General features: G+C 39.2%; 1 protein-coding gene, 1 non-coding gene and 1 pseudogene across 2 annotated transcripts; 1 reads left to right on the top strand and 2 right to left on the bottom strand.

Moving 5' to 3' along the window:
* Window positions 1-39,756: 39,756 nt before the first annotated feature.
* LOC145164639 (secreted RxLR effector protein 161 pseudogene) lies at window positions 39,757-40,545 on the bottom strand (annotated as a pseudogene).
* Window positions 40,546-48,359: 7,814 nt separating this feature from the next.
* LOC145167985 (small nucleolar RNA R71) lies at window positions 48,360-48,466 on the bottom strand. Its single transcript, XR_013741582.1, has one exon. It is a non-coding gene; the product is annotated as a small nucleolar RNA R71 (small nucleolar RNA).
* A 166-nt stretch (window positions 48,467-48,632) lies between these two features.
* On the top strand, window positions 48,633-52,092 carry LOC145164638 (uncharacterized). The gene is made up of 6 exons (XM_079083349.1): window positions 48,633-48,746; window positions 48,865-49,163; window positions 49,263-50,358; window positions 50,404-50,975; window positions 51,054-51,381; window positions 51,901-52,092. Exons 1-6 carry the CDS (start codon window positions 48,633-48,635, stop codon window positions 52,090-52,092), a joined length of 2,601 nt encoding a protein of 866 aa, XP_078939475.1.
* Window positions 52,093-72,089: the final 19,997 nt, after the last annotated feature.

Genomic DNA, 72,089 nt, shown 5'->3' with positions numbered 1-72,089 from the left:
CACGCAGAGGAATTGTCACACCCCGATCCTTATCGGAATCGATCGAGGCGTGATATATTGTTCAAAGTCTCATGACAACTATGTTATAATATGATTAGATTCAATTAAGTACTAAGTATGCAAACAAGATCCACAACATACAAATACAAATCCAAATATGAACAACATTTATTACATCAAATTTAAATAGTCTTGTGGATTTCTAAGGCACAACTTATTTTTCATCAACTCCATTCTTCAAATCTGCATCATGGGTAAAAACAGGTCAACTACGAGAGTTGGTGAGTAATCTAATTTTAGTAGAGAAAATTGTGAAGTTGAAACCTTTATAATTGGAAATTTGTTTTCTTTTGAAGTCGGCAAACAATTGTATTTGAGATAACGGTTTATAAATGAAAAATTGATTAACAAATGATAACAACAACAATAAGTCCTCACCCTATATATACATATGTATATATATATATAAATATATATAGGATGGAGCATCTAATCATCATACACACTCAACCACGTGCAATCAATCACCTTAGCGTCCCAAGGCGGGGTGGTCAACCCAATAGCGCTATTATTGTCCATAACGTACCTCAAGAATACGGGCATAGTCATGGAGATTAGACTAAAAATGGTAATGCACTACAAGTACATGTAGCGCAAACAAACAATAGTTATACAATTAATGACTCACGTATAAATGTCCCAACAATGTCTCAATTGTGATAAAACAATAAAATGAAGTTGGAATATATTAGAACCACATGATACACCCCAAAAGTATTGAAAATTATAAAGTATGGGGTAGATTACTCACATTAGTCCCAAAAAGAAATGCGTGTGTCGTACGATAGACGATTCGGGTCAAAATGGCGTAGAACCTAATATAATTAATAGTTTTGGTTTAGGAACTGCTACACGAGAATGGAGTATTAATACAAATAATTAGACACATATTCTTATATTATTAAGGTATTTATTTGTTAAATGAACTGCTAAAATGAATTAACAATAATTCATTTTGATTATAATATTAAGGTATTTATTTGTTAAATGAATTTTAAATTGAATTACTTACTTCATCTAATATAAGAATATGTGTCTAATTATTTGTATTAATACTCCATTCTCGTTTAGCAGTTCCTAAACCAAAACTATTAATTATATTAGGTTCTACGCCATTTTGACCCGAATCGTCTATCGTACGACACACGCATTTCTTTTTGGGACTAATGTGAGTAATCTACCCCATACTTTATAATTTTCAATACTTTTGGGGTGTATCATGTGGTTCTAATATATTCCAACTTCATTTTATTGTTTTATCACAATTGAGACATTGTTGGGACATTTATACGTGAGTCATTAATTGTATAACTATTGTTTGTTTGCGCTACATGTACTTGTAGTGCATTACCATTTTTAGTCTAATCTCCATGACTATGCCCGTATTCTTGAGGTACGTTATGGACAATAATAGCGCTATTGGGTTGACCACCCCGCCTTGGGACGCTAAGGTGATTGATTGCACGTGGTTGAGTGTGTATGATGATTAGATGCTCCATCCTATATATATTTATATATATATACATATGTATATATAGGGTGAGGACTTATTGTTGTTGTTATCATTTGTTAATCAATTTTTGATTTATAAACCGTTATCTCAAATACAATTGTTTGCCGACTTCAAAAGAAAACAAATTTCCAATTATAAAGGTTTCAACTTCACAATTTTCTCTACTAAAATTAGATTACTCACCAACTCTCGTAGTTGACCTGTTTTTACCCATGATGCAGATTTGAAGAATGAAGTTGATGAAAAATAGGTTGTGCCTTAGAAATTCACAAGACTATTTAAATTTGATGTAATAAATGTTGTTCATATTTGGATTTGTATTTGTATGTTGTGGATCTTGTTTGCATACTTAGTACTTAATTGAATCTAATCATATTATAACATAGTTGTCATGAGACTTTGAACAATATATCACGCCTCGATCGATTCCGACAAGGATCGGGGTGTGACAGATTGGTATCAGAGACCTTGACTATAGGGAATTAGGTTAATTGCCTTGACCTAGTCTATAGCCTCTAGGGTCCTCTCGTATGCTAGTTTATAAAATGCACACACAACTGCATGCAATTCGCACTTAGAAAATCCTAGGAATACCTTTGTGTGTTAATTGCTCCCTTATGTGCATACGTATTACTCCTGACACTTATATGTGTGCATACACTTGTGAATATTCTCCACTTTCTCTGAAAATCGCACACATACTCAAGTTGTTTAACAAAATGTATATACATATATGTATTCCTTAGAGCTCATAGGAAATTCAAAGTCATCCACTCTAGTTGGGTAGGATCATAGTAATGGACGCGTAGTAACTGGAAGGGGGAGGTGTCGGTAGCCCGAAAGTCCTGACTAGGTAAGCATCCGTATACATCCCAATCAACCGAGGGACCAGTTTGCTTATCTGGGGACCAAAGGCGAGAGTTCCCAAACCTATAGGCCAAAGCGCGTCATTCACATTACTTTTGAGCCATCAAAATACCCTACCTTATCAAACGTATCCGAAAGGATACACTCCAAAATGGCTAACTCATTGGACTATTATGTTCCCTAATGGGCCTAGAAGTGGGAAAGAAATGTGAAAACTTAGTTTTGTGGGGGCCCACTCAAGTGCTACATGTTTCACATTTAGTAACCATGGAAAGCCCAAAAGGTGCCCAACACTCCTAACCATGGCCCAACAAGTGTTTTACAATTATTTTACCCAACAATGTCTAAAAAAAAAAAACTTTATTTCCCTAATCAATTTACAAATAACTCACAAGTCCATATGCGTGTTTCTCATAGTTGACATGTTCCTTATTTGGTTGTGGACTTAGGGTAGACTCATTAGGATCAACAGTCTAATAAAATTTTAATTACACATAACTGGGGCCATGTCGAGTGAATCTTAGGAGTGGATCAGACATGGAACAAATCACAAGATTATAATCAAGTTATTCCTACTAAATTCATAAGTCTATTTATATAGACCTCTGGTATAGAGTCGTCAGCGTAGTCGTGTCGGCAATCTAGAATATAGCTAAATACATAATACAAACTATAATACCCAAATTATACAAAATTTTATGCATAAAAAATCAATAGACAAACACAATGAAACTAAAAAGGGTATCAATCTATCAAGAGAAAAACACATACAATGTAGATTAAAATCCACTAATTATAACAAAATGGCTAAAAGAAAAGGTAAGGACTAAGGATTGTTAAGTCCTCTCTTCTTATAAATAGCTTTGAAGCAAGCTTGCCTAAGCTTCTTTGTTCTTTCTGTCAATTCCATACCTGGCAATTTCTCCATCATCTTCTTGTGCCCTGCTAACGTCTCTACCTCCTCCTTTAATCCCAACTCCTAGTTTTTTTAGGTAGATGCAATATATTTTTCGTGTGAGTTCATAAAATTTACAATGAGTTAAGTTTATGTAAATATAAATCAGAAATCGTAGTAAAACAATTGATTCGATGTGGCATATGCCTAGGGCCTATGTTTATGTTATAAAGAAACTAATAATTAAAATTTTAGAAAATACCAAAACTACTTTGGTTACCAAGTGCATGCGTACATGCATGAGTAATGTATAGAAGGTTATTATCGTAGTTTACCTTGGCATTTTGAATGAGGGATTGAAGGCTCTTAAGTTTTCTATGAGGCCATCTGTTTATGTTTAGCTCTCTGCATCTTTTCTTCAACAATGTTAACCCTATCCCTAGTTCCTTTGCTGCCATGATTATCGGCATCTCAAAGTACTTCGCTATCTCTTCAAACTCCAATGGTCTCAATCTCTTTGCCACCTTCCGGCCACCGTGATCAGTGGTGGCAGCACTAGAACTACATGTAGCCTCACCACCGGATTTATAGTCTTCACTGAAACTAACCAATGGTAAATTACCATCCTCCCAACAATCCCATAAGCTTATGTCTTTAAGGGGATCTAAATCGTGAAACTCATTTCTAGAAATGATGTTTTGATCTTTGTTAAGTACTGTGGAAACGTTCTGATCGAGCACTTCATGCAATTTTTCCGACAACTCGTAATCATGATGGTCGAGCATGTCACCACTGCAAAAATCCAAAAAAAAAAAAAAAAAAAAAAAAACTCAAGATAATCAAATCCAACACGATGAAAGACTCTTTTTGATCACTACAAATCCAAACCATGTTTTGATCAATGTCGACAAAATTACTTTTCTGTGCGAAAGATGGTGTAATGAGTAACGTTTATATATATACCTGAAAAGATCTTAATGATCAAAGTACTGAAACCAATCGAGGTCATCTATGGGGTTTTGATGATCTGCAGTTGGATCCATTTGTGAGGGAGAAGTTAAAAGTTGCGGTAAGAATGTGATGATTTATATAAGTGAAGTGGGAGAAGTAATTAATAACAAATAAAGAGGAAATGAATATATATGGTCTTTGAGCTGTAACCTTCTTCTTCAATTCACACACATATACGTATATGTTGCCGCAAATTATGACTTATGTGCCTCATGCATTTAATACATCACATGCCTACCGCATATTCTTGACTTTGAAGCTACGTACTAGTTTCAAATTTCCCCAGTAGCACACTTTTCATTAGAAAGTACTCCAAGTCTTCACACATGAACCAGTTAGAAAGTACTCCAAGTCTTCACACACGAACCAATTAGAAAGTACTCCAAGTCTTCACACATGCAAATTATGACTTGTGTGTCGCTATAGGTAACTAATAAAATTTTATTTTTTAACCCCTTAAATATCAGTACAAGCTTCTAACCTCGACGTTTAAATTCAAAATTTCTTTTTATTACTAAAACTAGCATCGATTCAAGTATATAAACCATGAATCTTGAGAACACGGCAAAACCCAAATAAGTCTTATCATCTATGTAAAAAAAACTCAGGGTTTTTACTAGTAAATCTATCAGTGGCGGAGCTTGAACAATTAACTTGGGGGGGGGGGGCGAAAATATTATAAACTGAAATTAAAATTAAAAAAAAAACAGATTGTTTTCTACAAATAAACACCAAAAACACCTAGAAAAAGAATTACAACTCAACCCGACAGCCTTTAATGTCTTTAAAAACAGATTATGAATGATATATTAGTAAGCAGACAACAATTTCTCTTTCAATGTTTTCATCTTTCCCATGATTATATCTAGAAAAATCAAAATGAAGGAACAATTGATCCAATCAAAACAAAATCAAATTCAAAATTAGAACAATAACCAATAACTCATTTAACAATAACCAAATCAATCTTTGTTGTCACTTTTCAGTTTTGTTTGAAGCTGACAAGCTGTTAAGCATAACCAAATCTATAAGTTCATAACTTATAAATCAAATTGGCAAATCGTCAAATCGCAAATGACAGCCAAATTAAAAGGAAACTCAGTAAGACAGTAGTAACGCATAAATAGGCAACAAATTGACAGAAAACAGCAGCAGCAGTGCAATACGCCAACACCAACAATCAACAATCTTACAATCAGAAAAGAAAGAAGATCTGAACAGGATTTGGGTCTCGGGATTACATACCTGATTTCTGTGAAGTGAGAATGGGGACTTGGGCACTTGGCGATGGCGATTGGCGAGAGTGAGACCAGGCGACTGACTTGGCGAGACAGCGACAAACGAACAGCAGGCGAGATAGGCAGCGAATTGGGAAAATGGGGATGAATCGATTTTGATTTCTTGATACCGCTTGGTCGCTTGGAGAATTGGGAGTATTGGACCGTTCTGATTAGGAATCGGGAGGGGCCAAAGCCCAATTTTGAAGATAGCAGTCTTATAACTATTTTATTTTGAACTACAATTCCTACTTCTAGCCCAATAATACTACGCCCCTGGAATCTATGAGGTCTAGTGTAAACATTATGGTCATATATCATTAAGATTCTATGGACTTAGAATGTGTGATTCCGCCTCATTCCCTGTTCCTTGTTTGGTTGTGGGCTTAAGGCGGGGTCACCCATCCAAAATGCCCTTGCAATCTTAATGATATACGACTAGTTTACGTCAATCGACTATAAAAGAACTTGTAGGACTTATAATGCAAATTTCGTCAAAATTTGTTGAAACATTCGTAATGATGGAACTCGCTAACTACGTTATAAAATATTCATAGTGGTAATACTAAGGATAAAACAGGGAGTATAAAAGCACACATAGAATACTCTATCATCCCAAAACAATAAACTCCTTTTAAATTGACTCAGTTCAAGTTACAATAAGAAATTTCCAAGGTCGTCATGTGACATCAGGAGGGTTGTTCCTCACCATAATCAATTTCTTGTACTACGAAAAGTTTTCCACATCTTTTTCCAAACTCTTGAAGTCCCAATCAAAATGCAAATTTCGGGACGAAATTCCCTCTAACGGGGGGATGATGTGACAACCATCAAATTTCGGTCAAGTCAAAGTCAAACAAAGTCAACTAGTGAAACCGGTCAACTCCATTAACCCTTGTATGATAGGGTTTACGTTATGTAATCACTGTACAATTCGCTATTTTAATGAGAAAACATCATTTGGAAAGTTCATGTGTTTGATTTTCCTTAGCCTTAATAGTGCTAAACAATGAACCAAAGCGATAAAACACTATTGCACAATCATCGGGATTGTGTAGGACACTAAATCATGGCTTAACGGGGTCTATGGACCTTGCGTTGCGAAGCCGGACACTCAAAAAGATCACAAACGAAACCTCTCGCAATCTCATTCAAACCCTACTCAAGATTACTTGATGCTAATAGGATCGAAACTCATACACTACGATAGAAATTGACGTTAATAGCAACATAGTATAGTACAACGTTATAACTATAATCAAATTAAATTATGATACCATATTAAAATCAAATCAAAGTATAATGCTCTAATTAAATTTAAAAGAATCAAACTTGAATGCTATAATTAAACTTCAAATCAAAGTAGATTGTTATAATCAAATAATAACTCATCTTTTATAAAACTCCATTTTTATAAACTTTACATTAAATTTTATAAAACTCTATTTTTATAAACTTTACATTAAATTTTATAAAACTCTTATATTAATTATGTAAAAGATGCTTGTGTTAGTGGGAAATTATGAAGACCACCAAAAGCAAAAAGATTATTCCCATGGTCTCCCACTCACACCTCCCATCCACTTTCCTTTCCTTTTTCTCCCAACACATTATTCTCTTCACCACTTAAACCTTCTCTATTCTTTCTCTCACTCTCAATCTCGAAATTTCCTCCAAGAATACTCATATTCCATCCAAGAACAATCTATTATACTCAAATCTTCATCCCTCTTGAAGCATTCATCAAGGTATGTTGTTAAAAGTTTCATATTCATACAAGAAACAAATTAAATCCACCAAAATATCTAAAACTCATTTTATGCATAAACCTGATTTTTCTCAGAATCCCATCAATAAAATAAGAAGTTCTGGAAATTTTCAGAAAATAATTTATTTTTATTGAATTACTATAATTATTGCAATAAAGTAGGGCAATAATTCACATAAAATACTTTTTGCATTCAATAAATTCTGAGAAAATTCTGGGATGACCTGTATACTGATTAAACATGATATATGAAGTTTCATGCATTTATATTGCTTTTTACTATTATTTATGATTTTATTGATTAATTAATAATGAAATATATAAAAAATACTTCCCATAGTCACAAATATCTGAAACTTATACACTGAGCTCTACATCATGTTATAAAACTATGGTTCATTTTACAGATTTTTTGAGTGTCCGGCTTCGCAACGCAAGGTCCATAGACCCCGTTAAGCCATGATTTAGTGTCCTACACAATCCCGATGATTGTGCAATAGTGTTTTATCGCTTTGGTTCATTGTTTAGCACTGTTAAGGCTAAGGAAAATCAAACACATGAACTTTCCAAATGATGTTTTCTCATTAAAATAGCGAATTGTACAGTGATTACATAACGTAAACCCTATCATACAAGGGTTAATGGAGTTGACCGGTTTGACTAGTTGACTTTGTTTGACTTTGACTTGACCGAAATTTGATGGTTGTCACAGGAATATGAACCAAATCAATCGGGTACTGCTCACTAAACAACTCTAATATACATCCTTGATGAACCCTCAATACTTGCAGATGTCGATCATCATCAATCTCAACCTCTAATGGATACTCCATCTCCCTCGGAGCATCGATAAACCTCTTGTTGAGCGCGAGAGATACAAAGGATAGGGTAGACCCCGAATCGAACAAAACAAAAGTAGAGATACCGCTCACAAGGAACGACCCTAAAATCAAAGTACATATATATGCATGAAAATCAACACAAATAAAGAGATAAGGAGAAGATACATACCTGTAACCAAATCAAGTGATGCGTGAGCCTCCTCGACCATCAACTGAAATGCCCTACTCCTCACAACAAGATCCTTGGCCTTACCCTAACGACTATATGTAATCCGCAAGGTCGACGGAGCAGGTGATGCCACTGTTCCTTCCGCTGCTAAACTCGGACAATCGGCCTTTTTATGGCCCTCTAATTGCAATGAAAGCAAATCAGACACAATCCCTTGGTGGTCGCTATGCAATCCCGACTAAAATGCCCAGTCTTGCCGCACTTGTAGCAGTCTGAACTACCTCGCCTGCAAGCTCCATCATGGGACCTATCGTACTTGCCACAACATCCCCGAATCTGCTGGTCCCTCGATCTCGAATCAAAAAGCTTGGGCCTCTTTCCTGAACCCTCAGAACCCTAAACCTGATCCGACTTCCTCTTCTTCTCCATCTCCAAGTCAATCTCTCTCTCTCTCTCTCTCTCTCTCTCTCTCTCTCTCTCGCCAACATATTATCCAATGTCTTGCAACTAGATATACTCACAAACTGCCTGATATCGCTCCTCAGCATATCGTGATATCTCGTCTTCTTCATCTCCTCATCCGCCACATACGGCGGAACTAATAACGCCCTCTCACGGAACATAACGGTGATCTCAGCCACCATCTTAATAGTCTGGCGAAGGTCCTGAAACTCGCTCTCCAACTACTAGACCTCAATCACAGGTGCAAACTCAACCCGAAACCTCGTCACGAAATCCCCCCAAGTCATCGACTTAACCAAATCACCTCCCAAGGCGTGTCCAACCTCCTCCCACAAATCTCGAGCTTTGTTTTTCAAAAGACAGGATGCAACTTTGACCTTTGCCCCCTCAGGGCAACAACTAGTACGGAAGGCGTTCGTGACATCCGCTAACCAACACCTTCTTGCAATCAGGTCCTTCTTCTCGAAGAACCCTAGAGCCCCACATGCCCGAAACTCTTGGAAAGTAAAAGAGAGGGCTCCCACTATTGCCACCATCTCAGAACAAAAAGCGCCCAAGGGTTCATTTAAAATCTACATAATACCCTCCTTGAACATATTGAAGATCACAAGAGTCTGCTTAAAAATACCGCGGGTAATCTCTAATGAAATGAGCTCCCGCATCTGATCATCCATAACCCGACCCTAGAGCCTGAACTCGAACCATCACCGACACCAAAACCACTACTAGAGCCTCCTCGAGTGACCACCATACTGAAAACAAACCACTCAAACCATCAAAATATATATATACTCGAAGAATCCCACATTCTAAAAGCTTCCTCGTATTATCGTGACTTTCCTTGACTCGAGTACGAATCCTCTACTTCCAGTAGTATAGGCCCATACTACCTTCCACATATATCTGTACTTTCCTCAAGGATCGCCCCAAATCCCCCAAGTTACTTCCCTATCAATCCAAACGACCTCTAGCAAAGCAAAGCTCTCGGCACCGAATCACCTCCTAGGTTTTCCTAGGGCTACCACCAAACCACCCTCCGCCATCAGCTGTAGAAGGAACTCCCTCTAAAACCCTCTAACTAGCTTATGAACACAATTACATATCACCGACACTAGATAATTCTTTGAATGAAATGTCTCACCCTACAACGGTTAGACTCAGACAAGAACTGCGCAATGGGTTTAAACCTGACCTTCTAAAATTAATAAATATCAGTGATATGTAAGTTATCATATTCACTTAATTGTTAGCTAATGTTAATGGGATCTATTAAAATGACAATGAAAGCAACATTCGAGCATTGAGTAATCTGAATCAAAGCATAACCTAAACAGACCATCCTATCACTGACTGAACTAGTACTAGCATGCAAGTCTACAAGCTCATACAATAGGCATATAAAGGCATCTCTCCTAGCATTCTATCATGCAAAATCCTTAGCATATCCTTAGCCTTAGTCTAGCACTCGATTCACAGATTCACAATTCAAACCATATTACAAATTTCTTTATTAGAAATTTGTATGCACCACACCTCTTTCTTTTATTAGAAATTTATTTATAAAACATTTCTTCTTATGAAACATTTACCAAATTCTCATTTTGAGTTCAGGCACACCCGAGAGTATGGTTGAATCCCTCAAACCAAGATACTAACTTGTAACATCCCAAAAATCAAAACCAAATTTTTTTGGTTTTATATTAAATAAACCATCAACCAAACATGTTTGCCAAACCATAAAATATTTAGACAATATCGACAAACATCCCAGAAGTAAATCAGAGTCAAATAAGCAGAAAATCATGGTGTGCGTAATGCGATCATCCCGAGCTCTTCCCCTTAGAACTGGAAGTACCTGAAACATAAACTGAAAACCCTAAGCGTAAAGCTTAGTCAGTTCCCCAAGATACCACAAACCATACATATACGTCAGCTGAAGGCTGTACCAGGTCTCTTTCACCCCCGAGTCTATTTCACCCGAGTCTATTTCAATTCATAAGTCAACCCAAGGTTGTACCGGGTCTATTTCACCCTTGGGTCTATTTCACCCCCGAATCTATTTCAACTTATATGTTAGCACAAGGCTGTCCCGGGTCTATTTCACCCCAGGTCTATTTAACCCTACATACATATAGCAAAAAGGCACACATGTATACAACGCATACATCTGGAGTCACAAAGACTACAAGCACATATAATCCCTAGTGTCCTACAGTATAGGGAGCAAACTCACCTCGGTCTGCTAACAAACGAATACATGCTCGGGCTACTGAACCGGAAAATCCCCGCACTAACCAATCAAATAAAACCCTAATTAATAATTGGGTCATAAACCATAATTGGGACTTTAATCAACCAATCCCGACTCCTAAGTTAAAAGACCATTTTACCCTTCCCCCAATTAGCCCAATAGCCGTGACCCAAACTCAATGGCACAAAAGCCCAATAATGACCCATTTCCTAAGAGACACTCAAGGCCCAATATGTACCCAAATACATGACGGCCCAATGCCTAACAATGACCCAACTCAGGAAAAACTAGTGGCCCAACAAGAGCCCAAAATCCTAACGTATAATGGCGGTCCAAACATCAAAAGTCCAAGTCTAGGTCGAGTATGCTAAGCGTACCACTAGTATGCCCGGCATATTTGCTCGCTACGCCAGATCGGGGGTCCATATGCATACTCGCAGCATACGCCTTCGTACGCCCGTCGTATGCTCCCTTAAGGAACTTCATCCATTAAGCCCTTAATACTTAAGAGCAAATGTCCATATTTTAGATCAATACCTTGGGGAACGTCTTAATCCATAAAGTCACTAAGTTGGTGCCTTTGCATGGCTCAAATAGACTCAAACCTTAGATTAGCTTCCTACATTCACCAAATGGACATATGCTAATGCATGGTTGATCCTCAACCATCAAGATGCTAACTTTATGAACTAGGGATATCAGAGATATCATGAGGAGCAACTTATAACTTCTAGGGTGGTAAATTTCCATTAGATCTCATCCATGGGACCAAAAAGTGACCAAAACTCTACTAGATCTAGATCTAAATATTGAATGAGCAGGGTCAATGCTTTATACCCTTATGAAGCTAGAAATGATGAATGGAATCTGGATCTACAAGCTCCTCATTCATCAATGCTCCTCAACCAAGCTTCTTCTTCTTGGAAATACACCAAACACACAACAAAACACACACAAATGTCAACTCTCTCGTGAAATGGATTAGGGTTTCGAAATGGGACTCAAAAGAGGCTGGTAAAGAGGAAACCTTGGGCATAAGGTTGCTTAAATAGGGTCCAAACCCTTAAATTAGGGTTTGAACCCTGATTACGTATGCCCCGCGTACAAGAGGTACGCCCAGCGTACGCTCCCCCTTCCCAAAATTTACAATAATGCCCCTTGGCACCACATTTGCAGACTAATCATACACAAGGGTTATAAACAAAGATACCTTGAAACGAGTGTTATAGTAGATGTCATATGTGTTGATGCCTATGTATCAACAAACTAGTCAGGAGCAGATTTTGAGATTTGACATTTTATTATGGAAAGCTTTCGCAAGATTGGCATCAAGAAGGGAATGGCATCGAGCAAAGGTATGCAATTCAGGTCACTTGCTAGCATAATGGCCCTCTTTTCGACATACTTGACAGTGAGGAGGGCATCTATTACCCCGACTCTTCCTCATTAAGAACCACCACGATATGAAGAATTGTCATGGTATAAATAATGACCACGTCCTCGTGAAGAAGAATAAGAGGAGCCATGAGAAGAGGCAGCATTGAAAGCAACCGGTGCAACAATTGGGTCAATAACTAATTGTAGAAATAACTCATGACTCTTGGCTTGAGAGACAAGATCACGGAAGTTGGTTTGTGGCGTCATGAGTCGATGTGTGGTGGAGAATGTCTCAAAAGACAAGCCAAGGCCGCAAAGAAACTAGTGGGATTTATCATTATCCTCTAGAGGATGACCAACAAATGTGAGTTGAACGCATATGTTTTTAAACTTGCAAGCGTATTCAACAACAGTGGTAGAGCCTTTCTTGAGGTGGTGAAGAGAATTACGTAGGACATGTGTTTATTCATGAGAATCATGGCGATAAGTGGCTTGAAGTGAGACCAAATAACATGAGAAGAGTGATGGCCTAAGGTTTCTGCCATGGTTTCTTCAAACAAAGAGGATTAGATGATGATTAAGGCATATTGATTAGCAACGACCCATGAGGCGTAAGCAAGATTGGGTGCTATATTTCCTCCGGTGACAATGGTTGGTGATGGCTTGGGAATCAAACCATCGACATAGCCTGAAAGGTTCTGATATGAAAAGAGAGGGAGCGTCTTTTTACTCCATAATATATAATTAGTGGATGAGAGTTTAATTGTGAGCATGTTAAGAACAGTTGCAATATGGAGAGGAGAATCAGAGTCGCCGACCATGGTGGAGAAGAAAAGAAGGCAGGTAAGAAGGTTTAGGCTGATGCCATGTAGGGTTTTCAAGAATCACCAAGCCATTAGTGAGATCTTAAAGAATCATTCCTATTACTCTGAAGACGAATCAAAATTATTTCCAGAAAGGTTCTTTGCGCTACTATAGTATTTCGAGGAGGGGAGATCGTCTTTGGCGATCAACCTAAGTTGTTGGTTTTGAACCATGTCACAACTCATTCCTGGCTTACACTTATGTGTCTTGGATGAGAATTGAACTTGGATCATCCTACTATGTTATTAACCAAAACGACTAGGCTATTGGGTGATAGCTGTAATTTTATAAAATTGTTTGTTGATTATCTAATATTTGGTCGGAATACATTTAAAATAAATATATACTTTAAGTTAATTATTTTTAGAAAATTAAATATGCTCTACTTTTTGTTTTTACAAAAAAGAGACGTGGTTATCACTAATCAGTTTATGTTATAGGCAGCAGATATTTTTAATTACATTATAAAATAAACATTTGATATCAGCATATAGCTTTTAAAAAACATCCCGTATTATAAAATTTGACTGGCAATATATTCGTTACTTAATTATGTACTTTACCATTTCTTCATAGATTCTAATTAAAAAGATCTTTGCAATGCTTTTTTGTAAAATGTTAATGAGAACGACAAGACGTTCATAAGAATGATTCCACCATTTAGGAAGTGGACCATAAAATAATTATTAAAGTTTCATGCCTATCTTATTATGCATGGCTCATTAACCACGCTATAAATAACCCTATCCCATCGCAATAACCAGAACACCTCAAATCCCAACATAAGGTCTCTCTCTCACATACACCTCACCATTTGTGAACCAATGGACTCAAGCACCAAGATGCGCAAAGGATTCATGAAAGGCAAGTTGGTCATGTCTTTCTATAGAGCCTCAAGGCCTCCTACCACCACCACAACCACAACCACGGTTAAGACCGGCCACAACATGACCACCAGTCAAAAGATGATTCCACCACCCTCTTCGTTGATCATGAACCAAGAGAAGGTGAACCCTCAACCTAAGCACAGTGTGTCCTACGTCATCCCACAAACCACGGGTACGTATGGAATGTTTGACAATCCCTATGGTGTGACAGTAGATGAAGCAGTAGATGCAAAAGCGACTAGTTATATCTCTTGTGTTCAGGAACGGTTTAAACTTGAACATGTTGATACCAAATGGGTTGAGCCAACCAGCTAATCATTAGTCGATTTCTATCAGTAGTGTTTCTTTTGTTTTTCGTTTTCATTTTATGTAGAGCGTCTGATTACATGATGTAAAACACATGAAATGAAAATCGAAGAGACAAATTAGAAACTCATTACTATGAATTTACATATCCATATATATAGGATAATTTAATGAATCAAGGTGGCTTGTTTTATTAAGGGATGTAATTTTTCTATTGACTCATCAACATAAAATATATGTTTCATTTACTATACAGTAACTATTGACTATACAGTAATATATAGGGGTGGCAAATCGGATCATCGTGTCGTGTTTTTGTCTGACAAGACACGACACGACAAGATATTATGTAACATGAACACCACACGGCACGATGTCGTGTTTTTTTTAAGCAATACGAAAACGAACCGATTAAAAAACGACAAACACGACACGACACGATAAAGATAACATAATAAAAAAATTTAGTTTGTTTAATTAATATTTAATCATACATAACACGAAAAACACAAATAAATGCTAAATCGTATCATTTTCGTGTCAAATTCTAAACACGAACACGACACGACACGACATCGTGTTTTTTACACTTAACACGAACACGACACGAACACGGATACGAATTTCAGTTTCGTCTCAATTTCGTTTCGTGTCGTGTATTTTTGTCGTTTCGTGTCAACAATTGTCACCCCTAATAACTGCAAATGTTAGATTTTGTTTTCAGTTTATACGATGAATTGGATTTCTTACCAATTAATTTACTAAATGTTTCAGTTTGTGACATTTTTTACTACTTTATGCATTTATAATTGGTAAAGCTTTGCTAACAAATAAAAACATTGCATAAACGGCATAAAATTAATTATAGTACTCATATAACAAAAATGTATAAGTTTGTTGTACATATTATTAATCGCTTAACTACTTTATTTTGTGTGTATTTTAAAATAAAACAAGATATTAAAATTTGGTTGTCATGCTATTCTATTTGAGCTTATGTGTTTAATTCCAGTCCTACGAATATACCTATAAAAATCATGAAATGAAGATGTTTCCTATTCTACACCTTACTACCTTAGTTCTACCTATATCCCAAGTAAACCTTCAACCTAACAGAAAGAGGACACTTCAAAATTCTCCTAGACCATAAGATTTTTGGTCATGAAATGAAGATGTTAAATGACAAAAAACTGCATAAACAAAAACCGGAATGCATTCATTTAGAGCTTTTTCTTCTAATTATTGATGTAATATCTATGATAAAACAAATATTGATAAGATGTGTAGAAGATGGTCAATCATATCAATATATAATGGTTACTAACCAGTAAATGTGTGAATTGAGAAAAACGATCTTTTATAAAGATATTGAATTTTTTAAAATAACATCAATATTAATTAAACAATATTGTATTTTATTTTTTGAACGTAGGGATCGTATAAAGTGCTACAAAAATATGCAAGCATAAGTATATTTATATATGAATAATTCTTTTCCCCACAAAACTACAAATATTTGGGGGAGAATCTTCTACCCATGTACTTTCAGCTTTAAATAAAGGGATAATGATGTATATACCATTGTGTTGAACAAACCATCCTCACTTTTTTTTACTTATCAACAAAGCCCTCTTTGATTTCTGATTTTTATACCTTTGCTCATATTCTCAGTTTTCCTGTATTCTACCGGTTACCTTGATGTAGATTTAAAACAAAAAGAAAAACATTGATTTTTTATACTTTAGATATTAGGTTAATTTTTTGGATGTCAACCTTCAAAACCTCCATTGGCATTAATTTTTGTTGGTTTTAATGTTTATGAGCAGTTCCTGTAATGCATCAACAAGAAACAATAGACATGTTGGATGGCTGAAAAAGGTTCATACATGGTTAAGAAAGTTTAAAATTTAATTGAAAGTACTCAGGTAGTCATGTTCATCATGTTGAATATCAGAACAAATATACGTGCAAAGAAAACCGACAAATAATACTGAAAACCATATTTCGATTACTTATGAATAATAAATCCAATTAAGTCGATCTTAAGTCGTCAACTTCTGAGTAAACACACAAGATTTGATTCATAATATATCACCGTTCCAAAAACTATGGAAGATGAGATAAACACAAAACAGTTACTCAGAACCAGAAAAAATGAGATTATATATATATATATATATATATATATATATATATATATATATATATATATATATATATATATATATATATATATAGGTTATTCTATTCAAAGTAATTATTGTGTTATTGTATGCATAAATGTGGGCCAATTAAATTTACTTATTTTAAGAAAGTGATTAATATGTATTATTGAATTAAATATAATTGAAAAATATCATCTTAATTAATTACAAGGGTAATTTAGTCAATTAATGTAGATTTAATAAAGGAAAATTTCATTTTTTAAGGGATCATAGATTCTATTAATTTTAAAAATCCGATTTTACGAATTATAATTCTTTTTATTCGGACATTCTGACAGAATATGTTTATGAGTATATTCAAAAATAAAAATATTCTTGAACCATAAATAATAAAAATATTCTTGAACCTATTTCTTGATCATGAATTTAAAAACTTCTTGTAGAATAAAAACTTCTTGAACAATCAATTGAAGAATAAAAACAAAAAATACATTATTTCTTATAGAATACGTGTAACAATTGTTAATAATTACATTTATTGTTAAAGAATAAAACTAAAAAAACTTTCAAAACGGGAAAGAAAACATCAAAATCCAACAACGACTAATACATTCTAAAAGAATAATGTGGTTTGTTTCAATTTTGTGGTCCGTTCTTCAAGCATCAACTTCTGTGATTCCAACAGAATTGAAATTCGTGATTCCATTCCAACAGAATTGGAATCTCACCAATATCATCCATTGAATCATCTACATAAACATACTTGATACCTTTTCAGAATTCAACCTTGTTGCGATTACTCGAGCTTGACTTCTCTAGTTGGTGGTGCTAATTGCAAATAGTAAAATGGTTCACATTATTCCAAGATTCTGTAATTCTCAAATACCAAATGCAAGTAAAAAATCACCTGGGCAGGACATACCTGGCCTCCTATAACATATTGTATGGCTATAACATATTGTATGGCAGAGTAAACATAAAGAAAGCAAAAGCAGTTAGTTCCATCCAAACTCAAATTATACAAAGGAATCATAAAAACAACAAAGAAAATCTCTACCTTTAGATGGAGCAGCCGGCTGTGACAACCCCACCTCCACCTTCTTCTTCGTCTTCTGCAACGACCACACACTCTAGTGTGGTGTTTTCTTCTTGTTCTGTCGATCAAAGCACAAAACATACACCACCCCCAAATCACTACTTCTAAAAAACAGAAGTTGACGCAGCTAGAGGCTGCTAGAACAAAAAAAAAACTAATTTCTTCCTTCTTCATTTCCTGTGAATCAACAAACCCAAATTCCCTTCATTTTCATTGATTTCCCAGCAAACCCAAACACCCCAACGATTTCTATCAAACAAACAAACAAAATCCCAAAAGAATTTTTTTTTTTCGTTTTACTATTGAGGTATCAGAATAAAAAATCAACAATCTTTATGCATAAAAATATGAACTTTTTACAAATTTAAGCTATCAACATGAAAAATCAAATATTTTTTTTGCAGAAAGTGTTAACACTTCACAAATTTGAGGCATTTGAATGATAAATCAACCATCTTTTGGCATAAAAATATGAACTATCAAAAACCCATAAATATTTTACCCGACTTAAAATCTAAATATCATATTTGCCATTTTTAATCTTTTCAAATATCTTATATGCCCAGATCTATTTTTTTTAATAGTTTTTATATTGTAAAATCATTATAATTAAAAAGAAACTAAATGGACCATTTTGCCCCTTCATTCTAGAACACATGAATTCTTCACAGATCCATTGGCTTTATGCTCTGGCTTCTTCATCACGACCGTTCATTGTTCACTCTCGCCATCTTCCTTTTTTCCTCTCACCAACTTCATTCCTTCCATCCCAATAAGCACATGTAATTATGCACTTTTTTCTAATTTGCCCAGATTCAACCAGGGGCTTTAAAGAATTCCCGTTTTTCCAGCAATACCAAAAACTGTAATAACATAAACATGACTCTAGAAGCCAAGACTGGGACCAAATATGTTACACTTCAAAAGTCATTTTAATTTAAGGAACAACCTGCAATATCATTGAAAAATTAGAAGTGCAGAAGCAAAATTAGGCTTGTGGTTTTGAGTCATGACCTAAACATAGGGCATATATGGAAAAGGAATTGTGAAATTAATAGACAGGCTTCAAGCATTCATGATTCTAGAGGAACATGTGTCTTGGTTGATAATGTTGCCAAAATGAAGGGTATATATGTAAAGGAGTTGTGAAAAATCATATTAAAGAAACCATATAGAAGTTCTAATCGCATTCTCAAAAAATTTGAAGCCCCTGGTTGAATTTGTTGCAAAAAGAAGGGTATTAAGGAAAATTCGTATTTACCTGGTGCTTATTTTCGATTAAAGGAATGAAGCTGGCGAGAGGCAAAAAGGAAGACGTAGAGAGTGCACAAGGAACGACTGTGAGGAAGAGGGCCAACGCATAAAACCAACAATATGAACTATGCACCGCCTGTGAGCTTCGTTTTCTTCGGCCTTCTTTGTGATCTGCGACAACCGAGGAACCGGAAGCAGCGCCGACGAGCCTTCGCTTTTCCCTCTATTCATTCGTCTGCTTGCAGACGTTCTTCCCTTGCCCGTTCAACAAATGACGACGGGATGCGATTTAAACCTAATCCCTTGTAAAATCTTTTAAAAATAGCAAAAATACCCTCACTATTAAACCTTTCCGCATCGATTATTTTTGGATGATCGGTGAGGGTTTTCCGAACAGGATAGCGTCAATATCTTGTAGGATGCTAGGGATTTATTGGGTGGGAGATTGAGGAAGACACGCTTATTAATTTAGGTTATAAGTCAATACCATGATTATAGGGATTATTTTTGGAAATTACTAAACAAATTACTAAATTACCCTTATTTATTTATTTTATTATTTAATTTTTTATTTAATTTTGATTGGCCCACATTGATGCATACAATAATACAATAATTAGTTTAAACACCTGAACCTAGCTCTCTCTCTCTCTCTCTCTCTATATATATATATATATATATATATATATATATATATATATATATATATATATATATATATTCCTTTGAATTTTTGAAATTTTTTTTGAGATATTGAGATTCAAACTCAGCCATAAATTTATCATCAGGCCTTTAACCGTTCCAGCGTACCAATACGGAGGAAGAATTATATTCATAAATATGTATGCGGTGTCGCTCCTTTCTTTTCACCCCATCACTTTCCCCACAACCATTAACTCCGCCACTAACCACCATAGTCATATATGATAAATCACATTATGAATAGACATATGTGTATAATCATTTACGATAAGGGATATATATATATATATATATATATATATATATATATATATATATATATATATATATATATATATATATACATATATAATCATGATTATGCCTCTCCGTCATATAATCATTTATGATTTGACATATCTCGATGTCGTCGGTACGTTGGAGCGCTGGAGCAGCAAATGAGAAATGCATGGCTGATATTGATTCTCCAAATCTTTAATTTTCTAGAATCTCAACAGAACCAATGATAGGTCATAGATTAGTGGTTTGGGCTAGGCAATCATTTGTATAAGTCTTGTAGGGTCTTGGTCATGTTTGAGATGTTTTGTAGCTTGTTGTAGTGAGTTTACGGCTGAGTTGGTGTTCACGGTCGTAAACAGGTTTACGGCCGTAAACCTGTTTACGGCCAGTCTGTTCCTATATATAGTATGTGTCAGAGTCTGTCACAGGGTGACGTATCATAGTGTTTACGGTCAGTGTGTGTGTGTATCTTCAAGGTGTACCAGACGTTTTTCTGAATGAACGTGTGCATTGCTTGATAATTCTCTTCTTCTACTCATTCTTATTATTGTTTGTTTTGATCACTGGTTTGGATCTTGTAATTGGGACCTTACAATTGGTATCAGAGCAAATCTGGTGTCAAAACAAACTTTAGTTGTGTTTACGGTTGAAAGAAGCTTCAGTTTCTTCGTTTTTCAAGGCTTGGTTCTGCATTAGATCGTGTTTTCACAGCTAAGGGAATCAAGAACTGACTGAAAAACACTTGTTTTCATCGTCTCTGGGAGTTTACGGTTATTGGTGTTGAAGGGGAGATTGATAGGTCATAGATTAGTGGTTTGGGCTAGGCAATCATTTGTATAAGTCTTATAGGGTCTTGGTCATGTTTGAGATGTTTTGTAGCTTGTTGAAATGAGTTTACGACTAGAGAATGAGAGCATATTGTAGAGAGAGAAACTAGAGAGAAGAATAGTGTGTGTGTGAATCTCTTGTAAGGATCTTCATTCATATCATCAATACATTAGATTCATCTTATTCTTCTTCTTCTTGTCTTCTATTTAGATCTGGCATCATTCGTTTGATCGGGATTCCGCACCATCAAACGGATCTGATTGATACACAAGCAGATTTGGGACTTACAAGTGGTCAAGGATTAGTGGTTTGGGCTAGGGAATCATTTGTATAAGTCTTATAGGGTCTTGGTCATGTTTGAGATGTTTTGTAGCTTGTTGAAGTGAGTTTACGGCTGAGTTGGTGTTCACGGCCGTAAACAGGTTTACGGCCGTAAACCTGTTTACGACCAGTCTATTCCTATATATAGTATGTGTCAGAGTCTGTCACAGGGTGACGTATCTGAAGGGTTTTGAGCATTCTAACACTCCTATGGTGTACATGCAACCCTAGAAACCTTTTATCTATGTTTTACTATGATACATTCAAATTTTATTTCCAAGGTTCATAACCTATCTAGCATAGCATGGGGAACTTTTAAACATAAATTCTAGAAGTAGAACATACCTTATGTTGTTTGGATTCCTTGAAAACCTTGTGAGCCTAGCACCTTAAGTGTGATGCCTGAAATGTCTCACACAACACCACAATACTTGGAATAACCTTGAGAGAAGTTCACTAACACCTCAAAATCGGCTAGCCCTCTTTTTTGCTTGTACAAGTGTCGATTTTGCTTGTCTAGGGGTCTTTATATAGTTGTGGCACAAGTAGGGTTACACCATGTAAACCCTAATTCTCATGGCTTTCCATATTCCATGATCCATGGGTTTGTAACCTCCATGGACTATCCATGGAGCACCTTATGGGTTTTAACCCAATGCATACAAACCATGGATCATTAGCCCACTATACAAGAATAGATGATTTACACAATCAACCCCATATATTTAATTAGTCTCTTTTTGATCACTTAATTAATTCCAAATTAATTCTTTGATCAATACTAATTAAATAATATTATTAATATATTAGAACTTATAATATATTAATAAACCTTAAGTGTCCTTTCTCTCATTTTGGTCTATCCAAGTATTGCAATGCCATGCAACCCAAATAGACCATGCCAACCGGGTCAAGTACATACCAGAAATAGTTATGGACTTAGACACCTTATCCAACAGTCTACCACTTGGATAAGTCTAATAACTATAACTGCAAGTATGAATTCAGGAACCGATCAATAATCGTAGCTCTTTCAAGGTCTCGCGGAATTGAGATGATGATGATACGCCATTTAAGATAAGTGATCATATAATCCCCTGTTCTAGATATCAGCCAGACAAATACATGGAACAATGTCTTACTTATTGTCCAGCAGTTTGTTTCCCGATTTCCGATTTGTTTGACATAGAACTTAATTGAACACATCAACTTAGTTCTGAACGGGCCCAGTACATAGGTCACAAAAAAATCATCGAGGGGCCTAGATATCACTTCTAATCCAAAAAGGAACAGATAAACTTTGACTCATATGCTTGTTCTACTACTTGTTGAATTATACACAAAGGCACGTTTTATAACATCGAGTTACTAATGCGTTTTCGTACAATCAATGTATAACCAACTCATAGGCAACAACTCATATCTCTAGGTTTGAAGACTTATATGATATTACCGTCTCAGGATCACTCGAGATAAATTCCATGAAGTGATACAAGTGAGCGTGGGTTGAATCCAATACTCAGAACTTATGAGCACTCATGAGTGTTGTAGCAACACTTTGCTATGTCCAACATCTTAGACATCTATAACCAACTACATGACAATCTTGATTCATATCTACTTCCAACATATGGCCGACTGTGGAGAATTTGAATAATATGAAATACCATAACATAATTATTCTGGAAGTCAAAACATGCAAAATGAAACGATAGTAAACGATTGACAAAAGATAGCAACACTTTACTCATAAATAAACAACAACTTTTATTCATCATCAAATGTCAATTACACTTTACACATTTCAAAGCTATCTAACTACTAAAACTAATATCATCCTTCAGCCCTATCCGCCTTGCATGCTGGAGATGCTTAACCCTACCCAGTCCCTTCGTGAGGGGATCTGGTGGGTTCTCATCCGATGATACCCTCTTTGCCACGAGGAGTCCTTCTTCTATTCGATGTCTGATGAAATGATATTTTCTGTCGATGTGTCTGGATCTCCCGTGATCCCTTGGTTCCTTGGCTAAGGCAACTGCACTTTAACTATCACAGAAAATCTCCATAGGCTCCTTTATAGCTGGTACAACCCCAAGGTCTCCAATGAAGTTCTTTAGCCATATAGCCTCCTTTGCAGCCTCGCTTGCCACTACATACTCTGATTCGCAAGTTGAATCAGCCACTGTCTCCTGCTTGTAACTTTTCCAAGAAATTTCTCCTCCGTTTAAGGTAAAGACCTAGCCTGACTGAGAGCGGAAAGTATCCCTATCAGTCTGAAAGCTAGCATCACTATACCCTACTACTCTCAAGTCATCACTCCCACCAAGGGTAAGGACCCAATCCTTAGTCCTCCGCAGGTACTTGAGGATGTTCTTTACCGCAGTCCAGTGATCCTTGCCAGGGTTCCCCTGATATCTGCTGACCATGCTCAACGCAAAGGCCACATCAGGACGAGTACAAGTCATAGCATACATGATCGAGCCTACAGCGGAAGCATACGGTACTCGACTCATCTCAGCTATCTCAGCCTCTGTACTCGGGCTCTGAGTCTTACTCAATCTGGCGTTACTCTGGATTGGAAACTCTCCTTTCTTGGAATCCTGCATGCTGAACCTATTCAGCACCTTATCTAAGTAGGTACTCTGACTAAGTCCAATTAGTCTTTTACTCCTGTCTCTCAAAATCCTTATCCCTAGGATATAGGCAGCTTCACCAAGGTCCTTCATAGCGAAAGACTTCCCAAGCCAGGACTTCACTTCCTGCAGAGTTGGTATGTCATTTCCTATGAGTAGTATGTCATCCACATACAATACCAAAAAGCTAACTATACTCCCACTAGCCTTGACATATACACAGGACTCATCTTCACTCCTCGAAAAGCCAAACATTTTGACTTTCTCATCGAAACAAAGATTCCATCTGCGAGGTGCTTGTTTCAATCCATAGATGGATTTCTCAAGCTTACACACTCTATTAGGGTACTCTGCACTGACAAAACCCTCTGGCTGACTCATGTAAACATCCTCAACCAAATTTCCATTAAGGAAAGCGGTTTTGACATCCATTTGCCATATTTCATAGTCATGAAATGCAGCAATGGCTAGCATAACCCTAATAGACTTAATCTTTGCTATTGGTGAAAAGGTCTCATCATAATCAACTCCCGGAGTTTGAGAAAAGTCGTTTGCAACCAGTCGTGCCTTATAAGTGTGTACATTACCATCTATGTCGGTCTTCTTCTTGAAGATCCATTTGCACCCGACTGTCTTGCGACCTGGTACATTGTCAACCAAGTTCCAAACTTGATTGTCATACATGGATTGTATCTCGCTGTCCATAGCCTCTTTCCATTTAGCAGCCTCAGGGCCTCCTATGGCTTCCGTGTAGCTGTTAGGTTCATCCAGACTTACCTGTATGTTATCACTGATAAGTGTATCACCTTCCGCAGTAATATGGAAACCATAGTAATGCTCAGGTGCATTCCTAACTCTCCTGGAATGCCTTAGAGGTACAGACTCTTCTGTCGGATCAACAGGAGTTTCCTCCTTAGGTTGATTGCTAGGGTTTGAGGTTCCTTCACCACTTGACTCTTGAATTTCTTCAAGGTCAATTTGCCTCCCACTGTTTCCTTGGATTATGAATTCTCTCTCTTGAAAGACTCCTCTCCTTGCTACAAATACCACATTATCACTAGGTCTGTAAAAGAGGTAACCAAAGGATCTCTATGGGTAGCCGATGAAAATAAACCTCTCACTTCGAGGTTCGAGTTTATCGTGAGTCTTGCTCCTCAGGAAAGCCTCGCAACCCCAAATCTTGATGTGGTCCAGATTGGGAACTTTTCCAGTCCACATCTCGTGAGGTGTTTTGACAACCTTTTTTGTAGGGACTAGATTAAGGATATGGGCGGCAGTCCCTAAGGCATACCCCCAAAATGAGATTAGTAGCGAAGCTCGACTCATCATGGAATGAACCATATCCAACAAGGTTCGATTGCGCCTCTCAGCCACACCATTCAACTGCGGTGTCCTGGGAGGTGTCAATTGTGAGACAATCCCACATTCCTGAAGATAGTCAAGGAACTCTGTACTAAGATACTCACCACCTCGATCGGATCGAAGCATCTTAATGTTCCTGCCCAACTGATTCTCCACTTCCTGTTTAAACTTTTTGAACTTTTCAAAGGTTTCTGACTTATGCTTGATTAAGTAGAAATATCCATATCTACTAAAATCATCAGTAAAAGTCACATAGAAGCAGTTAGAATCCCTTGTGGCGGTTCTGAAGGGTCCACACACATCTGTGTGTACAAGATCCAACAAACCTTCACCCCTAACACAAGTACCAGTGAAGGGTGACTTTGTCATTTTCCCAAGCAAACAAGATTCATAACTATCATCTGACTTTAGGTCAAATGACTCCAGGACTCCATCCTTTTCGAGTTGGCCTATGCGTTTCTTGCTTACATTTCCAAGACGACAATGCCATAATGATGCTTTATCCAAGCTAGAGAAAGAATCCATACACAACACATTATTTCCTAGGTTATCTACAACCGACACAGTTTCATACACACCATCACAAGGTGATGCTTTAAAATAAAGAGCATTATTAAAGAAAGCATTAATACCACCACATTCATTGTCAAATGAAAAGGTAAAACCTTGTTTGTACAAACCATGAAAGGAAATAATATTTCTTGCCATTTCAGGCGAGTAACAACATTTATTCAAATCTAATGTTAACCCACTACTTAGAAACAAAGAATAAACTCCAATCTTGGTAACATCTGTAACTTTCCTATTTCCCATGATCAAGTTTATCTTCCCATGCTCCACATTCTCACTTTTTCTTAGTCCCTGCAAATCATAACATATGTGAATACCACAACCTGTATCAAGGACCCAAGAATTAGAATAGGGTGAGTTATTAGACAATATAGTGTATATACCTGCATGGTTGGGTTTTACTTTCCCATCCTTAACATCTTGCAAGTACTTCGGGCAGTTTCGCTTCCAGTGCGACTTTTCATGGCAATAGAAGCATTCAACCTCTTTACGGTTGGCAAAAGGAGTGACGAAACCTTTATTGGTTCCACTTGAAGAGGAGCCATCAAGGGACTTTCCCTTGATACCCTTGGAAGGGCTCTTCCTCTTCTTTCTTTTGCCTTGCTCGATTGCCAAGACAGGGGCCGTGGTAGAAGTAGGAGTAGTAACAACCAACTTACCTTTAAGACCACTTTCTGCGGTCTTCAATAGTCCTTGAAGTTTGCTGAGTGTAACTTCCTCCTTGTTCATGCGGTATGTCATGCGGAATTGATCATAATACGAAGGTAAGGAGTGCAAACTGATATCAATTGCCAACTCCTCTGGGAAGTTTACATTTAGTTTCAGCAAACGGTCCACATACCTTTGCATTTTCTGCATGTGGCCCGTGATGGGTTCACCATCCTTCATCCTGGTTGTTATCATGGAGGAGATGATTTCATACCGCTTGTAACATCCCAATTTTCGAGTCCAAAAATTTCTATTTAACTAATTGAAACATAAAAACATTCACAAGAAAATCCGTGAAAACACATCATCCCATAAGACAATGATTCATGTCTAAAAATCCAAGTCATAACATAATAATATATCAGAGTACAATCCCAGAAACTCCATGCGGAAATCGTGTGTGTGTGTGATGCGATGCTACGCCGCCGGCTCCTTCCCCTTAGACGAAGAGGTACCTAAAACCAAAACCGAAATCGTAAGCACAAAGCTTAGTGAGTTCCCCCATCATACCACATGCCATACAATATCATCGGTATCTTTCAACCGGTAATCATCGTCGGTATCTTTCAACCGGTAATCCTCATCGGTATCTTTCAACCGGTAAGCATCATCGGTATCTTTCAACCGGTAACCATCATCGGTATCTTTCAACCGGTAATCCTCATCGGTATCTTTCAACCGGTAACTGGGGACTATTCCACCCCCTACCACTAGCATACATCAACAAGATATAAACATACAGTCAGGCATATCCGGGTACTGACCTACCCTTCGGTCCTAAGGACCGCTACCAGGGAAATCAATCCCTATCATACACGTAACATATCATACATATAAAACTCATGACCAAAGCATGTAACCCAACCAAGATAATTATCACAAAGACAATCATCTCCTAAATACTCTTTTTTGTGGGCCGGCATTGTGGCCTTAGACCCACCCCTACTGGAAGGTAACTCACATCGTACGGGAAGCTATTGATAATCTGTGCGGGAAACCTCCGTCCGCTGCTGCTCCGGAAATCCTCCGGCTACAACCCCCACAAAACACTCAGTTAGAAACTGATATCTACTCTTAGGGTAAAATGACCATTTTACCCCCAACCAAGTCCAAGTCAAAGTCAACTTCCAGTTGACCCGACTCGCCGAGTTGGCCGTCAACTCGTCGAGTCCCTTCCCTTTACTCGTCCTTATCCACGACTCGACTCGTCGAGTTTGGCAACGACTCGACGAGTTCCCCTTCCTTACGAACATCAATGAACCTTCATCCGACTCGCCGAGTCGGATGAACACTCGTCAAGTTCACCTTCAACTGATGAACAAGTCCTGACCTTGACTCGCCGTGTCGTATGAACAACTCGTCGAGTTCATCTTCAAACTTAAGAAGATTGCCTTGGACTCGCCGAGTCTGTTCTAGCACTCGTCGAGTCCCATGAACTCCAGGTCTAAAATTAAGTCCAATGCGTTAGGTCACTCCTTCTGTACTGTTACAACCTTTCTAACACCCAACTAAGTCCTTTTGACCCTCAACAGAAATGGGACTCAAAGCCTTGGACTCGTCGAGTCCCAAGAACGGACTCGCCGAGTCGATAACGTCCACACCCAAAATCCTCGATTTCTGATGTACAACACTTGACCAAAAGATAGATCTAGGCTCCTTTAATCGTTATAGCATGTAAAGTTACAAACTTTACGTGCATGCATGGGACTTTGAGCTCAAAAGCACATAAAATAAGCTCTAGTGTTGTATGGGGCCTTCCTTGGGTGCTCAGATCCTTCGACTTCCGGTCGAGGATCGCCATTGGCCGCTCAATATACTTTAGGCTGTCATCGACCTGAATGTCCTCTAAGGGTACCACTGTTGAGTCGTCCACCAGGCACTTCCGTAGCTAAGAGACGTGGAAAGTGCTGTGGATCTGTCTGAGTTCAGCTGGCAGATCCAACCTATAAGCCACCTTGCCCACCCGGGCTATAACCCTGAAGGGTCCAATATACCTGGGACCCAACTTGCCCCGTTTCCTGAATCGGATGACGCCCTTCCATGGCGACACCTTCAGTAGAACCATATCCCCGACCTGAAACTCCAGGTCCGATCGGCGCTTGTCGGCATAACTTTTCTGCCGACTCTGAGCAGTCTGAAGTCTGCTCTGAACCTGCTGAATCCTCTCTGTCGTCTTGAGCACCACTTCGGTGCTCCCCATGACCCTCTGGCCAACCTCACCCCAACATATCGGGGTTCTGCACTTCCTCCCGTATAACATCTCGAAGGGAGGATGGTCAATACTCGCATGATAGCTATTATTATACGAGAACTCCGCCAACGGAAGGTAGGTTGCCCAACTACCTCCGAAGTCTAAAACACATGCCTGCAGCATATCCTCTAGCGTCTGGATGGTCCGCTCGCTCTGACCATCCGTCTGCGGGTGAAAGGCGGTGCTAAAATGCAGACGAGTACCCAGCTCGTCATGAAACTTCTTCCAAAACCTGGAAGTAAACCTAAAATCTCTGTCTGAAATCACCGACACTGGCACCCCATGCCGCGCCACCACCTCTCTGATATAAATGTCGGCCAGCTTCTCGGCCGAGATGCTCTCCTGAATCGGAATAAAATGAGCGCTCTTGGTCAATCGATCGACGATGACCCAAATCGAATCCACCCCTCGCGCGGTCCTGGGAAGCTTTGTGATAAAATCCATCGTAATGTCTTCCCATTTCCATAGCGGGATATCCAACGGCTGCATCTTGCCGTGTGGCCTCTGGTGCTCGGCCTTCCTGCAGGTCAAACACCGCTCCACATACCATGCTACGTTCCGCTTCATGCAGGGCCACCAATAATCAGGACGAAGATCTCTATACATCTTCGTCGCTCCGGGATGGATAGAAAATCTGGATTTGTGTGCCTCCTCGATCAGGATCTGGCGCACGCCTCCATGATAAGGGACCCACACCCTACGGTGAAGAGTCAATAACCCTCGGCTATCATAGTCGAAGGAGGAAACCTGCCCCACAATCCGCTCGCTCTTCCGATGTTCCTCCTTCATGGCCTCCTGCTGGGCCTCCCGAATCTGCTCCAACAACGGAGTCACCACTGTCATCCTTAGACAGATATCCCTGATTGGCGCTGCCTTGCGGCTAAGCGCGTCGGCCACCACATTGGCCTTCCCCGGGTGGTAGAGGATCTCACAGTTATAATCCTTTACCACATCAAGCCACCGACGCTGCCTCATATTCAGATTTGGCTGGTCCATGAGATACCTCAGGCACTTGTGGTCCGTGTAAATCGTACAACGAACCCCATAGAGGTAATGACGCCAAATCTTGAGGGCGAACACAACATCCCCCAGCTCCAAATCATGCGTCGGGTAGTTCGCCTCGTGAGGCTTCAGCTGCCTCGAAGCGTAAGCAATGACATGCCCCCTCTGCATCAATACTGCGCCCATACCCGAGATAGACGCATCACAGTACACGACGAAATCCTCCATGCCCTCTGCCAGGGCTAAGATTGGCGCCTCGCACAATCTCTGTCTCAGTGTCTCGAATGCGGCCTGTTGCTCAGGCCCCCAGCGAAAGACCACGACTTTCCTCGTCAGCCTAGTCAGGGGCACTGCTATCTTGGAGAAGTCCTGAATGAATCTCCGATAGTAGCCTGCCAATCCCAGAAAGCTCCGAATCTCAGATGGAGACCTCGGAACCTCCCAACTCATGACGGCCTCCACTTTGGCCGGATCTACCGAAATCCCGTTCTGGTTGACAAGGTGCCCAAGAAACTGCACCTCGCGCAACCAGAACTCACACTTGGAGAACTTAGCATACAAGCTCTCCCTCCTCAAAGTCTCCAAAGCCTCTCGCAAATGCTCCTCATGCTGCTCTCGCGTCTTGGAGTAAACCAAGATGTCATCAATAAATACTATCACAGACCGGTCTAACATCGGTCTACACACGCGGTTCATGAGGTCCATGAACACGGCAGGAGCATTGGTGAGCCCGAAAGGCATCACCACAAACTCATAGTGGCCATAGCGCGTCCGGAACGTAGTCTTCTGTACATCCTCCTCTCTGACCCTCATCTGATGATACCCTGAACGCAAATCAATCTTGGAGAACCAAGATGCTCCCTGTAGCTGGTCAAAGAGGTCATCAATCCTCGCGAGGGGGTAACGGTTCTTCACCGTTACCTTATTCAGCTCCCGATAATCTATACACATCCGATGCGACCAGTCCTTCTTCTTCACAAACAGAATCGGGGCTCCCTAGGGAGAACTACTCGGTCTAATGAATCCCTTGTCTAACAGCTCATGCAGCTGTGTAGACAACTCCTGCATCTCAGGAGGAGCCAACCGATATGGTGCCTTGGCTATCGGAGCCGCACCAGGGACTAGGTCGATCCTGAACTCCACCTGTCGCTTCGGAGGTATCCCAGGCAACTCCTCGGGGAATACGTCCGCAAAATCTCGTACCACGGGCACATCTCCCACCGTCGCCGTACCCGCCTCCCGGGTATCCATAACATAGGCGACATAACCTGCGCAACCCTGCTGGAGGTAGCGCCTAGCTCTCGCTGCCGAACATAAAGCTGGTCCTTGCTGTGGCCTCTCGCCCTGAATCACCAGCTCTCCCCCACTTGGGGTCCTGATCCGCACCAACTGTTGCGCACAGTCAATCACTGCCCCATTGGGGCTTAGCCAATCCATACCGATAATAACCTTGTTCCCCCGCAAAGGTATGGGAACCAGATCTACCAGATAACGTTCCTCGAACAGCCTCAAAACACAATCCCGGTAGACCTCTGACGCTCGTACCGACCGGTCGTCCGCAATCTCGACCTCTAGAGGGAAATCCAACATGCCCGAAGACTCCGGAAACTTCTTGCTAAGCGCAAGAGAGACAAACGATCGGGTAGCACCCGAATCAAACAATACCTGAACTGGAATACCGTTCACATGGAACGATCCTAACCAGAGCGCATACATAACATATCAACATCACAACAGCATATCATAAAAGCATAAACAAGAAGTCATACCCGTCACCACATCGGGTGCAACGCGTGCCTCCTCGGCTGTCAGCTGAAACGCTCGGCTCCGAACCACTGGAGCCTCCAACTTGGCCTTCCGGCCATCCACAACCCGTGCTGCCGCTGGAGTCGGCGCCACTGTCGCTGTCAATCTAGGGCAATTGGCCTTTTTATGGCCCTTCTGATTGCAATGAAAGCAAATCAGGTCTGATATCTGAATCGCAGGAGCAGGGGCAGTACAATCTCTGCCAAAATGCCCAACCTTGCCGCACTTATAGCAGCCTGAACCCGACCCAGTGCGACAAGCTCCCTCGTGTGACCGACCGCATTTCCCACAGCGGTCCCGCCCTGACTGGCCTTTCGGCCTACCATCGGATCCCTTGGGCTTCTTCCCCGAAGCCCCCGTCGTCAGCCCCTCCGCTACCTTCCTCTTCCGGATGTGCTCCAGATCAATCTCCCTCTCCCTAGCCCTGGCAATCATGGAATCCAAGGTAGGGCAAGCTGAGAAACTGACATGCTCCCGGATGTCATCTCGTAACATATCATGGTAGCAGGTCCTCCTCATGTCCTCATCAACCGCATACCGGGGCACCAGCAATGCCCTCTCTCGGAACTTGGCGGTGATCTCCGCCACAGTCTCCGTAGTCTGTCTCATGTCCAAGAAATCCCTGGCCAGGTGCTGAAGCTCCATAGCTGGCGCAAACTCCGCCATGAATCTGGTCATAAAGTCTGACCAGGTCATAGCCTCAACAGCCGAGGATCCCAATGAGTCACCAACAGACTCCCACCAATCTCTAGCTCTGTCTCTCAAACACCCTGCTGCATATCTCACCTTCGACCCCTCGGGGCAGAAGCTGGTCAGCTACGCAGACTCGATGTCTGCGATCCATCTCCTAGCAGCAATGGGGTCTTTCACCCCATGGAAATCCGGCGCACCACTCCCACGGAAGTCCTTAAAGGATAGTGTGCGCGTACTCGTCTGGCTAGACGTCATATCACTCCTGAATGCCCGGAGGCGATCCTTCATCAGCTCAACAATCCCTTCCTTGATCGACCCGAAAATGACCGGGGTCGACTCAAGAATGCCTCTCGTGATCTCAGACGCGATGAACTCGCGCAGCCCGTCATCAACCTGCTCGGATCCTGCACCCGAGCCCGATCCTGATCCTGATCCGGAACCTCCTGCTCCATGTCGCGTGGTCACCATGCTGGAAATACACGCATAAATGTCAGGATCATACATACTCTCGAGAGGTCTAACACACTCTCCAAGGTTCCCGGTTCTGTCTCAACCTTCCTGGATTCGAGTACGTGTCCTCTGCTTTCAGTAGTATGGGCCCATACTACCTTCCACTTTCATCAAGGATTGCTTCGACTTCACCAAGTCCCTTTTACCGATACCCTTTCCACTGACCTCATCCTAGGCTTTCCTAGGCCACTCTCCGACCTACCCTCCGCCATCAGCTGCACTAGGAGTCCCCACCACTTCCCCCCTAACTAACTTGCGGATATTGTTACATATCCGTTCCTTAGCTAGTTGAAGGTGGCCAGAACCCCCAAAGCACAAAGCAAGCAGCATTCGAGCATTGGGTAACCAAATCAGGCATAACCTATACAGGCCATCCTACTGCTGACTAAACAGTCCTAGCATACAGCTCATACAACAGGCATATAAGGCATCCTCCTAGATCCTTAGCCCTAACTAGCATGCAATTTTCAGAATCATATATCAGGCACACAAGGCATCCTCCTAGATCCTTAGTCCTATTCTAGCATGCAGTTTTCTGAATCAAAACCATATAGCATAACATATCAAGTATGGGTATGGGGAAAACTTACTTGAGCCCGGCCGGTCGCATGTATCACACACTTCGTCTTTCTTAAAATCCTTCCATTTAGATTTTAGAAAACCATTTTTCCTTGTAAAAACCTTTTAGCCCCTCAGTTTGAGTCCAGACACCCCCGAGGGTGTGTCTGAATCCCTCAAACCAGGGCTCTGATACCAACTTGTAACATCCCAATTTTCGAGTCCAAAAAATTTCTTTTTAATTAATTGAAACATAAAAATTTCACAAGAAAATTCGTGAAAACACATCATCCCATAAGACAATGATTCATGTCTAAAAAATCCAAGTCATAACATAATAACATATCAGAGTACAATCCCAGAAACTCCATGCGGAAATCGTGTGTGTGTGTGTGTGATGCGATGCTACGCCGCCGGCTCCTTCCCCTTAGACGAAGAGGTACCTGAAACCAAAACCGAAATCGTAAGCACAAAGCTTAGTGAGTTCCCCCATCATACCACATACCATACAATATCCTCGGTATCTTTCAACCGGTAATCATTGTCGGTATCTTTCAACCGGTAATGCTCATCGGTATCTTTCAACCGGTAATCATCATCGGTATCTTTCAACCGGTAATCATCATCGGTATCTTTCAACCGGTAACCATCATCGATATCTTTCAACCGGTAATCCTCATCGTTATCTTTCAACCGGTAACTGGGGACTATTCCACCCCCTACCACTAGCATACAACAACAAGATATAAACATACAGTCAGACATATCCGGGTACTGACCTACCCTTCGGTCCTAAGCACCGCTACCAGGGAAATCAATCCCTATCATACACGTAACATATCATACAGATAAAACTCATGACCAAAGCATGTAACCCAACCAAGATAATTATCACAAAGACAATCATCTCCTAAATACTCCTCTTTTGTGGGCCGGCATTGTGGCCTTAGACCCACCCGTACTAGAAGGTAACTCACCTCGTACGGGAAGCTGCTGATAATCTGTGCGGGAAACCTCCGTCCGATGCTGCTCCAGAAATCCTCCGGCTACAACCCCCACAAAACACTCAGTTAGAAACTGATATCTACTCTTAGGGTAAAATGACCATTTTACCCCCAACCAAGTCGAAGTCAAAGTCAACTTCCAATTGACCAGACTCGCCGAGTTGGGCCGTCAACTCGTCGAGTCCCTTCCCTTTACTCGTTATTATCCACGACTCGACTCGTCGAGTTTGGCAACGACTCGACGAGTTCCCCTTCCTTACAAACATCAATGAACCTTCATCCGACTCGCCGAGTCGTATGAACACTCGTCGAGTTCACCTATAACTGATGAACAAGTCCTGACCTTGACTCGCCGAGTCGTATGAACAACTCGTCGAGTTCATCTTCAAACTTAAGAAGATTGCCTTGGACTCGCCGATTCTGTTCTAGCACTCGTCGAGTCCCATGAACTCCAGGTCTAAAATTAAGTCCAGTGCGTTAGGTCACTCCTTCTGTATTGTTACAACCTTTCTAACGCCCAACTGAGTCCTTTTGACCCTCAACAGAAATGGGACTCAAAGCCATGGACTCGTCGAGTCACAAGAACGGACTCGCCGAGTCGATAACGTCCACACCCAAAATCCTCGATTTCTGATGTACAACGCTTGACCAAAAGATAGATCTAGTCACCTTTAATCATTCTAGCACGTAAAGTTACAAACTTTATGTGCATGCATGGGACTTTGAGCTCAAAAGGACATAAAATAAGCTCTAGTGTTGCATGGGGCCTTCCTTGGGTGCAAAAGCAACCCAAATCTGCCTTGTGACCCCTCCCAAGACTTAGATCCGAAGTCTTGACCCCCAACCATGTTTGCAATCATGGTTGGTTACCAAAATGGCTTATAAAAGCCCTAATCTCCCCAAAAAGGGATCTATCAAATGAAAGAGCAAGGTACAGACTTTATACCTCTCAAAGGCTGCAAATGATGAACCAAACTTGGATCCTTCAGCCTCCTCTTGATCCTTCTATGCTCTTCCTTCTTCCTTGACGTCAAAACCCACAAAAATCACTCAAAAGCCTTAGATGTTGCACCAAAACACTTAGGGTTTGCTATGGAGGGTTTCTGGGAGCATAAAGGGGCGACGGAGGCTGTATAAGGTTGTTTAAATAGGGTATAAACCCTCATATTAGGGTTTTTTCCAGACAGAGCCTACTCGTCGAGTCCGGGACACGACTCGTCGAGTCCATCACTTAAATCTCGTGCCTCATCCCGCTTCTACTCGGCTAGTTGGTCCTTCAACTCGCAGAGTCCAAGGCCAAAAATGCGAAATACTTAAATACAAATTCATACCAAGAACCAGGTGCTACACCGCTCTTGACGAGCACTCTGATGGTAGCGGTCCATCAAGTCCTGGTGCATCTCAAAAGGGTAGAAGTCCTCATAGGACTTTTGGAGCTCGGCTGTCATTGTGGACAACATGATACATGCCACCTTAGTGGCATCTCTCTCATGTGCCTGGTATTCAACGATCTCCTCAGGAGTAGCAGATGACTCATCGAGTTCCTTAAGCTCCTTGTCGAGGACATATTCCTTGTCCTCATAACGAGTGACCATCATGATGTTCCTGATCCAATCCGTAAAGTTGGATCCATCAAAGATGACTCTGCCACAAAGGTTCATGAGAGAGAAGGAGCCAATAGGGTTTGAGCCAGAAGCAGCATTGTTGGAAGACATCTGAAAAGAAGAAAGACAAGTTTAGATTAGATATAAAGATAGTCCTTAATAAAACACCCAAATGTAATATTAAGGCTAGGACCCAACACAATATTTTATAACTTAGAAGAGGGATGTCGTAATCCAAGCCATAAAATATTTTATAACTTAGAAAAACGAAATAAATTATTAGGTTTTAATTGGTTTTTTTTTTTAAACTCCTAGATTCTTTGAAATTCATTGAACTTTTCAATGGCATGTTTCAATCTCGAGTGCGCCCTTCAAGTTTTGTGACCGGGATGCCGAGGATCACAAAACAAGGTGTGAAGTAACCATGCAAATTACTTGGTACCCTTAGTGTTTATCACTCAATCGATGTGCCGGTTAACCACATGCGCTCCACCGACCTATGATAAACCTTAAGTCACCCTTTTCCTACCTTGTTAAGTCCTGGTTAGTGTGCCGGTTAACCACACACGCTCCACTTACGACTTAAACAAAGTGCAAAGTGTAATTTCATGGGTTAGCACCTTATTCACATTTTCCTAAAGTAACTAAGATTGGGAATTTATAAAAACATTTAGTTACTTTATAATCATCATACTTTTTAATGAGAATTAAAGTCATTGTCCTACCCGTTCGGCTAACGACCCTCCACCAGTCAAGGAAGCGGTGGGTGAGAGTGGACACCCATTAAGCTGCCATTTTATAGGCGACACCCTTATACCCCCCCCCCCCTTATAGACCGGCTTCGTGAATGAGGCCTACTAACGGTAAAACGACTTGTTCTTATACATATATAATTATTATTAAACTTATAATATTATAAAGTATAAGGGTTGAATTCTAACTTTTAAAATTCTCAGGGTTGGAACTAAAGTTTTAAAGTGACTTTACATGTTCCAAAACTTGAGGGCAAATTTTGTAACTTTCAAAACTTTTCATCTTTCATAACTTATGAGTTAATGGATTAATAAAATGAGAGACTTTTCATTTTATGTAACCTATGTGTTTAATAATGGACTTTAAAAGAGTGACTTTTGGTAATCCATAACTTGAGGACAAACTAGGGATTCCATTAAAACACATCAAGATCAAGAATTAAACTAACAAGCAAGTTACAAACAATTCCTATGATCTTCTAAACTCATAAGTTCATGAATGTTCATATCAACAATTTCAATAATCATAAATAGACCATATAAAACTTGAAATTTTGATAATAGCCATTGAAAATGGATTAGCATAACCATTACACCATCTAAAACAAGTTTTATAACACCAAAACAGTTTAGGGTAATGTTTCTAGTCCATTTCCAGCAGCAAAACTCAAAAATCTACATTCAGGGGCTCCTACTCATCGAGTGCACGAACCTACTCGACGAGTAGGATGAATTAACTCATGGACTCGTCGAGTCCCCCATGGACTCGACGAGTTCATGCTGCAGAATGCAGAAAATTGAGTTTTTTCAACAAGTTTGCATCAAGTATCAAATAAACAAGCCTAGGCTCTGATACCACTGAAGGGTTTTGAGCATTCTAACACTCCTATGGTGTACATGCAACCTTAGAAACCTTGGATCTATGTTTTACTATGATACATGCAAATTTTATTTCCAAGGTTCATAACCCATCTAGCATAGCATGAGGAACTTTTAAACATAAATGCTAGAAGTATAACATACCTTATGATGTTTGGATTCCTTGAAAACCTTGTGAGCCTAGCACCTCTAGTGTGATGCCTCAAATGTCTCACACAACACCACAATACTTAGAATAACCTTGAGAGAAGTTCACTAACACCTCAAAATCGGCTAGCCCTCTTTCTTCCTTGTACAAGTGCCGATTTTGCTTTTCTAGTGGTCTTTATATAGTTGTGGCACAAGTAGGGTTACACCATGTAAACCCTAATTATCATGGCTTTCCATATTCCATGATCCATGGGTTTGTAACCTCCAAGGACTATCCATGGAGCACCTTATGGGTTTTAACCCAATCCATACAAACCATTGATCATTAGCCCACTATACAAGAATAGATGATTTACACAACCAACCCCATATATTTAATTAGTCTCTTTTTGATCACTTACCAAATTAATTCTTTGATCAATACTAATTAAATAATATTATTAATATATTAGAACTTATAATATATTAATAAACCTTAAGTGTCCTTTCTCTCATTTTGGTCTATCCAAGTATTGCAATGCCATGCAACCCAAATGGACCATGCCAACCGGGTCAAGTACATACCAGAAATAGTTATGGACTTAGTCACCTTATACTTGTGCATTGCTTGATAATTCTCTTCTTCTACTCATTCTTATTATTGTTTGTTTTGATCACTGGTTTGGATCTTGTAATTGGGACCTTACAACCAACCTTTATATACATATATATATATATATATATATATATATATATATATATATATACTATATATATATATATATATATATATATATATATATAGACATAGATATAGATATATATGTGTGTGTGTGTATGTGTGTGTTAGGAAGTAAAGCGGATAACTAGCAAAACCAAATGCACACAAGAAACAGTATTTACGTGGTTCGGTCAAGGAGACCTACCTCCACGGGCAGGAGGGGAGTATTCTTTATTTCAGAGCTCTCAACACAGAGGTTACAAGTACAATTACACAGAGATTCGCCTATCACTTTAGAATTCAAGATACAAAATAATTTAGCATGCATCCCTATTTATACTTGAGGGATCAGACCTAAAACCCTAATGGGTCAAGCCCATTGGCCCATAGGCCCATGAAGGCTATCAACGAATCACAATCCGCCATGCAACATCTTCTGGAACATTCTTGAGCATTATCATCTTCTAGGCATACTTCGATAAACATGGCACAGCAAAGGAATCAATATGGCGCATCATGTACCAAGATGGTCCATGATGGCGCAATAGCTTCTTCATGGCGCAACAGCAACCTAGTTGGTGCAACAGGGATCTAAATGGTGCAAGAGCATCAAGTATGACACACAACATCAATCTTGGAGCAACCACATCACCATGAGAAACAGGCACATGCATGGCTCAACAAGAAAACAAGATGGCTCAAGAGGAGAACAAGATGGCGCAAGAGCATCCCTCTCGACCCATCTCTTCATCATGTGGCGCAACAAGGACCCTTGTTACTCCATATCCCTTCCAAGTGATCCAAACCTCTTCCAAGTGCCCCAAACTCCTTCCAGGTGCTCCAAACCCCCTTGAACACAATCCGTTCCTTTGGCACTTGATCAGTTCCTTTTTCTGATGATCCATTCCTCTCTTAGAAGATCCGTTCCTTTGTCACATGCTCCATGAACCCCAAGTGATCCATTGAGGTCCAAGTGCTCCTAATACTTCATGAACATGATCCAAATGCACCAAATACTCGAGTCACATTTAACAATCTCCACCTTGACTTGAGCATCCTCTGAAATCCACCTCGAACAAGAACTTCCTCTCCCATCCTGCCATTCGTCCCCGAAGGGACCCATCTCCTACGAACATCAACCAAGTCCAAGCAAATCCTGAACTTCTCCGTGGGCAATGACTTTGTCAAAATATTTGTTGGGTTGACCTTGGTATCAATCTTCAATATTGAAAACTTGTCTCCTTCCAGAATATCCCGAATGAAATTCAGACTGACATCAATATGCTTTGTCTTCTCGTGATACAAATGATTCTTTGCAAGACTCAAAGCACTATGACTGTCACAATACAAGACAGGTTTCTCCACCTTCAGACCTAGACTCTAAATAAGCCTTTGCAACCATATCTCCTCCTTTATTCCTTCCATCATTGATATGTACTCGGATTCAGTTGTAGACAAAGCAACGGTATCTTGTAACGTTGACTTCCAACTAATGGCACATCTGAATAAAGTGAATATGTAGCACGTCTGTGACCTGCGCTTCAACAAGTCACCACCATAATCAGAGTCAACATATCCCACCAAGTCACTCTTCGTATTTGCTCCATACACTAGGCAAACATCCGTCGTTCCCTTCAAGTATCGCAAAATCCACTTTACAGCTTCCCAATGAGTCTTCCCTAGATTACTCATAAACCTGCTAACGACACTAACTACATGAGCCAAATCAGGTCTGGTACAAACCATAGCATACACGAGAATTCCAACAGCACTAGAGTATGGAACCCTGCTCATGTACTTTCTTTCTTCATTAGTAGTGGGTATAGTGCATGGACCAAGTTTAAAGTGAGCCGCCAAAGGAGTTCCAACTAGCTTGGACTGATCACAATTGAAGGATTGCAGAACTTTCTCAATGTACTTCTGTTGAGAAATACACAACCTCCCTGCTTTTCTATCCATTTGTATCTCCAACCCCAATATCTTATTTGGTGTTCCTAAATCCTTCATCTCAAACTCATTCTTCAGGGTCGCCTTCAAGTCATTTATTCCAGCCATGTCTTTGGCTACAATGAGAAATATCATCATCTTATCGAAACAGATATATGTAGGAATCTGGTGACAATTCCTTTGAGTAAACACAATTGTCAAACTGATTCCGAGTGTAGCCATTCGAGATCATGAATGAATCAAATCTCTTGTACCATTGTCGTGGAGACTGCTTCAAACCAGACAGTTATTTCTTCAGCAAACATACATGGTCCTTCTTAGCATCAAGTAACCCTTCTTGCTGGGACATATAAATCTTCTCTTTTAAATTTCCATGAAGAAATGCAGTTTTCACATCAAGTTGTTCAAGCTCCAGATCAAATGCACTCACCATGGCCAAAAGAACCCAAATTGTCTTGTGCTTCACGACCGGTGAGAACACCTCATGATAATCAATTCCTTCTTTCTGAGAGAACCCTTTTGCCACCAACCTTGCCTTGAACCTAGCAGGTTCAACTCTTGGCATCCCTTCCTTATTCTTAAAGATCCACTTGCATCCCACTGGATTTGCTCTCTTTGGTAATGGAACAAGATCCCATGTTTCATTCTTCTCTAACGATTTAATTTCTTCATTCATGGCCATCAACCAGTCATTTGCTTCTTTACTCGCCACAACCTCTTTATACGATTGAGGCTCCTCGGTGCCAATGTCTTCTCCAGTTTCTAAGGAAAAACCAATGGAGTCAAGTTTACCTGAATTCACACATCCCACAAATCTATTTGGTTGTCGAATAACCCTCTTCGATTTTCTCTTTGGTATAGATTCAAACCCATCATCTTTCCTGGCGTCAGCACCACTGGACGAAGATCCCATATGTTGCTCTTGGGTTTCATCGTGTCTAGGCTGTTCACTGCCGCCTTGCTCTTTGTAACTTATCACAAATCTGTCTAGAGTTTGAGATGCAAACTCCACCTTCTGGCTAGCACCCTGATCTTTGTTACCTGCTTAACTTGTTTCACCTCCACCCTGGTTACCAATGGCAGATTCATCAAAGGTCACATCTCTGCTCATGATAAATTAACGAGTTCTTCCTTCTTCTACACACCATAGTCTATAACCTTTTACTCCTGTCGCATATCCTAGAAATATGCACTTCATTGCCCTTGGCTCAAGTTTACCATCATTCACATGAGCATATGCGGGGCATCCAAATATATGTAAACCAGAATAGTCAGAGGGTTTCCCTAACCATACCTTTTGAGGAGTCTTCAAGTCTATTGCAGTTGATGGTGATCTGTTCACCAGATAGCATGCAATGTTAACTGCTTCCGCCCAGAATTTCTTGGATAAGTTAGCAAATATCTACATGCACCTTGCATGCTGCATGAGTGTTTGGTTCATACGTTCTGCCACTCCATTTTTTTGTGGTGTGTTTCGTACAGTACGGTGCCTCACTTTACATTCTGCCTTGTAGAAATTATCAAATGGAGCATTGCAGAACTCCAACCCATTGTCAGTCCTCAGAGTCTTGACCTGTTTTCCAGTCCTTTTCTCAACGATGGTCTTCCACTCCTTGAACTTCCCAAACACCTCATCCTTCATCTTCAGAAAGTACAACCAAACTTTCCTAGAATAGTCATCAAATGACATCACGAAGTATGAGCATCCTCCTTGAGACTTCACTGGTGCAGGACCCCACAGATCTGCGTGAACATACTCTAGGATTTCCTTGCTTGTGTGTTGACCGGTACCGAACTTCACTTTGTGCTGCTTTCCTTTGATGCAAGCTTCACAAAACTTTATCTTTCCAGTAGCCTCTCCACCAAGCAGTCCTTGTTTTCTTAGAACTGACATGCCCTTCTCACTCATGTGCCCCAACCTACGATGCCACAACTCTGTCTTGTCATCACCTTCATTCAAGGATTGGGACATATCCACCGTTCCCATAACCGTACTTCCTTCTAGGATATAGATCCCTCCACGATTCATCTTACCTTTCATTATAACCAGAGAGCCTTTGGTCACTATGACCCAGTCACCTTCACCAGCGTACCTCATCCCATTCTTAGCCAATATGCCAAGAGAAATTAGATTCTTCTGAAGTTCTGGAACGTACCAGCAATCTAACTTCCTGACCATGCCATCATGCATCTTGATCTGCACCGTGCCACTACCTTTGATACTGCTCACCCAAGCATCACCCATCTTGACTGTGCCATCCCACTCTTTGAAGGAGTCGAACCAGTCATGATTATACGTCATGTGATAGGATGCTCCAGAATCCAAGGCCCAAGCATCAGCAGAACTTGATGTACAAACAGTCAGTACATCACCATCGTCCCCTTCATCAGAACTTTCTTGAACCACAGAAGCAGTGTTATTGCTGCTTGGTTCACTCTTTGACTTCCCATTCCTCAGCTGTGGACAACTGCCCCTTCTCCTTACATTTATAACATTGCATGTTTGATGAACCTTTATACTTCAATTTTGAACGTGATCTCCCTCTCTTTCCCCCTTTCATCTCTTCTGTCCTCCATCTCATTGCAATCAAAATGGAAATGGACACCTCCTCTACACCTGAAATGTTTCTTTTCAGTTCCTTGTACATCAGAGAGTCCTTCACATCATGCACAGTGATTTTTGTCCTACCATAAAGCATGGTATCAACGAAATTCTCATATGAGTTAGGAAGCGAACATAAGAGAATGAGCGCCTGATCTTCATCCTCAATCTTCACATCAACACCTTGTAGATCCAAGATGATAGGATTGAATTTATCCAAATGATCTTTCACTTGGATACTTTCAGACATTCTGGGAGTGTACAACCTTTGTTTCTGATACAACCTGTCCGTCAGTGATTTGTTCTGGTACTTGTCACAAAGTTTATCCCAGAGCCCAGAAGCAGTTGTTTCATCCACAACATCCATTAGTTCTTCATCTATCAAGCGCAATAGAATGGCACTATGTGCATTCGTCAGAATATCCACCTTCTTATCAGCCGCCATGTCCTTTGGCAGTTTTGCCTCTCATTCCAGTATCGCCGCACATCCTTGTTAAACCAGAAGAGCAGCATATTCACCTTCCACAAAGTGAAGTCATTTGAGCCATTGCACTTATCCAAATCAAACTTGTGAGTAGACATATTCAATCAAAGGAATACAAACCACAGCTCTGATACCACTTGTTAGGAAGTAAAGTGGATAACTAGCAAAACCAAAAGCAAACAAGACACAATATTTACGTGGTTCAGTCAAGGAGACCTACGTCCACGGGCAGGAGGGGAGTATTCTTTATTTCAGAGCTCTCAACACAGAGGTTACAATTACAATTACACAAAGATTCGCCTATCACTCTAGAGTTCAAGATTCAAAATGACCTAGCATGCATCCCTATTTATACTTGAGGGATCAGACCTAAAACCCTAATGGGCCAAGCCCATTGGCCCATAGGCCCATCAAGGGTGTCAACTAATCACAATCTTCCATGCAGCATCTTCCAGAACATTCTTGAGCATTATCATCTTCTAGGCATACTTGGATCAACACGGCACAACAAAGGAATCAATATGGCGCATCATGTACCAAGATGGTCCATGATGGCGCAATAGCTTCTTCATGGCACAACAGCAACCCCAGTTGGCGCAATAGGGATCTAAATGGCACAAGAGCATCAAGTATGGCGCACAACATCAATCTTGGAGAGACATCATCACCAAGAGCAACAGGCACATGCATGCCTCAACAAGGTCATGCATGGATCAACAAGAAAACAAGATGACTCAAGAGGAGAACAAGATGGTGCAAGAGCATCGCTCTTGACCCTTCTCTTCATCATGTGGCGTAACAAGGACCCCTTGTTGCTCCTTATCCTTTCCAAGCGATCCAAACCTCTTCCAAGTGCTCCAAACTCCTTCCAGGTGCTCCAAACCTCCTTGAACACGATCCGTTCCTTTGGCACTTGATCAGTTCCTTTCTCTGATGATCCATTCCTCTCTCAGAAGATTCGTTCCTTTGTCACATGCTTCTTGAACCTCAAATGCTCCATTGAGGTCCAAGTGCTCTAAATGCTTCATGAACATGATCCAAATGCACCAAATGCTCGAGTCACATTTAACAATATATATAATGTAAGAGAGATAAAGAGTTAAGTTATAGTGAGAACTACAAAACTCTAAGAACTTGAGATTTTTTTTTTCTATATAATATTTTTCAAAAAAAAAAACAAGCGAAAAATCATAATTTGCTAAATCTAAGACATTCCAAAAGATATATGAAAAAAATATTTTTTTCATGCAATTTTTTTTTAAATGTACATATGCTCAAAAAAATATGAATTTGCATCAAAAATATATTTTTTTGAATTTTTTTTAAAATATTACTTTTGAAATATACACAATATTTTCGTTGAATTCTAAAAATAAAATTAAAAACATTTTTTTCAACTCTACAAATATTTTGTATATATGTTTTGAAAAAATATTTAAAAAAACAAATTCTCATAGAAATTGTATTTTAATGCATATTCTTATTTTATTTCATTTTTTTTTGTGCATACGCATATATTTTTTTTTTTAAATTGCATCAAACATGAAAAAAAATATTTTTATTTTTTTATTTTTGCAATTCTCTTACATGTATCATATCCAATATCCATGTGAAATTTGATGTCAAAATTACTTGTAGATAAAAGTTTTTTTCATATGTATATAAATATATGTTTTATGAATATAATAAAAACTTTTCTTAATATATATATATATATATATATATATATATATATATATATATATATATATATATATATATATATATAATCACCAAGCGACACTACTGATGTGCCATGAAACCTGAATATCCAATCTTGTGCAACCCTTTGACCAAACGTTTCTCCCCCACTTGGATTTGACTGCACCCTTCTAATCTACAAAATTTTATGGATTTCCAATCCATCTTGCAACCTTACAGGTCAAAATGGCGACCACCTGAACTTACAAAAACTAGCATTTCATTACTAGCCAATCTTCACGATCACAGGCATTCCAAAACCGGATGAGTCCTTACTGAAACCTCAGTGAGCTCTACAATCGCAATAGTTTCCCGATTACTTCACTACAGGTCCTCAGCAACTCATCGAATGACGAAGAACAACATCTCAGCTCTCGAAACGGGTACCCAACCCATCTCACAACCTACTTGCACTTAGAACAATTCCCCTGCGAACCTACAACCGACCATAATATGAACGTCTGAATTTGGAAACTACCGATCTTACACCCATGATCAAATTCACTCCTTAATGCCTCAAAACCACGAAGAACCCCAACATAACCTTCATTCAAAACTCGACATGCCCACCTCGTGAATTTCTTGAATTCTTGCTGATACTACCAGCAATCAAATCGTCTGCTGATCTTTTCTTACTTTAAGCATTACCGATGATAGACGATGGCTCCCACTTTGAAATACAAATCGGACTCACCCCAACATCCCCTAAACATGGCTCTCGGTATGCAAAATGGCATATGAAGATTCTTAAGATAAAATGTCCAAACCATCAGTAATCCTCAGAGTGGTTGGAGCAGGTGTCATCCTCGCTACACTCATCAATTTCGGACTGTCGGCCTTATTGTCGTTGATATGTGCATATTTAGCTATATATTTAGTATAGATTTTTATTATTTATTAGCTAATTATTTACATATTATGGACAAAAGGTACTTAATAGTGTTCAAATTGTATTTTCAGCTCAAAAGAAAAGCTCGGAGGTAAAAGGAAGCAGGAGGTACGATCGAAAGCTCGGGAACTGAAGAAAGAAGAAAAATGCTAAATCCTGAAGCTACTCGGCGAGTAGGGACGTCTACTCGACGAGTACATACACAGATTCTCGAAGCAACACGTAAAGTCCTTGTCGTATACAGATTCCTCAAGGGGACTCGACGAGTCGGTTGTCAACTCGACGAGTAGCCCCTATTTTGAGAAATCTATAAATAGAAGCCACAAACCCGAATTGACTCTCTATCTGGCTTTTGGGAAGCTTACTTGGTGACTAAGGAGATTGCTGGAGATCTGAAGAACGTGAGAAGAACCCTAATCCTCAATTCTAAGAAGACTAAGGCAACTTAGGTTTAATTTTCCACTTCACCTTTGAATAGAACTATGTCCAGCTTGTTTGAATTCGATTTTAGTATGTTATCTACTGCAATTATGAACTAATTTTGTTAGTTTCTGTTTAGGGTAGACAAGTTTGCTCCTATGGATTAATTTACTATTTTGATTAATTGTTATTGGTGAATATTGTTAATTTAAGCTTGTTAAAGACCCTTATGCATTAACCATAACTATTTTCTGTTAATTGCTAAGTAATTAAGCTGCATGAACATCTCTTAATTGCTTATCTCATATGATTTATGTGAACACATTGCTATATGCCTAGGATTAGTGAATATGAAACTAGGATTAACTAGAGAATGGGTAAATTAATGTGTGAGCTTGTGTGATACACCATCAACAAGAGGTTAATTGAATCACCAATTTAATTAGCTAACTACAAGTCTTATTTAACCAGAATAATTAAACTAGGGAATTTATTAGTTTAACCACTTAATTACTGCTTAAATTAATCTATTTTCTAAGGATTGGTAATAACGAATGTGAATCTAATCACCTTACTCGGTAGCCAAATAACAATTAATCCATTACATTACTATAAAAATTAACCATAGGAGTAAATGAGTTGAACCTAAACAGAAACCCTTTTGATCATTGAATTTAGTTGGTTTTTACGTATTTTTAGCCATTAGTTGATTAGTTAAGTTTTAGTTAAGTTTCTAGTCTTGCAAAACTAGAGAAAACCCCTCCAATTTTATTATTTGTTTTAGATAATATTTGTAGTTAGTTTAATTTCCGCTCCCTGAGTTCGATACCCTACTTATTTAACTATACCACAATTGATAGGTCCACTGCCTTTGTGTGTCTAATTCGTAAGTGAAAAGTAGGATAAAACTAGTTACTTTAACACACATCAAGTTTTTGGCGTCGTTGCCGGGGAACGGTTCAAAAATTTATTCTAATTTCTAGTATTATCGATCCTTTGTGTGGGATTAATCTTGCACAAAGTTACTACTTTAGTAGTCTAGGTATTAGGTTTAGTTTTAATTTTATTTGATTTATTAGAGTTCTTTGTTTGATTTTTTTCAGTTTTAGCTTTGAACTCGCCGAGTGCACTCGAAGCTACTCGACGAGTCCATCGCTGAAACTCAGTTTCGTTTTTATTCTATTTTTGATCTTTTTACGCGTGTTTTCTGTTTTGTTTACAGTTCGTTTATGACCAGGGGAGGAGGTACACCTTTGATCCCACAGCTTGAATACCCTGAAGCAACCTTGAGGAAAAACAAAGGCAAGAACGTAGGAGAAACCGCAACATCGACGAAATCACCGTTGAAGAATCTAATAGCTGTTCTTAGTAAGAAAAAGAGCAAGAAAGTAGGAGAATCCAGCATATTTTCAGAGGCGGACGGGGACCCGAATAAGGACGATATTGTTTACGAATCCGAAAAAGAAGAAAGCGAATCCGAAGGAGGAAGCGACATAGAAGGCGAACTAGCAAACACCATGGCAAACATCGATGAAGTTCCCATGGGTGAATGGAAGAAAAGGATGCGTGACGACACCGGCCCGGGACTCGTGCAACCCGCGATTCCCGCAACTTCCACCTTTGAACTTAAAGTCCACATACTTGTTCAACTTAAGGAGATTCCATTCTACGGGAAGGATCACGAAGACGCATACAAGCATCTTGACGAAGTCAATGACATAGACGACTACTTCAATGTCCCTAATGTGGCTCGCGACACTGTCTTGCTTCGTATGCTACCTGTCACATTCAAGGGAGCTGCAAAGAATTGGCTGAAATCACTTCCCCCATGATCCATCACTACATGGGCTAGAATGAATGAAGAATTCATAAACCAGTTTTGCCCGCCTTCAAAAATAGCCAAGTTGAAGAAAGCCATAGCTAATTTTGAACAACAAGCTGGAGAGTCACTATATGAGGCGTGGGAAAGGTACAAAGGCTTACTAAGGAATTGCCCACATCACGATCTAAACAGCCAACAAGAAGTCTCCATTTTCTATGATGGAGTAAATGTGACAACTAGGCAACTCCTTGATTCGCAAGGACCACTCACAAAGAAAGCACCCCCGGTGATAAAGGCTTTAATTGAAGAATTCTCTAAGCATTCTAGAGAATATCAAAACCCAATGAATGACATGACTCGAGGGGCGGTGAATTCCATTACGGATGACATGGCAACAATGATGGCAAAATTGGAAAGCATGGATCGAAGAATGACAAAGATGGACCAATCCATCCACGCCATAAGAGTGGGATGTGAGAATTGTAGGGGGCCCCCACCTAACTAAAGATTGTGATCTTGACAAGAACGGGAATCGGAAGGTGCAAGTGTGCTATTCAAGTGGTGATCGGTTTGATGACAATTAGCGAAAACCAAAGAAGGAATGGCTACCATATGATGAGTACAAAAAGACAAGGGAAGAAAAGTATAAGCAAAAGGAGAGAGGCTTTTATCAAAAGGAGGAATCGGTGCATGAAAAGAAAACAGATTTGGAAGACATGCTTACAAGATTCGTGGCCACATCCGAAAAAGGACACAATGATGCTGATGCTACACTCAAAGATCAACAAAATATGTTGAGAGAACACCAACTTATGATGAAAGATCAACAAGCCTTGCTTAGGAATCAGCAAGCATCTATTCTCAACATAGAAAAGCAGCTGGGGTAACTTGCACAACAAGTGAATGAGAGAAGACTGGGTGGATTTCCTAGTAATACCGAAAGTAACCCGAAAGGTGCACATATAAATATTGTGACAACTAGGAGTGGGAAGATTATAACTCCTCTGACCCCTATTCAGCAAGAAGATCCTAAACTGGTGAAAGAGGATAAAGAAGAACATGAAGAATCGAAGAATCCTGACTCGACTCGCCGATTTGACGTTACGGACTCGACGAGTCCCCCACTTGAACAGAAAAACCAGCCTCCTGTTAAGCCATATCAGCCTCCACTTCCCTTTCCGGCTCGAGCTACACAAGAAAAAAATAAAGTTGACTACCAGAAGTTTCTAGAACACATAAAGGCTCTCCAAATTAATATGTCATTCATAGAAGCGGTTGCACAAATGCCGAAATATGCCAAATTCCTCAAGGAGCTTCTAACTAATAGAAAGAAGATGGAAGAGGTAAAGAAAGTGGTCCTAAATGAGAATTGTTCAGCTGCCATGTTGAATATACTACCTAAGAAGAAGGGTGATCCGGGAAGCTTAACATTGCCTTGCCAATTTGGAAACTTAGCCACCATTTATGCATTGGCTGATTCAGGAGCAAGCGTAAATCTCATGCCATACTCTTTTTTCAAGCAGTTAGATCGTCCGGAACCAAGGCCAATTCGAATGGCGATTCACCTAGCAAATAAAATGGTCACATTTCCGAGAGGAATATGTGAAGATCTATTGGTGAAGGTTGATCAGTTCGTATTTCCCGCAGACTTTATAGTTTTAGACATGGAAGCGGATCCTCAAGTCCCGATAATACTTGGAAGACCTTTTCTTAACACCGCAAGTGCTATAGTTGACATGTGTGATTCTAAACTTACCCTTCAGGTAGGAGACGAATCAGTCACTTTTGGAGTCGATCAAGCCATGAAGCATCCAAGGAATAGCGATGACACAACATTTTCGGTTGACATGTTGGAAGAATTGATGGAGGAATGGAACGTAGATGAGCCGAACAAGTCCACCGTCACATATGAAGAAGAATTTGATGCGGAAAGAGACCTACTGGAATTAAAAAGACTGCTCGAGGAAGCTGAGTATAATGATCTAATCAGAAGTGCAGAACACCCGACTCGCCGAGTCGCCTCGACAGACTCGACGAGTCCAGCCGAAGAATCCCGATCAGTCGCGAATCTTACGAAGGTCTCAACGAGTCCCCTCACTGGACTCGACGTGTTCAACATTTAGAACACGAAAACTGAACTTAAGGCAATACCGGATCACTTGGAGTACGCGTTTCTTGAAGATGGCCAACAAAAACCTGCAATTATAGCTGATGATTTGGCCAAACATGAGAAAGAAAGTCTTGTGGGTGTATTAAGGAAGAGGAAAGGTGCTATAGCATGGAAGATCACCGACATTAAAGGAATTAGTCCAGCTTATTGCTCTCATAAGATTAACTTAGAAGATGGAGCTAAACCTGTAGTTCAACGCCAAAGAAGACTTAACCCGAACATGCAAGAAGTTGTGAAGAAGAAGGTGGTTAAACAACTAGATGCCGAAATCATTTACTCAATCTCCGATAGCCCATGGGTGAGTCCGGTGCAAGTGGTACCAAAGAAAGGAGGAATGACGGTGGTGGCCAATGAAATTAACGAGTTAATTCTAACAAGAACAGTAACCGGGTGGCGCGTTTGCATTGACTACAAGAAATTGAATGACGCCACATGCAAGGATCACTTTCCATTGCCATTCATCGATCAAATGCTCGAAAGACTCTCCGGGCATTTATATTATTGTTTTCTTGATGGGTTTTTGGGGTATTTCCAAATTCCAATAGACCCACAAGACCAAGAGAAGACCACTTTTACATGCCCAAGTGGAACATTTGCATATAGACGCATGCCCTTTGGGTTATGCAATACACCAGCTACTTTCCAAAGGTGCATGATGGCCATTTTTCATGATATGATCGAGAAGTTTATGGAAGTCTTCATGGATGATTTCTTGGTGTTCGGGTCATCTTTTGAAGATTGCTTATCTAATTTGGACTTGATGCTAGCTAGATGTGAGAAGACAAACCTTGTCCTTAATTGGGAAAACTGCCACTTCATGGTGAAAGAAGGAATAGTATTGGGTCACAAAGTTTCAAGGAAAGGGATAGAAGTGGATAGAGCAAAAGTGGACACAATAGCTAAGCTACCCCCTCCAACTAATATGAAAGGGGTAAGGAGTTTTCTTGGCCATGCGGGATTTTATCGGCGCTTCATTAAAGATTTTTAGAAGATTACTAGGCCATTGACTCAATTACTCTTAAAGGATGCCCCATTTGATTTTTCCAAGGAATTTCATGAAGCATTTCATTTGTTAAAGGAAAGATTAACCACTACTCCTATCATGATAGCACCAAATTGGAATCTTCCTTTCGAGCTAATGTGTGATGCTAGTGACTATGCGGTGGGAGCTGTTTTGGGACAAAGAGTTGACAAGCATTTTTAGCTGATCTACTATGCAAGCAAAACCTTGAACCCAACTCAAGAGAACTACACTACTACCGAGAAGGAGCTACTTGGTTTGGTATATGCTTTTGATAAGTTCCGCCCTTATTTGGTATTGTCCAAGACCATAGTTTTTACCGATCATTCGGCCCTAAAGTATCTTTTTACTAAACAAGATGCTAAGCCTCGATTGATACGTTGGGTCTTACTTTTTCAAGAGTTTGACATTCAAATACGTGATAAATAGGGAATGGAAAACGTAGCTGCCAACCATTTGTCAAGATTAGAGAACCCGCAGTTGGAGGAGTTGGAGGAAAACAAGATTGGAGACGATTTTCCCGACGAATATCTTTTAGTAGTACCCGGAGAAATGCCATGGTTTGCGGATGTAGCTAACTACTTAGCAACCAATTACATTCCAAAAGACTTGACCCGCTAACAAAAGAAGAAATTCTTTTTAGAAATTAAGTACTACTTTTGGGATGAGCCGTATCTTTTCCGAAGCTGTGCAGACGGAATGATAAGAAGATGTGTATTCGGGAAAGAAAGTCGAGAAATTTTGGCACACTGTCATAGCGGGCCCGCCGGAGGACATCATGGAGCACACTACACAGCTAGGAGGATTTTTGATATTGGGTTTTATTGGCCCACAATTTTTAAAGATGCTGCTAAATTCGTCAAAGAATGTGATTCGTGCCAACGAGCGGGAAATATATCATCCCAAAATGAGATGCCCCAACATAGTATTCAAATTTGTGAGATATTTGATGTGTGGGGTATTGATTTTATGGGACCTTTCCCAATGTCTAAAGGGAATAAATACATCCCGGTGGCGGTCGATTACGTGTCTAAATGGGCGGAGGCACAAGCATTACCAACTAATGATGCTCGGGTGGTGGTGCGATTTCTAAAGAAGTTATTCTCAAGATTTGGAGTTCCTAAAGCTCTTATTAGTGATCGAGGCACTCACTTTGCAAACGATCAATTAGCCAAAGTATTGAAAAAATATGGGGTACATCATAGGTTCTCCACATCTTATCATCCACAAACTAGTGGCCAAAATGAAGTGACAAATAGGGCGTTAAAGAGGATTTTAGAGAGATCGGTTGGAGGAAATCGAAAGGAATGGTCGGATAAATCAGATGATGCACTTTGGGTCTTCCGAACAGCTTTCAAGACACCTATTGGTACTACACCATATAGGCTAGTTTATGGAAAGAATTTCCACTTACCGGTAGAAATTGAGCATAAAGCTTTTTGGGCTCTAAAGATGTGCAATTTTGAGTTGGCTGAACTTCGAACCAACCGGTTGATGCAAATGAATGCCCTTGAAGAGCTTAGAAATGAGGCCTACACTAGTTCCTTGATATACAAAGAAAAGACAAAGAGTTGGCATGACAAAAGATTAAAGGGTAATAAGGACTTTCATGAAGGACAAAAGGTGCTACTCTTCAATTCAAGGTTCAAACTTTTCCCGAGCAAGCTGAAGACACGATGGGATGGCCCATTTATAGTGAAGCAAGTTTTTCCACATGGAGCTGTTGAACTTATATCGAGAAACGGAACTCCTTTCAAGGTGAATGGACATAGAGTGAAGAAATATGAAGAAGGAATTCCAAGAGATGAAGGACTTGAATAAGGGCTGCTTCTAGGAGGAACTACAGAAACTTAGAGCGGGAAGGATTCCAGCTAATGACTCCTTAAAAAGAAGCGCTTCCGGGAGGCAACCCGCGTTTAGAGTTTGCTTTCTTTTTCCTTTATTTTTCATTTTTATTTTAAGTTTTTCTTAGGATCTGCTTTTAACATTCTTCTTCTGATCTTCTGATGTTTGCTTGAGGGCAAGCAATGTTCAAGTGTGGGGTGTGGCATATAATTTAAAAACTCGATGTTTTTAGATTTCTGAATAAAAGACTCGTCGAGTCCCTAAACCTGCTCGGCGAGTCCATTTAAGAAATCCCGATTAAACGTGGAATCGCGAAACTACTCGGTGACTAGGTACACCTACTCGGCGAGTCCATGTATTTACCCGAAAAAAAAATTATTTTTTTCACATTCAGTAGAAGGGGTTTTTAACCCTAATTGTAAAACACTTCAAACATTTCACATTGCAGCCGCCCTACACGACGAGGAAGATCCTCTCAAGCTCTCATCTTGATTTCTTTCATTTTCTTGCAATTCCAACTCAAAGGTAACTATTTTCACCCTTAATCTATTAAAAGTTTCAATCTTTGGTGAAGTTACACCCTTAATTTCTGCAAAATCCCGATTTTGACTAAACTTGGATTTTAGGGTTTTGAGTTCTTGTTAAATTAGGACGTTTTAGATAAAATTTCTTACATATTTATGCTCCTGGAACATACCGAAGCAAACCCCTGGAGTAATTTATAGATTTGGCCGGATAATTCCATCTAACAGAACTGGACTCGCACAGTTCGTCCTGCTCGCCGAGTCGGTTCGTGGACTCGGCGAGTCCAGGTTGCAAAAGCCAGAAATTTTTATGTTTTTAATCTTTCTATGTTTTGTTTTTGGTTTGTTTGGTTGTGTTTTGCAGGAAGAATGTCTAGAAGAGGGCAGAGTTCCAGGGGAGGTGGCTATGGGGATCTTCCATGACTAAACTTTCCAAGCATTACCTCAAAATCTTCCCTTGCTCGTGCAAAAAACAGACTGGAATCGTTAAAGCGCAAGGAAATATATGTCCCTAATGATATTGACTGGAACTAGATTGGTCAAGTTGGGTTGGAGGAAGAGTTGACCCCTTATTTGGTCAAATCTTTCAACAAAGATGGGATGTCAATAATTTGCGATGCTGGAGCCGACTCTTTAAGATTTAAGAGCCCGTTTATCAAGAGTTGTGTTGGGAGTTCTTTGCTACCATTTTCTTCCGAGGTGGTAGTGACTATTACAACCCAAATGTTATATCTTTCTATCTTAGAGGGGAGCTGCGCCAATGCAGCATCGCAGAGCTTGCATGGAGGATGGGGATCTATGATCAAGAAGTGATAATGACTGAAAGTTTTGAAACATTTTTAGAACATTGTCACAAAGACCTGCCTGAGGAAGTGGTTGCCTCGACCTGGTGGAACACAATCGCCAATCGGGTCTATATTCCGTTATCTGCTCAGGAGGGGAGTATCCGTTCCCCAATCCATCGCCTAATTCATCGTCTTGTCGTGAGTACCATTAATATGCGCAAGGATGATGATAAGGTGCCCACCCTTGACATTTTCTATATGTGGAGTATTATCACTCCTGATATTTTCTGCAACTTGCCTTATTGTTTGGCAAAGTATTTAGCAGAGGGTGCAGTCAAGGAACGGATCGCCTCCAAGATTAATGGGGGCATGTTTGTCACAAGAGTAGCAAGGACATATTGTATTTTGGAACAAGGGGCAGCTCGGATGTTGACCATGATTCCTACTCCTCCTTTCAGCACTACATTATTTAGGAGGACAAGAATCGTGGAAGATTTTGGTTGAGGACATTTTAGCATCCCTCATGCAGATGAGCTGTTAGTGCTGGAGGAGCCGGGAAGAAGGGTAAGGCAAAGGCGGGAGAAAGTTCGGGAAGACCCACCGGTCAATCCGGTGGATGATGTGTTACCCATGGATTGGTACAACATTGAAGCAAGAAGGTACCAAGACGACCTTGGTAGAAGTATGAATTATAACAACGAGTCATTTGTTTATCTATTTGAACAAATGAACATCGCGCCAAGGCCCGGACCCGGATTCCCTTATGTGCCAAGCTGGGAGGAACGAGTGCAAGCAAGGAGGAACCAATCAAGTGGGAGTGGGGCAGGAGAAAATGAGGAGGAAGATGAAGATTGATTTTTTTTATGTTTTTATTTGGTTGTTTGAAGACAATTTTTTTTGTTTTGTGTGTTTGAATTTTTATTTGCTTTGTAGGACGATTAAATAGGAATTTGGTTTTTTATCACTTGTGGTTGCTCTTGTTTTTCAGATTGAGGCTAGGAAGCATGCAAGAGTCAAGAGTCTCAAAATTCAAGGCTAAGAGTAAGGGTCGGGTCTAGATGAGAATGTGAAAATTTTGAGTTTAAGGTCGAGTCCGTTGTCAAAGAGGGTTTAAGAGTGTTGCTTATGAAGTAGAAATGAAGGAAAGACACTAAATTGTCATACCCAACCACAACAGAAACGGATTTAGAAGCAGAAGGTTTATTTATCACTCAGCGATGTACTCGCCGAGTGCATAGCTTGGGCTCGACGAGTCCACTTACGAATCCATGTTTTTCTGCTTAAAGCCCTTCTGCTCGTCGAGCAGCCATAATTACTCGGCGAGTCTCTCAATATTCCACTATCAAACCTTGGATTCTGACCACATATGATACGGGTTTACTCATATTCTTTAAAGTCTAATTCCCGAAGATTTTTCAAGACTATTTTACTGCATATTTGGAGCTGTGTCACACGAGATTCGACACCCAAGACATGGATGAGTTGTTCCCATGTCTAAATTCAATTGAAGATGGAGCTTAATGAAGATCAACCACGCCACTACTATCCCAGGGGAGTTTGTTCCAATTCCCTCTTTACTTTATTGTTTTTTTTCATGCATAACATGCAATGGGGACATTGCATAAATTAAGTGTGGGGTAGGGGGTTGGTTATATTAGTTGAAATTTTAGTAAAAATTGAAATTTTTGAAATTTTTGCATTAAAATTGCTAGGATTTAAGTTAGAAAATTTTGGTAAAAAGCAATTAGGAATCATGCTAAGTGTTATGTTTGATGATTGCATTAAGACCCAAATGTTAAGTTGAGCCTATACACGTTACAATGCATTTGTGGCCCTCTTTGTTCTAGTGAAATCATGGGACAAAAACACAACCTCGCTTAGTTTGAGGGATGCAACACGTTTAGCTTCGTGTACTTGAAATGTATCCAGGAAAATTTTTATCTTTAACCAATAAAGGTTGAAGTTGAGCGCCCCTGCTTAAGCATGTAGGGTTTTGAGTGAAAAAAAAGTGAGTTACATGTAAAAAAAAGAGAGAGAATTACAAGAAAAGTTTGAAGAATTTTGGAGCAATTAAAGTGAAGATCAAAAGATCAAAATTCCAAAGGATCAAAAGTTAAAGATACCAAAAACCAAAAGTTGGTGAATTCAAAGAAATAAAGATCAAGTTATCAAAGAGTGAAGAATTCCAAAAATAGATCCATAGTGGTATCGAAAATTTGTAATTTTCTAGTTATGTATGCTTGGGTTGCTCAACCAAAAAACACTTTGAGGTTAGGAGGTTTTCTGCGGATGGATTCGGAGGGATGCATAAAATGAGCATTGTTCAAAAGAAGTGGGCGCGTGTTTATGAGGATTGTGAATATTTAGAATTAAGGGGGGTCCTTAGGAAAAACATTAGACACAAATGCATAAGTTGCGGTCTTGGCATAATGGTTGGGTTTGATTGGGATTGTCTTATGTAATATTAGTGTACAAAAATTCAGTTTTGCTTGGGGGCAAGCAAAAGTCAAGTGTGGGGTATTTTGATATGTGCATATTTAGCTATATATTTAGTATAGATTTTTATTATTTATTAGCTAATTATTTACATATTATGGACAAAAGGTACTTAATAGTGTTCAAATTGTATTTTTAGCTCAAAAGAAAAGATTGGAGGTAAAAGGAAGCAGGAGGTACGATCAAAAGCTCGGGAACTGAAGAAAGAAGAAAAATGCTAAATCCTGATGCTACTCAGCAAGTAGGGACGTCTACTCGACGAGTACATACGAAGATTCTCGAAGCAACACGTAAAGTCCTTGCCGTATACGGATTCCTCAAGGGGACTCGACGAGTCGGTTTTCTACTCGACGAGTAGCCCCTGTTTTGAGAAATCTATAAATAGAAGCCAAAAACCCGAATTGACTCTCTCTCTCTCTGGCTTTTGGGAAGCTTACTTGGCGACTAAGGAGATTGCTGGAGATCTGAAGAACGTGAGAAGAACCCTAATCCTCAATTCTAAGAAGACTAAGGCAACTTAGGTTTAATTTTCCACTTCACCTTTGAATAGAACTATGCATAGCTTGTTTGAATTCGATTTTAGTTTCTTATCTACTGCAATTATGAACTAATTTCGTTAGTTTCTGTTTAGGGTAGACAAGTTTGCTCATATGGATTAACTTACTATTTTGATTAATTGTTATTGGTGAATATTGTTAATTTAAGATTGTTAAAGACCCTTATGCATTAACCATAACTATTTTCTGTTAATTGCTAAGTAATTAAGCTGTATGAACATCTCTTAATTGCTTATCTCATATGATTTATGTGAACACATTGCTATATGCCTAGGATTAGTGAATATGAAACTAGGATTAACTAGAGAATGGGTAAATTAATGTGTGAGCTTGTGTGATACACCATCAACAAGAGGTTAATTGAATCACCAATTTAATTAGCTAACTACAAGTCTTATTCAACCAGAATAATTAAACTAGGGAATTTATTAGTTTAACCACTTGATTACTGCTTAAATTAATCTATTTTCTAAGGATTGGTAATAACGAATGTGAATCTAATCACCTTACTCGGTAGCCAAATAACAATTAATCCATTACATTACTATAAAAATTAACCATAGGAGTAAATGAGTTAAACCTAAACAGAAACCCTTTTGATCATTGAATTTAGTTGGTTTTTACGTGTTGTCAGCCATTAGTTGATTAGTTAAGTTTTAGTTAAGTTTCTAGTCTTGCAAAACTAGAGAAAACCCCTCCTATTTTATTATTTGTTTTAGATAATATTAGTAGTTAGTTTAATTTCCGTTCCCTGAGTTCGATACCCTACTTATTTAACTATACCACAATTGATAGGTCAACTGCCTTTGTGTGTCTAATTCGTAAGTGAAAAGTAGGATAAAACTAGTTAGTTTAACAAACATCAGTGGCCCACTTGGTTGCAGTGAAATACATAATGGGATCATCCCCATGGATGATATGACCAAACCTGATGCACTTGTAGCAACCCATACCCCTAGATCATCAAAACCCCACCATTCTGCTTCCCGCACGTGCTGCACTGACCCTGACCCTACCGACCCCCTAATCGTTGATCTGAAGTCTTGGGTCTCTTTGTATGACCCCCAACTATCTGCACCTGCCCAATCTTCCTCTTCCCCAGGTACTCCAAGTCAATCTCCCATTCTCGGGCTCTGGAAATCATGTCCTCTTAAGGCCGACAAGCTGAAAAAACCCACAAACTCCCTAATATCGTCTCACAGCATATCATGGTATCTTATCTTCTTTATCTCCTTGTTTTCAGCATACTGCGGAACAACAAATTCCTCTCCCAGAACTTGGTAGTGATCTCTGCGACAGTCTCATTATTCTGACGAAGATCATGAAACTCCCTCTCTAATTGCTGCACCACAAAAGTTGGTGCAACTCCGCCCTAAACCGGGTCACAAACTCATTTCAAGTCATCATGTCCAGGGCTTCACCTCTCAAAGCGAAGTCTACCTCCTCCCACCAATCCCGAGCTTTGTCTTTCAGGAGACAAGAAACAAATCTGACCTTTGACCCTCGGGCATAAACTCGTCTGGAAAGCGTTTATGCTATCCGCTAACCACCTCCTACTAGCAATGGGGTCCTTTTCCCCAAAGAACTCGGGAGTTCCCCAAGCACCGAACTCGCAGAAGAAAGAGTGCGAGCTCCCACAATAGCCATAATCTCAATGCAGAATGTGCCCATATACTCATCCAAAATCTCCATAATCCCCTCATTGATCATTCCGAAGATCATAGGAATCAACTCTAAAATACTGTGGGTGATCTCCAACGAGATGAATCCGCATCCGCTCATCCATCGACTCAGCACATGTACCTGATCCTGAACCAGAACCTAGACCTCCTCCGTGTGTGCTTATCACCATTCTGAAAAACAATCATACAAATGATCAAAACATACTCAATAATCCTCATCCTACAGGCTTCCTAGATTCTCCGCAACTCTCCTTGATTCAAGTATGGATCATGTTCTTTCAGTATACTACCTTCCACACCTATCCATACTTTCCTCAAGAAGCATCCCGAATCCTCTAAGTCACCTTCTCAAAATGGTACTCCCAGTACCCGCTAAGCAGCGCAACCAACCCTCTAAAGCACTTCCTAGGCTTTCCTAGGTTCCGACCTCACCCTCCTATCAGTTGCTGAATAACTCCCCATAATATCAGTTAACTGCTTCATGAATACAATCACATGCAACAAAGCTTAGAGAATCCTTCGAGTAAAAGACTCAACCCTACAACGGTTGGACTCAGACAAGATCTGTGTAATAGGGCCAAATCAGTCATTCTAAGATTATTTAACATATTCATTTTATAGTTAATTCACATCATCAAGAGTCCCACAAAGCACAAAGCAAGCAACATTCGTGCGGTACACTCCAAACCACAAACCCACAGAGGGCATCTCAAGCTCACTTGCTACCAATAAAGAATTCAAATCTAATTTAACATCCAATTTCTCTTAGGCTACAAGGCATCACATATCAGGCCAATTCATACAATCATCTAAAATCCATTTTAGCATTAAACAATAAAATGTAACGCCCGCAGATTCGGGCTAGTCAATTTAGAGACAATAAGCATCAAAAATGAGCTTTTGATGGAAGATTATTTAGAAGGAGTAATCTTAACCAAGTTGTAGTATATGTTACAAGGGTTCCGTACATGTACAGAACGCCGAAATCCGAGTTATAATGAAGAAGTTATGGCCCGTCGAAGTTTCGCGACAAAACCGGCACGACGCTGCGAAACGTAAAAAGTGAATTTTCGATAAACTACTTTTTATCCTTAGTAATCTAAACGAAAGTCTTAGAATATTTTAAACCGAGAGCGTCCATAAAAAGAACGCCCAAATCTGACTTCGTATGAGGAAGTTATGAATTTTCTAAGATTTGGCTTAGCAGTGCACAGCCCGAAACTCGAATTTTAGATCGAGCGGTTTTTGGCCTACGCGACCTAAATGAGAATTGAAGATCTCATTAATAGGAACTCAACGGTAAAAAGACATACGATAACGGAGTCCGTATGTAGAAGTTATGAATTTTACGCGGACATTTAACAGTATAATCTCCTCGTACTGTTAAATTTAAGATCGGTCGAGAATTAGCCGACAAAGTCAAAATGAAAGTTGTAGATCTTATTTTTACCTATGTGTGGATATAAAGAACGTCAAAAATGGAGCTCGTATACGAAATTTATGAATTTTTGAAAATCGGCTGATTTCCACCATGTGTGCGATGCCACGTGTCAGCACCAGGCTGTGCCTGGGTGTCTCCAGCTGGCTCACGACGTGAGCATCAAGAAACTCACGACGCGAGTGACCCTCCAACCCTCTATAAATAAGATGTGAAGCCTCCATTCTTCCTCATACCTCCCATCACTTCCCTCTCTCTCTAGAACCTCTCTCTAGCCACGAAACCCCCCGAAAAGCCTAGGGAACCTCCCTAGCACGAGGTGGAAGCCCCGGAGCGCCCGACGGCTCCGAGAAGAAGAGCTTTTCGGCTCGGAAACTCTGCTCCAGCTAATCCGGGTTTTGAAAAAAACCCGCTGTAAGTGAGCTACACCTATCCTATTTTTAGTATAACTTATGTTTCAATATAATATCGTTATTATGAACCTATAAATAAGAGTTATCAGTGATTCAAAGTTGTTATACTGATTGATCTACTTACGGGAATGATGTCTAGACTGTGATTTAGTGAGGTGTTTAAATTGGGATTTCCAAACAGTATACTTCGTATATCAAACGGACCCTACCTCCGATATGATCCTACCTGGTTGTTCGTTAATTGATAGATCATGAAAGTAGACTTTGATTTAATGATGAATCTAGACTAATAATTAGTCGCAATAAGTATTAGACTAAAACTTAGCGATAATAATGCTAGGTTTCATCGAAAGAAAATAGAATCGTTAGAAGCGAAGCGCTGCCCGAGTTTGGAATCATCACTTTAACAAGTGAGTGCATAGTTACTTTCATCTTACACATAGATATGAAGTATTTTATATAAATTATGTGCTATGTGTGCATATTATCTGTATACTTGCTATCTATGCTGGATAAACGATTTTATACATGTTTTAAATGATTTAAACTGTATATGTAGTTTATATCTACAAAATATGTTGGGTAAAACATGGGTAGATGAATGATGTGGGTGAACATTGGCAGTATGGACATAGTGCCCTATAGGTGAACATTGGCAGCAATGGACTTAGTACCCTATAGATGAGCATTGGCAGCTGCGCCACAACCTGTAAATGTTTTTGATCTATAATGTACTCTAAACATCCTAGCAGTTGCGCTCTAAGGATAGTATCGGCAGTTGCGCCTAATAGAGAACATCACAACCCTGACAGCTGCGCTTAAGGGATAATATCGGCAGCTGCGCCTCATAGAGAATGTCACAATTTTGGTAGCTATGCCTAAATGATAATATTGGCAGATGTGCTTGACAGTTGTGTTATTGACAACGACGGACTTCATACCTATTCCTTAGGATAATCCTTAGGAATTAATGAACGATAAATAGTTGATTCTTAGGGTAGATCCTTAAGAGTAAAGAAGATAATGGGGATGGGTAATTGGATTGATTGTTTGATGTTTAAACATAATAATTATATTATTGTGGGTTGAAAACCCTATGTACTCACCAGGTTTCCCAACCTGACCCACTCAAGCTTATTTGTGTCATAGGTGTCGATATGAAGTTACATTACACTAAGATATTAAGGAGATATAAATCACTAGTGATAACGAATGTAAGTTTTGTTTATGCTTATGTTTCTATATTAACGATGACATCCCAATGTTTTAAAATGAATAAAAATACATTTCTTCGGAAATGCTTTGATAACGTATTTATCATGTTTTACTGGGAATAAATTCCGCAACATTTTTATTAAAAGAAGTACTCTGATTTTTATAAAGCATAAACAAAATCGGTCTTTTCTGGCCGTGAAAATGCGGATGTCACATAAAAGCTCAAACAATCAGAAATATAAAGGCATATCTCCTAGCATGAAATCCTGAGCAAATCCTTAGCCCTAATCTAGCATGCGATTCTCATAACATATATCATAACAACATGTATGAGTATTCAGGGAATCACATACTTGAGCTTGGCTGATTGCACGCACCACGCCCCTTTCTTTTATTAGAAAATTCTTTAATAAAACATTTATTTTATGAAAATCTACCAAACCCTCAGTTTGAGTTCAGACACACCCTAGAGTATGCCTGAATCCCTAAAACCAGGGCTCTAATACAACCTTTTAACGTCCCAAAAGTTATAAGGTAAAATTTTCATTTTTGGTTCAACCATAACACCATTTAACCATTTCAATCATTCAAAAGTAATTAGAGTAAATAGTTATGAGAGTATAATTCCCAAAATCATAAAGTGCGGAAACATGGGTGGATGCGTTGCGATCAACCCGGGCTCTTCCCTCGCAAACCAGGAGTACCTGAAATCATAAACATAACAATTGTAAGCAAAAAGTTGAGTGAGTTCCCCAAAATACCCCACGCCACACATATCATGCATACACACATACCTCGGGCCCCGCCCGAAATCGGATCCTGCCCGATACATTCATCAGGCCCCGCCTGGCATCGAGTCATGCCAGGATTACATACAACATAGTCCTCACATGTAAGAATCACAGAGACAACTAGCACCCTACATATCATACAATGGCCTTGGCCGACAACATTCTGGCCCCACTCCACATTACCCCCCCCCCCTCTCCCGGCACCGGACCCCTCCCGGAACAGATCTATCAATAACATGTGATAGGCCCCGCCCAACACACCGATCAGGCCCCGCCTAGCATCGGGCCCCGCCCGGTATACATACAAAGCATGCGAGTGTCACATAGACAACTAGCATACTATAACATAATCTAATGGGTCGGCAATAGTGCCTTCGACCCGTAAATACAGTGAAAGCTAACCTACTAACTCACTCATCAGGCCCCGCTTGGGATCGGGCCCCGCCCAATATACATACAGTACATACCATACATAAAATAGTCACAAAGACAACTAACATATCATCTTCTGGTGGGCCGACATTGGTGCCTTTGACCCACGAGTACAGTGAAGAGACTTACCTCCAACTGCTAAATATCAGATAAAAGCTCAGACTGTTGATCCGGAAAAATCCTCGCGCTTATCAATCAAACAAGACCCTAATTAATAAATTGGCCAAATAACCATGGCCCAACCCAATGGCTCCAAAAGCCCAATATGGCCCAAATTCCAAATGGCACCCAAAGCCTATTATGGGTCCAAATCCATGAAGGACCAAAGCCTAACAATGTCCCAAATTCAGAAAGACTAATGGCCCAACAAGGCCCAAAACCCTAGTAGTCCAAATAAGGCCCAAATCACAAAAGTCAACAAAAGTCAAAGCAGCTGAGTACTCCCAGCGTACTCAGACTCACGCCCAACATACTCCGCAATGGCCCAAAACTTGCCATTAAGTGCTTAATTGATTAAGCCACTTCGTCCAATCTCATATCTGATCCTAAATGATGTCTTAACACCTAAAGTAGGCAACTTTACTCCCTTGGATGTCTTAATGGGACCCAATACTCAATAAAACCCATAATAAGAACCCTAAATCATGCATGGTCCAATATAACACACCGGGATTGAATTTTTAAGAAAAAGGGGCCCCAAAAATTCCAAGATCTATCATCCTTAGTTTCTGGAGTAGCTTATACTCCTAAGCATGGCTTAAAGGACCATAAAAAGCTTAAATACAAACCCTAGCTATATCGAACCAGATGATCCATCAAGTTAAGAGATTTATACCTCCAGAAGCTTTCCATGTTGGTGATGTTTCTAGATCCATAAGCTCTAGCCACAACAATGCCACTTCCAAGAGTTCATCTTCCTTAAAAATCACCAAAATCACCTCTAAAGATCACTTCTAAGCTCAAAACACTCAAATGGCCATTAGGGTTTCATTTATAGGGTTTGGAGAGGTGGAGATGGTCATAAGTGTTGGGTTTTGCGCATTCTAACACTCCTATGGTGTACATGCAACCCTATAAACCTTGGATCTATGTTTTCTCTATTATACATGCAAATATTAACTATTCCAAGGTTTCATCCTAACTAGCATATTATGAAGCACCTATACTACAAAGTTGTAGTTAGATGACATACCTTTTGATGTAGCTTGATGTCTTCAAGCTTTAAGAGCTTAGCCCCAATAGTGTGGAAGCCTCAAATGGAATCACAAATCACCAAAACACCTTGGAAGAACTTGAGAGAATATGTATGCACACTAAAATCGGCCCACTCTTATTTTCACACACTTGTGCCAATTTTGTGAGCCAAGGACCCCTTTATATATTATGGAGGATTAGGGTTACATCCATGTAAACCCTAATACCCATGACCTTTCATTTACATAGGATCCATGGGTTAAAAGCTCCATGGACCATCTATGAAAGCTTAGCCCAACCTAAATGAACTTGGCCCATTCCATATATATAAGAGTCCATATTTAATTAGTTCTTTTGATCACTTAATTAATTCTAAATTAATTCTTGATCAATACTAATTAAATAATATGATTCCATATTAATATATTAGAACTTATAATATATTAATATAAATCATAAATATACTATTCTCAAAAGACTATCCATATAAATTGTGCCGGTGAAGTGCAACCCAAATGGACCATGCCAGGTCGGGTCAAGTACATACCAAATATAGTTATGGACTTAGACATTAATCCAACAATAAGAAGGTCCATGAGTGACATAAGGTGATTAAATAGGGCACAAACCCTAAATTTTAGGGTTTTCCCTTGATGGCCATACGCCCCGCGTAACCATACGTACTCCCCACATACGCTAAAGTCTCATCGATCCGGATGTCAAGCAAGTACGCCCGACGTACTCATAGCGTACACCCATCGTACTCGGCTAGGGTCTAGAACCACCAATCTTCCGTAAGCCATAACTTTTTCGTTCTAAGTTGGATTTTGATATTCTTTATATCCACGGAAAGGTAATGAGAAGCTCTACAATTCTATCAACTCTCCTTTACCTTACAACTTCTCGAGATTAAATCCAAAATTCATAAAAGGCCCAAACTATCACTTTAACACTATACCCTTGGGCTTCAAAGCGCGAACCGAACACTCGGTACCTATAACCCACATTATCCACTATCCAAATGGGCTAAAACTCTCCTTCTTAAGGCTCGAAGCCTTATGATACTTGATCCTTTGGTCATAGCCCCGAATTATGGAATGACCCGAAACATGGTATTACAAAAACACTAACTTATATACCCATGCAAAGGTAAGGACTTTACATTAAAAAAAACTCTAAAGTAATGATAGCCTTTAGAAGAATGGGGAGACAAAGCATGGAGGTTGACAAGCAAACTCCACATTTCTTTATTAATTTCGTCCATACCTCTTGAAAAGAGAAGAGTTGTTTAATTTTTATAAACTCAAAGTTTATAAAATATAAACTTTGTCTTTAAGTAAAAGACAAAAGAGTTCAACTAATCCAAAAGGTTGTGCATGACTTATTAATTCATACCATATGAAATAATAACTAGTTATAGTCTTTTATAATTATTATTTTCACAAAACAATAATTATTCCCTAATTAAAATACAAGAATTGATATTATTTCAAAACAATCACATTAATAATAAATATACAAAACATGCCAACTTGATAAAGGTGTGACCCTATAGGATCATATATTATTAGCAATGTCAATCAATAATGATTATTTGGCATATAGATTCAACATAACCTACTCGTAGATCGACAACCGTAGAAATCGACACTCAGCACTAACCAATTAATCTGTCGCCTTTAAACCCACATGGGGAAAAATCCAGACCAAATTGGAACAAAATCCCTCCACACCCGTTGACGGAGAACAGTGATTTTAACCAAATTAAACCTGGAGAACGACTTTTGAACAAAATCAAACATGGAACGACGATGGAAAACATCGATTAAGCCAAAATTGATTTTCCGAAAAAAAAAACGCACATGTAGAATGACTTGTTGGACATAAAAAATACTACTCCCACTCATGGTATGTAATCCTTTCCCCCACCATCGAATGGATCCTCTTTTAGAGAAGATGGTGGAAAGGCTAGTAAACATAACAAAATCTAAGTTGCAGACTACACACCTCTCTACCCCCTATTTGTCTCTCTGTATATGAAAAATGGTGGAAAGAAAGAACTCCTTTAATTATATCAAACTTCCAGAATAAGTTAGCACTGTCATCCCTAATTAGTCACTTGAATAAGCTCTATTCATCTACTTGCAACTAAAATACATATCTACGTACAACTAAAACAAAATCACATCCCACCTGCAACTAAAGCAAATACACAAACATCAATATGTTTGAAGGTGAATGAAAAGATGAAGCTTCGATTCTTTTCCGGTGGAGGAGAAAGTATGGTGGTCTTCGAAGAACAATGGGGGTAACCAGATTTCTTAGGGAGGGTTTTGCTTTGATTTGGTGAGAGAGAAAAAGATTTGTTATTCCTTTTTTCTCTGTTAGAACCAAATCACCGACGATGAAGATGACAAGAGGTTTTTATTAGGTACAACCGTTCAGATGAAGTTTTGGGGGAGGGGTGTACAAATGGGATCCATATGGTGTAACATATTACATATGCCAACTCATTTAAGGTTTGGTTGAATATATATATATATATATATATATATATATATATATATATATATATATATATATATATATATATATTAACCGGGAAGAGAAGGTTATCTTCCATCTAATAACAGGTCATTTTCGAGTTTATACCTTTACAACGAACAAACATTAGTTTAAGGATCTTTTAAAACCAAACAAAAAACCTTCTTGTGTTGTTATGCCAATAACCTTAAATCTTATTTAACTTTTAGATTTGTATATTTGTGATTTATAATTTTATATATTTCATATTCAGACTTACATTTTACTGATTTCAGATTTTTATATTTCTTTCTTTTTAATTCTATTTTATACATTTCAGTTTAATCCATTTTGGTTTGGTTGATGAAAAGCGGGAAAACTACAAATCACAAAGGAAAAAGAAATTTAAAATATGAGTTTTATGTATATTTTAGTGATATTTTATTCATGAAGTTTATTATGAGATGAAATGAAAAACTAGAAATTTATATTTTCTATTTTATAAGTTATAAGGCTTATTTTCCTAAATTGCACATGCCTTGTAAATCTCGGGGCCGACAATGCATGTATTTAACGGCAACCAAAAATAAGAAACCCAAAAAACTAAAAAGTTCCATAGAAAGGTTATATTGACAATGTTTAAAATTCCATTAATGAACTCGATTTGTAAACATTTTTTATAGTGATACTAAATTAAATTTTATATAGCTAAAATCTTCGATTCCATATTTCGATTCTATAATTATTCTGCCTATGGAAATCAGGTAGCCATATGGCCCAGTCCCCGCGAAAAGCCTAACGAAACACTAAAACTCAAAAGTTCATATGTTTCGTATGGGCTCTGGACTACAAGCAGCCTATAAAACTGTTTATTTTGATCCTTTTTAAAAAAACAATAGTCATCACAGAAAATTTGAAAATATAATATTGAGATTAAATTGCATGAAGTGTCTTGTGGTACAGTAAAACTATCATCTTTATTATAATTTTTTTCGTTAAATGGCTTGTCTGTATGATTTCTATTTCTTGCAATTTTGACGCCTAAACCATTAAATCTTACTTTTTTTTTGTTCTTAACTTTTTTATATGACATATTTATGGTTGGAGCAATGCCTTACCAAAGGGAACAAATCTGAAATTTCTTTAATATCTTTATAAAGCTATTTCTAATCTAATACATTATAGCGATATATGATCTCCGGAAGGGAGACTACCGGTTGAGATACAAAATTTCATACAAGATGTCTAAGGTTCAAATGTTTGCACCTCCAAACTACTGCAAGTATTTCAGGATTAAACCCTTACATAGGCGTTGAAATATTGTTAATATTCCATGATTGAACTTTGACGTGGGCACTGAGATGGTGCCATTTTCTAATATAGCTACTATTTTATTACATGCAATTACAAGTTTTCTTGTTACGATTACTTATATAGCATTTAATAAATAAATAAATAAATAAACTCAAGAAAGTATAAGGCTCTTAATTTTAGTTTAACAAGAACTTGCTACCTCCATTGATTTCTCACTTAAGAATGCCTTAATTCACGGCTTAATCCACCCGCGATTTTGCAATCCTTTCTTTTTAAATGCCCCTTTGATAAACAATAGGACTCCTTTCATTGAATCATAATTCATGTCTTTGATGAATTATTACAATGCGAAGTGAAGCAAGGGTGTCTCCCGTTTGTTCTCTTTATCTCTTCATATGTTTGAGAAATCTTTAGAGAACAAGCAATGACTTGTGAATGTGATTTAACGAAGCCATATCCTTTCCATTTTCCCTAATTTTTGTACACAACAGTTTTTTGTCATACACAACAATTTATGCATTATAGAGTTGTAAAGTACAACATTTTAAAGCACCAATTGTTGTGTATGGAGAAAAATTGTTGTGTACAAATCATCTCCCTTTCATTAAGGCTGAAGTTTGCCCTGATGTTCGCATCAAATTGTTGGGGAATGAACGTTTGTAGTCAAATTTATGAACAGTAAGCATGTTGTCTCTCCTTTGATGATTTCCATTGAAGTTCTATTATTCTAGAATTAGGAAAGCGGATTGCTTTTCCATGGATGGAAAATAAGACAGCAAGTATATTACTTCATTTCTTGAACACCAAGTAACTCTCATTTCTACAAATTTTATCCATGCAAATGCTTTTATAAATATGTCTATCAATAGTTCTTTGCCACTAACATGATCTACTATGAAATGCCCCATTTCCTAACACATTTACGAATAAAATGAATTTTGTTGTCGATGTGTTTACTCCTGTGAAACACCACCAAGTTCTTTGTAAGTCAGATAGCCGATTTATATGTCTACTCGAAGTACAACCCCGTTTGGCTTCAAACCTGTCAACTCACCAAGCAAACTTCTCAACCACAAAGCTTGACACGTTGCAGTTGTTGCAGCTATAAACTCGTCGTCACAAGACGATTATGCAATTATGCAACTAGAGCTCCTCCAATGTAGAATACCATACTGTGGCTTCCATCATCCCTATAATCATCATAACTACTGTCACAGTACCATATTAGGTCTCTTTTCCTTCTCTTCTAGTAACATATTTTGTATTGTATTGTACCCTTGATGTATCTTAATATATGTTTCATAGCTGGGAGGTGACTAACTTTGGGCGACTCCATGTACCTATCGACTAATCCAACAATAAAATTATGTTAGGTTGGGTATGGACTACATATCATAAGCTTTCGATTGTAAACTAACAAAATAGAACTAGGGTTTTCATATTGATAGTAATAAGTGTTTCAAAAGCGAAAAGCTAGAGAAAACAATATAAATAGTGAGAACAATAGACTAGGGTTTGCTAAAGGTATAAACAAGGCCCAAAAACAAAAAGAGCCCAAAAATCTGTGACAACCCGAAATTTCTAACTTGTACATTCTTCATTTTTATCAAAGTTAGCCTCGTTTTTGCTATTTTGTAATGAAGTTTTGGGTCTTTATGGATGTTTTAGGCTTAATATAACCTTGATATGAGTCATAGGAAGGGTGAGAATGTGTGTAGCATTACTAAGTCTGGCCAAACACACCCAGCAAGGTGTGTGCGGCCAGCCAGCCGCACACAGTCGACCGCACACCCTCCTAGCCTCACACTCCAGCCTATATAAAGGACCCTAAGTCAACCTTACACCCTTTTCCCACTCCTTCAAAGCTGGAACATTTTCTCTTAAGGGTCCTTCAAGTTTTCTTCTCCAATCGGCAATACAAGTAAGTAAACATCCTTAGATCATTACTACAACACATTAGAAATCCTTTTCCTCGAATTTGATCCATGAAATCATCGTTCTAGATGATCTTCATGTGTGTACGGCCGCACACACATCGTGTGTGACCGTACACACATCTTTTGGCACTAAAATGGACTTAAACACTCATCTAAGCATATCATCGGCCAAAACACCTTCTTAAGATCATCATAAAACCTTGGAAAATCGATTTGGACACATTTATATGGGAGTGTACGGCCGCACACAGTCCTGGCCGCACACCCCTGGCCGCACACACAATGTGCAACCGCACACACCCTTTTAAGGGTCCAAACTGGCAACAAACTCCCATTCCGGCTAAGAAATGGTCAAAACACCTTCACTAGAACATTCCTAAGGCTTGGAAACACGTTTTTGACACACTTCATAGTGAGTGTACGGCCGCACACAGGCTTGGCCGCACACTCTGGCCGCACACACACAAAACCCATGTTTTTGTGGCCTTACACTCCAATATAGGGCCATACACCCCTTATGTGCAACCATATGAGTTGGTAACACTTAATTCTAAGTGTTTTATGTCCTTAAGGCATGTCCCTATCACCATTAGTGGTTATATACATTAATGTATTCATATATGTGTTATTACATGAAAATAAGATTCGTTTGTGCTCAAGACATCAATTGACACCCGACGATCCTATATCGACCTTTCATTCGAGTTACTCACTGCAGGTGAGTTCATACCCCTTAATCAACCTTTGAAATGATTTTAAATGCTTTTACAGGGGGGGAATACAAGTTGAAATATTCTAGTTATTGCTTTAGTTACATGTGATTAATGACTAGAACAAACATAACGATTTACTACTACTTTCAAGTTACTATCAAAATTATGGTTTTCAAGCGTTTCAAAACTTTTATTAAACTTTTAGATACTAAAACTGTTTCCAAACTCTTTTAAACTTGCGTTGTTTTCAAACTCATATCTACACTAATATATTTATATAAGTAAGACTTGAAGGACTTAGGACTGATAGCTCACCTTATTTCATGTTCCTTGTTTGATTGTGGACTTAGGGTATCCTGTTATTTGTCTGAATGTCGTTGAATTCTTAGTTATATATCATATATATATATATATATATAGATATATATATGTGTGTGTGTGTGTTGGATATAAAAGCTTTCACTTCAGTTCAGTACCTTTGTGTAACAAAGGCATACCTACTTCATTACTATTTAAGTATAATAGGTATAGTTAAGGTTTTACTACTCACTACTGCTATTACAATGGTACCTACCAGAGTCAGTACAGTTATGAGTCAATACTCACTTTATACTCTACAAGAGAACACTCTATACATTATACAAGAAAACATGCTATACAATATACAAGAGAATACACTATACACTAGTACAGAGAAAACATTACTACACTAAGATATACTACATAAACATTTGAATACTATAAACAGAATGTGACATA

Source organism: Lactuca virosa, chromosome 3, assembly GCF_052849685.1.
Source record: "Lactuca virosa cultivar CGN04683 chromosome 3, Lactuca_virosa_CGN04683_v6, whole genome shotgun sequence".
NCBI lineage: Eukaryota > Viridiplantae > Streptophyta > Magnoliopsida > Asterales > Asteraceae > Lactuca > Lactuca virosa.
This window is presented reverse-complemented; position numbering and strand designations above follow the sequence as displayed.

Excerpts from the sequence above, each read along its gene's own strand:
- LOC145164638 (XM_079083349.1), top strand. The coding sequence starts at position 48,633 with ATGACTCGAGGGGCGGTGAATTCCATTACGGATGACATGGCAACAATG. Across the intron at positions 48,747-48,864 it reads AATCCATCCACGCCATAAGA|CGAAAACCAAAGAAGGAATG; the intron begins GTGGGATGTGAG and ends GATGACAATTAG. Across the intron at positions 50,359-50,403 it reads CAGTCGCGAATCTTACGAAG|AACACGAAAACTGAACTTAA; the intron begins GTCTCAACGAGT and ends TTCAACATTTAG.